The 72089-nt window shown below is 43.0% G+C and overlaps 1 protein-coding gene and 1 pseudogene across 12 annotated transcripts; both read right to left on the bottom strand.

The window, feature by feature from the left end:
• Positions 1-25365: 25365 nt before the first annotated feature.
• On the bottom strand, positions 25366-36466 carry LOC110498816 (neurogenic differentiation factor 2 pseudogene; annotated as a pseudogene). 2 transcript variants are annotated; one of them, XR_005037892.2, is made up of 3 exons: positions 31102-31289; positions 25975-28831; positions 25366-25683 (listed from the first exon to the last, which is right to left on the bottom strand). The product of XR_005037892.2 is annotated as a neurogenic differentiation factor 2 pseudogene, transcript variant X1 (transcript). The 2 variants fall into 2 exon arrangements; XR_016489281.1 differs by lacking the exon at positions 31102-31289 and adding an exon at positions 36422-36466 and having other exon boundaries at positions 25366-28831.
• A 10059-nt stretch (positions 36467-46525) lies between these two features.
• Positions 46526-70163, bottom strand: LOC118942027 (uncharacterized). 10 transcript variants are annotated; one of them, XR_016489276.1, is made up of 12 exons: positions 67592-68250; positions 61368-61461; positions 61106-61284; positions 58832-58943; positions 56873-57840; positions 56650-56781; positions 55590-55697; positions 53259-53423; positions 53070-53159; positions 52831-52961; positions 52206-52323; positions 46526-48147 (listed from the first exon to the last, which is right to left on the bottom strand). XR_016489276.1 is itself a non-coding variant. In XM_090212026.1 (6 exons), exons 4-6 carry the CDS (start codon positions 53329-53331, stop codon positions 47922-47924), a joined length of 417 nt encoding a protein of 138 aa, XP_090068152.1. In that variant the 5' UTR covers positions 53332-53423; positions 55590-55697; positions 56650-56781; positions 56873-57396; the 3' UTR covers positions 46526-47921. The 10 variants fall into 10 exon arrangements, 3 of the variants coding, with proteins under 3 accessions (XP_090068152.1, XP_090068151.1, XP_090068153.1); XR_005037888.2 differs by lacking the exon at positions 55590-55697 and having other exon boundaries at positions 67592-70163; XR_016489275.1 differs by lacking the exon at positions 55590-55697 and having other exon boundaries at positions 56873-57884.
• Between the last annotated feature and the right edge of the window lie 1926 nt (positions 70164-72089).

The following is a 72089-nucleotide window of genomic DNA, read 5'->3' as shown; positions in this document are numbered from 1 at the left end:
CCATTGAATTTGTCTGTCACGCCCTGATCTGTTTCACCTGTCCCTGTGCTTGTCTCCACCCCCCTCCAGGTGTCGCCCATCTTCCCCACTATCCCCTGGGTACTTATACCTGTGTTCTCTGTTTGTCTGTTGCCAGTTTGTCTTGTTTGTCAAGTCAACCAGCGTTTTGTCACAGCTCTTGCTTTTCCCTAGTCTCTCTTTTTCTCGCCCTCCTGGTTTTGACCCTTGCCTGTCCGGACTCTGAGTCCGCCTGCCTGACCAATCTGCCTGAGCCTGCCTGTCTTCCTGTACCTTTTCCCTACTCTGGATTACCGATCCCTGCCTGCCTTGACCTGTCATTTGCCTGCCCCGTTGCTGTAAAAAAAATTGTTACTTCAACACAGTCTGCATTTGGGTCTTACCTGAAACGTGATAGTACGAACTGGCCATGACTGACCCAGCAGACTTGGCCCAGCTCCGCAACGCCATCTCCTCCCAAGGAGCCACCATCGGTAGGTACGAGGAGTTGCTTCGCAGTCTGATGGAATGGAAATGGCCAAACTTCACGACCTAGCATTGGACGCATTGCGGGAGCAATTCCCACAACGGTAACCTCCCAGCCCCTCGGTAACCCGACTGGTAGCAGCAACGTCACCCCGGTTTCCCGAGAACCCCGGTTACCTCCTCCGGAGTGCTACGATGGAGATTCAAGAAACTGTCAGACCTTTCTCTCCCAGCGCTCTCTCATCATGAGTTGTAGCCTTCTTCGTTCCCCTCGGACCACTCAAGGATATCCGTACATTAATAGGCTGCTGTCCGGGGGGGGTCAGTCGCCTGGGCCACGGCGGTGTGGGAGCAACAATCCGCCGTCTGCCTCAGATATTCATGGTAGAGGTGAGATGTTTTGAGGCTCCGGTGTCCGGGAGAGAGGGTGCCCAGAAGTTACTCCAGCTTCGGCAGGACTCCCTCAGTGTGGCAGACTATGAACCCAGAAATTACTCCAGCTACGGCAGGACTCCCTCAGTGTGTCAGACTATGAACCTGGAAGTTACTCCAGCTTCGGCAGGACTCCCTCAGTGTGGCAGACTATGAACCCAGAAGTTACTCCAGCTTCGGCAGGACTCCCTCAGTGTGGCAGACTATGAACCCGGAAGTTACTCCAGCTTCGGCAGAATTCCCTCAGTGTGGCAGACTATGCGGTGGATTTCCGCACGCTGGCAGCGGAGATTGCCTTGAACCCGGAAGAGCTGTTCCTGCACTGATTATCAGAGGAAGTAAAGGACGAGATTCAAGCCCGGGAACTACCTACGGATCTCGACTCACTCATCGCTTTGACCATCCGGCTCGATGGACTGCTATGGGAACGTAGGAGGGAGAAGAGGTCTGATTGCAGTCCCAATCGCTCACTCAAGGATCCCACCTTGCATCTGATGAACTCCGGAAGTCCCCGACGTCTACACCCCCGAGAGGATCCAAGCTTACCCGAGTTCCTCCAAGAGCCTCCGAAGTCTGACGATTTACCTCATCCCGAGTTGATGCAGCTCGGCAGGGCTAGGCCGTCTCCAGCCAAACGCGTACGCAGACCTAACACCCAGAGATGTCTGTATTGTGATACTACCGGTCATTATGTGTCTACCTGTCCCTTCAAGAGACCTAGCTCATTGGTAGGAATGAGTACTCTGGTAGGTCTTAAGGACAATTTTGCTTCTCCCCCTATTCGCCCCCCTCTCCATGACGCCCTGGTGTGGGACGACCAGTCCAAGTCTCTTCAGATACTCATTGACTTGGGGGCCGATATGAGTCTTATGGACATTACCCTGATGTCCGTGCTGGGCATCCCTGCTCAACCCCTCTCCATTCCCATGAATGTTAGAATGCTGGACGGGCGCTCAAAAGGCTGGGTCACCCACCATACCAACTCCGTCAACCTACGAGTGTAAAGGAACCACAGCGAGATGATCCAATTCCTGCTAAGTGAGTCTCCGCAGGTTCCTGTGGTCTTGGGATTCTCTTGGCTCCAGCGACACAATCGTTCGATTGACTGGTCTACTGGTGTCATCGTGGGCTGGAGTCCGTTCTGCCACACTCATTGCCTGAAATCAGCTCTGCCTGCCCCGGGACGTCTTCCTGGGAGCTTGGAAACTGCCCTGAACCTCTCCGCCATTCCCGCGGAGTACCAGGACCTCCGGGTGGGGTTCAGTAAGGCCCGCTTCTGCAACACCGACCGGTACCCAAGGATGTTTAGCCGGATGCGCTGGCACACCGCTATAGCCCCGCACATACACCACCAGAATCTGAGACCTTTCCCCCTGCTCCAAAATCATTTGCCCCTCTGCTCTTCGTCCTCTGTTTCCCCTCTGTATACTTTCAACTTTTCATGTATCTAGATGTAAACCCATGTCTCACAGCCCTTTGTCTCCTGTTTGTTTTTGTTTTTTTACTGTCTTTTTTGAATGTGTTATTTGATGCTTTTCTATGGGCTATAGTAATGAAGGCCAAAAGTTACATTTGGGGGATACCTACCTAAATTCTAAATCAAATAGCTAAATAATCCATAGTATGACCACCTTAAAATAGAACCCCCCACAATCAGAGGACATACTGGAAAACATATTCATGTCATAGGCTAATGATCAAGTTTAGAGCAAAAGAGGGACAGACAGGTGTGTGTGTGTGTGTGTGTGTGTGTGTGTGTGTGTGTGTGTGAGAGAGAGAGATAGCATACTGTATGTGAATACATGAACATGTGTGAGATACCAAGACAAAAAAAAGAGATGAAAGATAGGAAGAGAGAGGAGAGGCCAATGAGCTGGATGCAATGCCATCTGACAGGTCCAGTTGGGAGGCTACTCACCCCACAGCTCCGCAAACTGGTCGATATGGGTGCCAATTACTAGCTGTCTGTGTGACCACCGTGGCATGGCATCATCAGAGCTGCCCATTCAAAATCACCCCCCACCCCCATACCCCACCATCTGTGCAAACCAGCAACAATCTCTATACCCTCCCATGTACATAATACTGTAATCACACACTCCTGATGTATAAACACACACAAATATTGCAGGTACACATGCACCTGCGATATGGTAATACAAGGTCACTTGACAGAATCAACTGCATAGGTCTACAATAGAAACAGTGTACTGAATTGAGAATTTGAGATGTACAGACTAGGATGAAGTGGCACACTAATGTTTAACTACATATATATACAGTGGGGCAAAAAAATATTTAGTCAGCCACCAATTGTGCAAGTTCTCCCACTTAAAAAGATGAGAGAGGCCTGTAATTTTCATCATAGGTACACTTCAACTATGACAGACAAAATGAGAAAAAAAATCCAGAAAATCACATTGTAGGATTTTTAATGAATTTATTTGCAAATTATGGTGGAAAATAAGTATTTGGTCACCTACAAACAAGCAAGATTTCTGGCTCTCACAGACCTGTAACTTCTTCTTTAAGAGGCTCCTCTGTCCTCCACTCGTTACCTGTATTAATGGCACCTGTTTGAACTTGTTATCAGTATAAAAGACACCTGTCCACAACCTCAAACAGTCACACTCCAAACTCCACTATGGCCAAGACCAAAGAGCTGTCAAAGGACACCAAAAACAAAATTGTAGACCTGCACCAGGCTGGGAAGACTGCATCTGCAATAGGTAAGCAGCTTGGTTTGAAGAAATCAACTGTGGGAGCAATTATTAGGAAATGGAAGACATACAAGACCACTGATAATCTCCCTCGATCTGGGGCTCCATGCAAGATCTCACCCTGTGGGGTCAAAATGATCACAAGAACGGTGAGCAAATATCCGAGAACCACACGGGGGACCTAGTGAATGACCTGCAGAGAGCTGGGACCAAAGTAACAAAGCCTACCATCAGTAACACACTACACCGCCAGGGACTCAAATCCTGCAGTGCCAGACGTGTCCCTCTGCTTAAGACAGTACATGTCCAAGCCCGTCTGAAGTTTGCTAGAGAGCATTTGGATGATCCAGAAGAAGATTGGGAGAATGTCATATGGTCAGATGAAACCAAAATATAACTTTTTGTTAAAAAACTCAACTCGTCGTGTTTGGAGGACAAGGAATGCTGAGTTGCATCCAAAGAACACCACACCTACTGTGAAGCATGGGGGTGGAAACATCATGCTTTGGGTCTGTTTTTCTGCAAAGGGACCAGGACGACTGATCCGTGTAAAGGAAAGAATGAATGGGGCCATGTATCGTGAGATTTTGAGTGAGAACCTCCTTCCATCAGCAAGGGCATTGAAGATGAAACGTGGCTGGGTCTTTCAGCATGACAATGATCCCAAACACACTGTCCGGGCAACGAAGGAGTGGCTTCGTAAGAAGCATTTCAAGGTCCTGGAGTGGCCTAGCCAGTCTCCAGATCTCAACCCCATAGAAAATCTTTGGAGGGAGTTGAAAGTCCGTGTTGCCCAGCAACAGCCCCAAAACATCACTGCTCTAGAGGAGATCTGCATGGAGGAATGGGCCAAAATACCAGCAACAGTGTGTGAAAACCTTGTGAAGACTTACAGAAAACGTTTGACCTCTGTCATTGCCAACAAAGGGTATATAACAAAATATTGAGATAAACTTTTGTTATTGACCAAATACTTATTTTCCACCATAATTTGCAAATAAATTCATTAAAAATCCTACAATGTGATTTTCTGGATTTTTTTCCTCATTTTGTCTGTCATAATTGAAGTGTAGCTATGATGAAAATTACAGGCCTCATATTTTTAAGTGGGAGAACTTGCACAATTGGTGGCTGACTAAATACTTTTTTGCCCCACTCTATGTATATGTATATAGGTATACTATGTATATATGTATGCTATGTATACTGTACTATACAGGACAACACACAAAAAATAAAACTCCCCTACTTTGTCTCCTGTGATGATTTCAGAGTCACACACATCTGCCACCATTGTGCACTTATGCAGTGGAATTTCAACTGCCTCACCGCCACGCCTGTGTCAGTTCTGTTCCTCGTTGGGCATGGCGTACAGGCTGGCAGACTGAGATGGCCAGGCAGGTGGAAGGTCAGGGCTGAGGTGGGTGCCCACTGCGGAGGAACTGACCTTTGTAAGTGTAGTCATTCACAATGTGGTGCCCATGTTTTCAAATCAAATCAAATGTTATTCGTCACATACACATGGTTAGCAGATGTTAATGCGAGTGTAGCGAAATGCTTGTGCTTCTAGTTCCGACAATGCCGTAATAACCAACGAGTAATCTAACCTAACAATTCCACAACTACTACCTTATATACACAAGTGTAAAGGGATGAAGAATGTGTACATAAAGATATATGAATGACTGTTGGTACAGAACGGCATAGGCAAGATGCAGTAGATGGTATCGAGTACAGTATATACATATGAGATGAGTAATGTAGGGTATGTAAACATATAAAAGTGGCATTGTTTAAAGTGGCTTGTGATACATGTATTACATAAAGATGGCAAGATGCAGTAGATGGTATCGAGTACAGTATATACATATGAGATGAGTAATGTAGGGTATGTAAACATTATATTAAGTGGCATTGTTTAAAGTGGCTAGTGATACATTTTTTTACATACATTTTTCCATTATTAAAGTGGCTAGAGTTGAGTCAGTATGTTGGCAGCAGCCACTCATTGTTAGTGGAGGCTGTTTAACAAACTGATGGCCTTGAGATAGAAGCTGTTTTTCAGTCTCTCGGTCCCTGCTTTAATGCACCTGTACTGACCTCGCCTTCTGGATGATAACGGGGTGAACAGGCAGTGGCTCAGGTGGTTGTTGTCCTTGATGATCTTTATGGCCTTCCTGTGACATCGAGGGGTGTAGGTGTCCTGGAGGGCAGGTAGTTTGCCCCCGGTGATGCGTTGTGCAGACCTCACTACCCTCTGGAGAGCCTTACGGTTGTGGGCGGAGCAGTTGCCGTACCAGGCGGTGATACAGCCCGACAGGATGCTCTCGATTGTGCATCTGTAAAAGTTTGTGAGTGCTTTTGGTGACAAGCCAAATTTCTTCAGCCTCCTGAGGTTGAAGAGGCGCTTCTGTGCCTTCTTCACCATGCTGTCCGTGTGGGTGGACCAATTCAGTTTGTCCGTGATGTGTACGCCGAGGAACATAAAACTTACTACCCTCTCCATTACTCGATGTCCCATCGATGTGGATAGGGGGGTGCTCCCTCTGCTGTTTCCTGAAGTCCACGATCATCTCCTTTGTTTTGTTGACGTTGAGTGTGAGGTTATTTTCCTGACACCACACTCCGAGAGCCCTCACCTCCTCCCTGTAGGCAGTCTCGTCATTGTTGGTAATCAAGCCTACCACTGTAGTCTTGTCTGCCAACTTGATGATTGAGTTGGAGGCGTGCATGGCCACGCAGTCGTGGGTGAACAGGGAGTACAGGAGAGGGCTCAGAACGCACCCTTGTGGGGCCCCAGTGTTGAGGATCAGCGGGGTGGAGATGTTGTTGCCTACCCTCACCACCTGGGGGCGGCCTGTCAGGAAGTCCAGCACCCAGTTGCACAGTGCGGGGTCGAAACCCAGGGTCTCAAGCTTGATGACGAGTTTGGAGGGTACTATGGTGTTAAATGCTGAGCTGTAGTCGATGAACAGCATTCTCACGTAGGTATTCCTCTTGTCCAGATGGGTTAGGGCAGAGTGCAGTTTGGTTGCGATTGCGTCATCTGTGGACCTATTGGGGCAGTAAGCAAATTGGAGTGGGTCTAGGGTGTCAGGTAGGGTGGAGGTGATATGATCCTTGACTAGTCTCTCAAAGCACTTCATGATGACGGAAGTGAGTGCTATGGGGCGGTAGTCGTTTAGCTCGGTTACCTTCGCTTTCTTGGGAACAGGAACAATGGTGGCCCTCTTGAAGCAAGTGGGAACAGCAGACTGGGATAAGTATTGATTGAATATGTCAGTAAACACACCAGCCAGCTGGTCTGCGCATGCTCTGAGGACGCGGCTGGGGATGCCGTCTGGGCCTGCAGCCTTGCGAGGTTTAACAAGTTTAAATGTTTTACTCACGTCGGCTGCAGTGAAGAAGAGGCCGCAGGTTTTGGTAGCGGGCCGTGTCAGTAGCACTATGTTGTCCTCAAAGCGAGCAAGAAGTTGTTTAGTCTGTCTGGGAGCAAGACATCCTGGTCCGCGACGGGTCTGGTTTTCTTTTTGTAATCCGTGAATGACTGTAGACCCTGCCACATACCTCTTGTGTCTGAGCCGTTGAATTGCGACTCTACTTTGTCTCTATACTGACGCTTAGCTTGTTTGATTGCCTTGCGGAGGGAATAGCTACACTGTTTGTATTCGGTCATGTTTCTGGTCACCTTGCCCTAGTTAAAAGCAGTGGTTCTTGCTTTCAGTTTCGCTCGAATGCTGCCATCAATCCATGGTTTCTGGTTTGGGAATGTTTTAATAGTTGCTGTGGGTATGACATCACCGATGCACTTTCTAATGAACTCGCTCACCGAATTAGCATATTCGTCAATGTTGTTGTTTGACGCAATGCGGAACGTATCCCAGTCCACGTGATCAAAGCAATCTTTTTATAGGCTTAATACTTTGTAATAACTTTATACAATTTGTTGTGTGTGTGTGTGTGTGTGTGTGTGTGTGTGTGTCACTCAGGAGTGCACATGGGTCCGGAGTATCCACAGGAGGCATTGCTCGAGTGATGATGACCTCACTAGATGATGTCACTCACCTTTAAATAGTCATTTAGAAGTCAAGGGCATGCGCTGTATGTAGCCTAGTTTATGCCTCTTCATTATGATAATGGATTTTTCACATAGCAAGCTAAAAGTAGGCAATATTTTTTCTGCTTATATGGCACTATGAAAATGATTAACCATAGTGAGATATTATTTAACGCCAAAATAATTAAGACATTAATCAGAGAAAATCTGTAATCTGATCATTTGAAAAGAAAAATACACCGATGGCTAGTTGAACATTTTAAATCCAATTAGGAACACAGTGTCCAATCCTCACATGGAATCATTTCAGTGGATCTTGTATATAGTGACCGATTAGGGAAAATTGGTCGTAGTTGCAGAATAGTTAGTCCAGATTAAAACAGGTCTATTTGCTGAAATTGTGGCATTTTGTTTCTGGATATCATCAGAACACCTTCAATTCGTCGGGTCATGGACTCCACAAAGTGTCGAAATTAGCAAGCGTGCAGAATGTCACTCACCTATTAACTTCAGCCTATGAGCATGGCACACTAAGGCAAGCTTCCTGAATAATCAAACCAATAATCACTTTCCGTTCTTTCAACCAATGGGCATAAATCTCGGGGAGTACGTATATGTCATCTCACCCCTTGTGTCTCTCATTTGCTGTTTTGCAGCAACAGTCTTCTGACGATGTCAGCTGCCCAGCATAGGGCAACCTGTCATCACCCTCTGGCGCCGAGGAGTGGAGAGGAAGCCTACCTTTCAAATTATATATAATATAAACAACTTTGAAAGCACCAGCTACAAGTATTGTTTAAAAATAGCCCATATTGTGCCATTTTCATGTTGGAAGCTTAACCAAATAATTCCAAGTAGTGGAGCCAGCTATGTTTTTCGATTGTACCGTTGCTAATAGGGGCACCACATTTCACACACACAGTTTTAAGAGTGTTTAAAAATATATGTTTTTAGATAGATGGCCATTACATGATTCATGTCTAAACTCCACATAAGCCTGTATCCAATATGGCCGCCAAACAACTCAAGGCGATTGGACAATTGGATTAAATTCGCATGACCATACTTAAAAATATATATTTATATATTTCACCTTTATTTAACCACATAGGCCGGTTGAGAACAAGTTATCATGTACAACTACGACCTGGCCAGGATAAAGCAAAGCAGTTTGACAAATACAACTGTCACGCCCTGGCCATAGAGAGCCTTTTATTCTCTATTTTGGGTAGGCCAGGGTGTGACTAGGGTGGGCATTCTAGTTTCTTTATTTCTATGTTTTCTGTTTCTATGTTTTGGCCGGGTATGGTTCTCAATCAGGGGACAGCTGTCTATCGTTGTCTCTGATTGAGAATCATACTTAGGCAACCTTTTTTCCCTTTGTTATTGTGGGTAGTTGACTTTGTTAGTGGCACTATAGCCCTAGTAAGCTTCACGGTCGTTTCTTTGTTTCTTGTTTTGCTGGCGACATTTATATTAAATAAAGGAAAATGTACGCTCACTACGCTGCACCTTGGTCCGGTCATTTCCAGGAAGACGCCCGTGACAACAACACAGAGACAAACATGGGATAAACAAACGTGCAGTCGATAACACAATAGAAAAAGTCCATATACAGTGTATGCAAATGCCGTGAGGTAAGGCAATAAATAGGTCATAGTGGCGAAATAATTACAATTTATTAGTAACATTGAAGTGATAGATGTGCAGATGATGATGTGCAAGTAGGGATACTGGGGTGCAAAAGAGCAAAAATAAATAACAATATGGGGGGGATGAGGTAGTTGGGTGGGCTATTTACAGATGGGCTGTGTACAGGTGCAGTGATCGGTAAGCTGCTCTGACAGCTGATGCTTAAAGTTAGGGAGGGAGATATAAGTCTCCATACTTGTACGAAATATAATTATAGAATGCCCAATAATATCTGAAAATGTTCATAGTGATGTTCATAGTGATGTAGAATACACAACCAAATGAGCTCGGTGGGCCAGATATAAATATATTTAAAATATTGTTAAGTTTGTGCCCAAAAAGGTGTCTGAATCGCTAATTTAATGGGTAGACATGAACAATAACGTGTTGTTTACTGACATTATTTTTCATTGAGTGAAATCCCTATGGGAAAAACGAATGAGATGGAGGAATTAAATAAATACAATTATTATTAAAATTCCTTCAAGACAATCACTATGAGACATCGTAAACCCAAGTAGACGCGAGCGACGACCTGGCTCATGGACTATATAGGCCTGTCACCTGCTTCATCAGGGGTGTGAAGCAAAACACTTGTATTTAGCAAGAGGATTAGGTTACTCGAGATTTGTTGTTTTATTAATCATCAATATTTTCTGGAACTAGAATAAAGTAAACCGACGCATTTACCTTATAGTATGCCCGCTCACATTTTCCTATTTATCTCCTCTGAAAAGTTGAACTTATCATTTTTATCTTATACTAAACCTAATAAAAATAATAGCAAACCATTTTTTTATGGGACATTTTTTTAAAGTAATTGAATCATATGATTTGTTGCCCACAAGAGTTGGTTAAAAACAAATGAATGATTTTATATAACGACCATATATATATATATATATATATATACATTTTATTGTTCGGCCTATCTACACCAAAATCAATAGTAAATGTCAAAGCGAATAATCTAATTACATTTTAGATGTCAGTATGCATGTATTATTATTATTAACCCATTAATATTATATAATCTGTTTCTCTGCAAAACTTTCGACTTCCATTGTCTTATCTCTTTTACATTCATTTCAGTGAATCTAGCACTAATTGATGTGAAAATAAACGTGATATTTTTTACATTAAAGCTATCCACAGCAAAAGGGGTTGTAATTTTTATCAGTCCCTCTACCGCTATGGAACGTATCTCTTTCTCCCTTCCAGAAATGTCCAGACAACAGCTCTGCAGTTCACTGTAAATAAATGAATAAAATGCTCGCGTTTGTTTGGGAACGCGCTCACAAGCCCTTCTTCAGCCTATAACGTGGAGAATAATGAACAGATGCCACTGAATTAGGAAAGAAATACTCTCCCCTCCCAAAGTACCAGTTTGGCCGGTGCTTTGGCTGGCACGTATTGCAGCTGGCAGCGCGGTGACGGGCTCCTCTTGTGCTCAGGCCTACTCGTGCTGAGACATTTAGCGTTTTGCCAGCGGTCAACCACCACCTCCAACGATGTACGTTATTTGATTGCTATGAAATTCGTCGATAGGATTGAAGCATTTCAAATAACATTATAACACTTTCATCGTGTGTCCTTTATGGCCTGTCCTTCACCCTCGACTGTGGAAAGACTTTTTTTATTAGAGCCTAAAAAAATCACTGAATTTCAAATAAAGAAAATACTATAGCCTATGTTTGTTAGAGGAAATTCTATTTTAGTTCAGCATTAGCCCATAGACCTCAAGTTTAGACAAAAATTGGGCAGGGCCTCGAATCCAGTCGCGATGTTTTTTTGCGTCTAGGCTTATGTCTGTAATTTCGTGCCTCCCAGATTTTCATGCAAATATTCTAAAATCCGCATAAAAAGAATAAGCGTTTTTTTCCCACCAGAGCTGTTTTTTTTTGCATCAAACAGACTTGTTGCAGATAAAAGGCTGTGCGTGATGACGTAGGGTTTTTATTTGACATTTTTTTCATTGCTTTTGGGAAACCGGGCCCAGGTCATTGGGCTGCAATGTTGTTGTAATTCATCACAGTTTTGTATTCTTTTTTTTACTTCATAGGCTACAACTGCAGGTTGGGGAATTTATAAAGATAACACCAAACTTTATTTTAGATATTGAAATCATACACACGCATTTGCGAATTGCGATGTAATCAGCTGTCTTGTGTAAACTTTCTCACTGTTGACGTTCAATGAATTCTTTAATATAATAATAATTATTATTATAATAATAATAAGACTATTAATGTATTACATTTGTAAAGCGCTTTTCATTATACGGAATAATCTTAAAGTGCATCAAATTAAAATTAAAGCCAAATAGGCTAGAAATAAACTTGACAGTACTCGACAAGGCAACTGACATAAAGTACACAGCTGGCGCTACGAAGAACAAGGACACCAAGGAGCACAGATATTAACAGATCGCTTTCCTAAAGGGAAAGGTACAACATTGTGAAAGGTGTATAGCAAATCGACGACGACTAAGCCTGGAAATGCGGTTATTTGTCCCATGAAGTAACTATTAATTCATCTAATTGAATTCATATTGATATCTGTTGGTAGGAGAGCAATATTTTAGTTTTGGTTGAGACACGTTTAGGCCTACATTTGAGGACCTGCCAAGTTGTAGCCTAGCAAGCTGTTATCTTAATGTGGTGGGCCTCTTACCTCGCCAAAGTACCCATGACCGCTTTGATGTTAAAACGCTTAAATATAAGTAAGGCCTATATGGCACGATAAAAAACACTAACATTTTCCTTCAGGCAAATATAATTTTGAATCGGAACCACCAATAAAGGTAGACCGTTTCACACATAGGCTAGGCTGTTAAGTCTCACAAATAGGCTGTTATCGTTTATGGGCCACTGACTGTTGTCTGAATAGGCCCACATATGCGTGTTATTTTAGGCCCATTATTTTAGCATAAATCACCACAGTTTTTATGCATAATCTGAGCCATCTGACCATTGTATTTGATACCATATGAAAACCATTAGGCGTTAACTTCTGAACAGAAAATACATTGGTAAGAAATGTGTAGCACAATATATTAGGCTAATTATTCCCTTTTTGTTTGGGGACAGGCCTTGATTGGCCAGACCCTTCTTCGTGCACCCCAGTGCCCGCTGCTGCTCATACCATGCACAGACGGTGGGTCATATGGGTCCCGGGGCAGCGGTCCAAAGTGGGGAGTCCTTTCATTAAGCTACCACTGACAATATAAAATCCATCATGCTTATAAAAGACTAACACTCTACAAACACGTATGGTTCGACGCTATAAAATGAGAATATTGGAAGCAACATTATATAATTCACATTGGCCACATTTCTGAAGATACACATGTGGTTATGAATGTGTCGTGCACTTGTTATTCGCTAAAGCTATCTCGGCGAGAATGCCATGTTATTAGAATCTGTTACATGGTTCAAATGAAATGATTCGTTGCATCTGGTTAACATACATCGTGGATAACAGGTGAGACAGTTTCAAATAAGTTTGTTTCAAATATATTAAACATTTGATGTATGGGCTATGTAAAAAAAATACCCTTAAACAAAAATTGTAGCGGAAAGGCATATCCAAATGTGTCAAACTCTGATGTACATTTTCTACATCTATATGCTTAAAGCAATTTGCGATAGGCCTATATGTCCCATAATGAAATGATAAAATGTAAAAGGGTCAGTTATCCTCAATTCGCAGGTATTAAGCAGCTGATAAAGTTAATAATATACTTTTTGTCCAATAAATGAAGTGTAGCCAAAACCTCATTACCGAGTATTAAGCATAGTGTTGACATTGTTAGCCTACGAACAAATAGGCTATCATCGGTATGCCCCATTTAAATGATTGACTCACCATTTACTGTATCAAGATTTAGAAATAAATATTGGGTTGAGTTTGTTTTGCAGTATGCTACAATTTATCAATGTAACAGTTATACCAGTTGTAACAATGTCCACGCTTCACTGCAATTACAGTATGACATTTAGCTTATAATTTGCTTCCTGCATTATTCCCTTCTTTTAATGGCGCCAACATCTCCGATTGTCCCTCCATCATAGCCTGGTCCCAGATCTGTTTGTGCTTGTCCTTACTCCAGTGTCATTGTCAAGCAAAACATGACGGCATGACAATTCCATAAGGAGTTGGCAAGATGCATAAACAGAAAAAAAAAAATCTATCAATCGATAAATCAATAAAATATTCCGAATGGGGACATTTGTGCGATCTGTTTTCTATCGTTAATATGCACGTAATGTCAATAATATCATGTCACCGTGTGACCTTGTCGGAGTGGGCGCCCTGATTCTAGTTTGTGAGCTAGGCAGGCTACTGCCTGGGAAGGTCTCCCACTCAGAAGTACGAGATGGGGAGTTGACCTCAGGTCTCCCCACTGGAAGCCCGAGGTAAGGGGGAGCGGGGGAATCTATCAAATAGCGCACCTCTAACTTTGTACCGTACTAATGCAATTAATAATGCAATTAGTTGTGAACTTTAGTTTGTGTGTTTCTTGTTTGAAGTGCAATAGTGTAATAATCAGGTTCTCTTCTTTATAAGTGTGTTATTCTGTGTATTTGTGTGTTATAGGATTTGTGAAATGTATTTGTGTTTTTTTTAGCAATAGGGTAATAGTGTAGTAATTAAATTATATTTTTTATTAGTATTGATAGACTACAATTTGTTTCTATTGGTCTTTGTTACTTCTTTTTGATATGTTTGAGTCTTTATTTTTGTATTTATATTTACATAGTTTTAAATGTTATGATTATTTATTTCTGTTCAAAATGACAGTTAATTCCGAATGGTGTTTGTTTATTTTGATGGGGAGGGGGGTGCTGAAGGGGGGCTTCGCCCAAGGAGCCATACAAGCTAGAACCGCAACTTTCTACAGGCCAATCAGACATTTTTCTTGATCAACTCAATCGGTTTTCGATTAACCTTCATCTTCATCAATGAGCCAAAAAATGGTATTGGTGTATATATTTTTTCATCATAAATGTGTGTCGTTCGTTTTTTTTATAGGCTATCATTTCTATCGCACATCACTGGGTAGCCCATATGAATTCTAAAATAATCACGGTGGCTGGCGTTCAAAGCCTAAATTAGCATATATCACATTTCCATCTGTCAACATATGAGTAGCCTGTATGTTTCTCTAGAGCTGGTGTTTCCAAACTGGGGTATGCACAATGCCGTGGGGGGTATGCCAAATAAAAATGTGATTAAAACAACATCAAATTGATCAGAAATACAGTGTAGACATTGTTAAGAACCTCTAAAGGTGCCTCCAGAAATGTTCTGTTTTTAGAGCTATAGCCCTGTTTTCATCTTGTTTTGTTGTTTTTCATCTGCGTTTCCCCCCTCAAGTTTAATGTACGAGAGATTGACCCAACCCTTCAAATCAAATCAAATTGTATTTGTCATATGCTTCGTAAACAACAGGAGTAGACTATCAGTGAAATGCTTACTTACAGGCCCTTCCCAACAATGCAGAGAAAAAAAGAGAAATAATAGAACAATAATAACACAAGAAATCACTACACAATGAGTAATGATTACTTGACTATATACACGGGGTACCGGGTCGATGTGCAGTGGTACGAGGTAATTGAGGTAGATGTGTACATATACTGTAGGTAGGGATAAAGTGACTAGCCAATAGGATAGACAATAAACAGTAACATAAATGGGTCAATGCAGATAGTCAGGGTAGCTATTGGGTAACTATTGAACTAGCTACTTAGCAATCACATGGCTTGGGGTTGAAGCTGTTCAGGGTCCTGCCGGTTCCAGACTTGGTGCATCGGTTGCCATGTGGTAGAAGAGAGAACAGTCTATGACTTGGGTGGCTGGAGTGTATAGAGGTCCATCCAGGACCTCTATATCCAGAGGTCTTGGATGGCAGGGAGCTTGCCCCAGTGATGTACTGGGCCATATGCATTACCCTCTGTAGCACCTTTCAGGAACACAGAGGAACTTGAAGCTCTCGACCTGCTCCACTACAGCCCCGTCGATATGGATGGGGGTGTGCTCGGCTCTCCGTTTGTTGTAGTCTACGATCAGCTCCTTTGTCTTGCTGACGTTGAGGGAAAGGCTGAGAGGGATTAATCAGATGACATTGAGAAGTTTATCATATCAGTCACCGGCTTCATGAATAAGTGCATTGACAACGTTGTCCCTACAGTGACCTATCACTGGTACTTCCTGTTTGAGTTTTTGCTCGTAAGAAGGAATCAGGAGGATAGAGTTATCGTCAGAGTTGCCAAATGGACGGTGAGGAGAGCATTATATGCATCTCTGTGTGTGGAGTCAAGGTGAGCTAGAGTTTTTTCGCCTCTAGTTGCACCGATGACATGCTGGTAGAAATTAGGTAAAATCGATTTCAGTTTTCCTGCATTAAAGTCACCGGCCACTATTCAGTTAGATAAACAGAATGTAGTGTCTGTAACTTCATCTTTTGGACATTCATTTGATCACGTCCAAGTAATTAAGATTAAAATAACTTTATTTGTCAATTGTACACAAGGTCCAACCAAATTTTGACTTCCGTTTTGTCCTAACTCCCGAACAACACACACACAGGTTGGATAGGGACAAGGTGCTCTGGCTGCCACAAGGGGCACCCATGGAGCAGTTGTTGTGGGGGATTAAGTGCCTTGCTCAAGGGCACAACGGCAGGCAACGGCATCTAGGATTTTAAACTAGCAACCCTTCAAACATTCAACCTCCAGCTGCGTACCCCCTCTAGCACCAGGGTCAGCGCACTCTCAAATGATGTTTTTTGCCATCATTGTAAGCCTGCCACACATACACTATACATTTATTAAACATAAGAATGAGTGTGAGTTTTTGTCACAACACAGCTCATGGGAAGTGACAAAGAGCTCTTATACGACCAAGGCCACAAATAATAATATAATAATAATCAATAATTTTGCTCTTTATTTAACCATCTTACAAATAAAACCTTATTTGTTAATTGAAACTGTTAAAATTATGTCTGTGAGTATAACAGAACTGATATGGCAGGCAAAACCCTGAGGACAATCCATCCCCCCAAAAAATAATTTCAGCCCACCCCTGTTTTCAATGGCTGTCACTTCTATTATAAGGCGAAATCCTCCCAGAATGCAGTTCCTAGGGCTTCCACTAGATATCAACAGTCTTTAGAAAGAGTTTCATGCAGGTTTTTGGAAAAATTAGCCAGAAATTGTAGTTTTTCTAGGTGACTCCCATTTTGGCTGTAGTGTTTACAAGCGCTTGGAGAGAGTGCGTTCTTTGGTAAAGACAACAACGATTCTCCATCTTAAATTTGTTTATTTACGTATTAGGGTAACTAAGGTTTGATTATAAACGTTGTTTGACTTGTTCGGAAAACTTTATTAGTAACGTTTGGGATTCATTTTGTATGCATTTTGATGGAGGGAAACTGGGTGGATTATTGACTGAAGCGCGCCAGCTAAACTGAGTTTCTATGGATGTAAAGAAGGACATCATCGAACAAAATGACCATTTGTGAAGTATCTGGGACCTTTTGGAGTGCCAACAGAAGAAGATCAAAGGTAAGGCATTTATATATCGCTATTTCTGACTTTCGTGGCGCACCTGCCTGGTTGAAATATGTTTTTCATGCTTTTGTATGCGGGGCGCTGTCCTCAGATAATCGCATGGTGTGTTTTCGCCGTAAAGCCTTTTTGAAATCTGACACAGCGGCTGGATTAACAAGAAGTTAAGCTTTATTTTGATGTATTACACTTGTGATTTCATGAAAGTTAAATATTTATAATTCTGTAGTTTGAATTTCGCATCCTGCAATTTCACCAGATGTTGGCCAGGTGGGACGCTACTGTCCCACCTGCCCATAAGAAGTTTTAAGCTCGTCTCTATATTTTTAAAAACGACACTGCCCATATCATTGCATAGTGCAGAAAAAACAGGAGTGTTCAGGGGCCTTGATTTAACAAAGTTTTCACTGTAGTGTCTAAAATGTATTTCAAGTTGTTAGGCACAACTTATGGAGCCCTGACCTGTTCACCGGACGTGCTACCTGTCCCAGACCTGCTGTTTTCAACTCTCTAGAGACAGCAGGAGCGGTAGAGATACTCTCAATGATCGGCTATGAAAAGCCAACTGTCATTTACTCCTGAGGTGTTGACTTGTTGCACCCTCGACAACTACTGTGATTATTATTATTTGACCATGCTGGTCAGTTATGAACATTTGAACATCTTGGCCATGTTCTGTTATAATCTCCACCCGGCACAGCCAGAAGAGGACTGGCCACCCCTCATAGCCTGGTTCCTCTCTAGGTTTCTTCCTAGGTTTTGGGCTTTCTAGGGAGTTTTTCCTAGCCACCGTGCTTCTACACCTGCATTGCTTGCTGCTTGGGGTTTTAGGCTGAGTTTCTGTACAGGACTTTGATATATCAGCTGATGTAAGAAGGGCTATATAAATACATTTGATTTGATTTGATTTGAAGGAAAAAAATGTAAAAGAGGAAAAAACACTTTCAAAAAATTGTGGATCCGGGAGAATTGTCATCAACTACACTAATCAGCAACGGTCAAAAAATATTACTAGAAAATATTCATATTCTTGAAATCCCAAGTGAAATATAGTGAAACACAGTTTAGCCTTTTGTTAATCACCCTGTCATCTCAGATTTTGAAATTATGCTTTACAGGCAAAGCAAGAGAAGCGTTTGTGTAAGTTTATCGATAGTCTAGCATAGCATTATGTCCAGCTAGCAGCAGGAAGCTTGGTCACAAAATCAGAAAAGCAATCAAATTAACCGTTTACCTTTGATGATCTTCGGATGTTTTCACTTTCTAACTGGTGAGACTCCCAGTTAGACAGCAAATGTTCCTTTTGTTCCATAAAGATTATTTTCATACCCAAAATACCTCCGTTTGTTTGTCACGTTATGTTAAGAAATCCACCGGAAATAGCGGTCACGACAAATTAATCAAATCAAATCAAATTATATCCATAATATCGACAGAAACATGGCAAACGTTTTTATAATCAATCCTCAAGGTGTTTTTCAAATATCTATTCGATAATATATCAACCGGGAAAATTGGCTTTTCAGTAGGAGCGAGAGGAAAAATGACTACCTCTGTCTTTTATGCAAGAATCACTCTGAGAGCCCTCAGCTGGACACTTACGCAATGTAGTCATTTACGCTCATTCTTCAACATAAAGGCGTGAAACTACGTCAAAATGCTGTAGACATCTTAGGGAATACGTAGAAAAAGGAATCTGGTTGATATCCCTTTCAATGGCTAATAGGGGTGCATAGGAAGACAACAGTTTCAAAATAAGAGGCACTTCCTGATTGGATTTTCCTCAGGGTTTCGCCTGCAAAATCAGTTATGTTATACTCACAGACAATATTTTTGACAGTTTTGGAAACTTTAGTGTTTTCTATCCTAAGCTGTCAATTATATGCATATTCTAGCATCTGGTCCTGAGAAATAGGTGGTTTACTTTGGGAACATTATTTTTCCAAAAATAAAAATAGTGCCCCCTAGTTTCAAGAGGTTACATGTGTTTTTCTTTCAAAAACAAGGACATTTCTAAGTGGCCCCAAACTTTTGAACGGTAGTGTATATGCCAAATTGTCCCTTAAACTTGACTCCATATGCATTAGTGAAGCCCATATGGGCAAATTATTTTGACAGGTACAAGCATTCTGGGTATAACTCCACCTTGTCTCCTTAGGTAGAGTTACATCCAGATAGCTTGCACCTGACAAATAATCTCAGATATCCACTAGTGCATGTGGAGTAAGTTTTCAAACAAAGCTGCTTTTTAAACAGGAATTGACAATGTCTCTTATGACTTCACCTGACAAAGAGCATCATGTAAACTGTAGCTCCTATACCATCTATCAACTAGCTTTTCAGCTTACTGAGTAGGGTTTAGACCACAGTTTGTGAGTGGCCCTTTGAGAGTTCTCATAGTTATCTTTAGATATCTCTGAAAACGAGTAACTTTGCCTTCTGAGCTTGGACCCGTGGAGAGGTCCTGAGATCATTAAGTTCCAAGAATACTTTTTGGAACACCTCAAAGGTATATTTCAGATATTTGGGGTACTTTAGATTTAAGCCATAGATGAGGCCCATAAGCAACGTACATGACTGCAAAACACTGGAAATACCAGCAAGGACCTCTGCTCCTTCGATGCAGATCCCCATGCTCTATATTCTGGTGCAGATCCTTCACAGATCCTCCTCATCAAATGTTGAATGAGGTCTTCTCGGATCATGGTGTCGTCAGCATCCTGAGTGAAATTGTTTAGAAATAACAGACTAGGCTACTAGATTAACTGTACCATTTGAGAGGAGAGAGAGGGGAACAAATGAAGATACCTAATTTAGAGATAAATAAGGATACAAAAATGAAAACCTTTACCTTGTACTCTGCAATAAGGTCTTCAACCCTCTCGCCGACGTATATGATCAGGCCACGGATCACACTCTCTTCTTTCCTGGATGATGTTGCACTGTAATATGTTATACACATAAATGCATTTAATACTGGCAACTAATTACATATAGTATAATCTATATACCATTGTGAAGGTGTTACTGTGTCCCGTCCCGTGTGTCCCGTCTTTCTGCATGTCCTCCTTTTGTTTTGGTGTCAATTCGTCTTCTGGATAAAGGTGGACTCGAGAGCAACAGCTGTCATTCTTCTGAAGTCTTCCTTAATCTGAGAGAGAGGAGACGGGGGAGGAAACATCTTCTGATCACATAAGGACAAAGGATGATCTGAGAGACAGAATGCTATTAGGAAACCCTTCCCCAATCTTGTGCAGATTGAGAATGTTCAGACTTTAATGAATATTTAATTGTAGATTAGAATATTTGGTCAAGACAACACAAAATATTTAAATCAATATACGTTTTACCTACATTGACTATTTTCATTCAGCAATATTTTGTACCCGAGTGGGCTCAAACAGGGCTGGCCATCTTTCTTTGAAGTCCTTCACAGGAAGGGCCTGAATGACATCTTGTCTTCGATATGAGAAGGTCTTTGCCAATGTTGTGGTTGTCACGTATTTTTACTTCTCCCAGTAGCTCCACTCGCTCCCTCTCCAGGGTCTCATCTGTTTCTCCAGTCATTTACCTCCACCTTCTTTGGCTTTTATGTTCTTGGCAACAGTCCTCTGGTGATGTTCCCTTGACAGAGTTCACTTCCAGTTCTGGGCAACCGAACCAGTTTCGATCTGTAATTGCCTATCTTGTATTTCAGGCTGGTTTGCAGGCCTGAGTAGGACCAGGCTCTTTAAGGCATGGGTACTTTTTTTTTTTACCAAAGCTTCAGCAACTTGGCAAATTTGTAGACTTGACATATAGGCTGTAAACTGAAGATACTTTCAGACAATTTTTCCAGGATGTCTGATTTCATAGACAAATTGTTTAGTGTTCCATCCCTTTATGTGTGCTTCATTAGCTGCCTCAAGAATAAGCTCTGTATCAGTACTCAGGAATGTCTGGATACGTGAAAACCTAAAGATGAGGAATTGTATTATATGACAATGATCCCAAACACACCGCCCGGGCAACGAAGGAGTGGCTTCGTAAGAAGCATTTCAAGGTCCTGGAGTGGCCTAGCCAGTCTCCAGATCTCAACCCCATTGAAAATCTTTGGAGGGAGTTGAAAGTCCGTGTTGCCCAGCAACAGCCCCAAAACATAATTGCTCTAGAGGAGATCTGCATGGAGGAATGGGCCAAAATACCAGCAACAGTGTGTGAAAACATTTGACCTCTGTCATTGCCAACAAAGGGTATATAACAAAGTATTGAGATAAACTTTTGTTATTGACCAAATACTTATTTTCCACTATAATTTGCAAATAAATTCATAAAAAATCCTACAATGTGATTTTCTGGATTTTTTTCTTCTCATTTTGTCTGTCATAGTTGATGTGTACCTATGATGAAAATTACAGGCCTCTCTCATCTTTTTAAGTGGGAGAACTTGCACAATTGGTGGCTGACTAAATACTTTTTTGCCCCACTGTAGGTATGTAATGACACATTAAATAAACTCTTTATAGTGTTTTCTTTACATTGTAGAGGCGATAAAGTGATAAGTTGGACAGATCGTTTAGGTCATGCCATTTATTTAGTTGGAAAGGGGAGAAAGTGTGCTTTACAATGGTATTGACATTACAGTTGATCTGGAAATATTATGTTTTTGGGGCGCTAAAATAAGGTCAATTGTACGGACCAAGGCGATGTACAAAAGTGAGTGAGTTTACATTAGCTACTGTAGCCCGAGGTAAAGACAGCTTCAGGTTGGATATTCGCCTGTAGTTTTCCTTACGTCCACCAACAGCAGTTAGGGACCTTCAACATTGTGACAAATCTAATTTTCACATTTCAGCAGCTCTTTAACTATCACTCCTAAAACTGGTTCTTGCTAACCCGATGGCATAGACACACATTGCACACGCTTTTTTTGTCGATTTACATCTCGCACTATTTTAAATTATTTATTTACATGTTTTAATTTTTCCGTAGCTCTTTGGTCATATGACCTACTGACTTCAAACCCGGTTCAGAATGTCCACTCACTGGGCCTACACATTGCACCACCTTCAGTTTGTCTGTTTCCACCTCATAAGATTTTACATACATTTTTCAAACTTTAAAATGTCAATAGCTCCTTGGTCATGTGACCTACTGACTTCAAACAAGATTCAGAATGTCCACTGACTACCCTTATATAGTCAGTGGACTATAGTTATTCCATTGTACTGATTGTAATACATATTAGCATTTCACATACATTCATAAGTGCAATACCTTTTTATGACATACTGTGAAAACGTCTCTTGGCTGCTGGCTCTGTCACTTTCAGACATGCGCAGAGCAGACTGAAAGGGGAAGGGTAGCTCATGACTTGAACTACAGGGGTTTTCTGTAAAGAGAGAGTAATCCTAAAGGCACAGACACACCCCTTGACTTTCAATTGGCACCCTGGTATTGGTATTCTCTCCTGATTGGTCTCCGTGGTGCTTAGTCAATGGGAACTGTGTTGCCAGCCCCATCATGAAGTTGTTACACAGTCTGGCAGTCTGACTAAAGTGCCAGAGGTATGAGGAGAGACATCCTCCTCTGTATTTATGGGAACAAATATTTCCTAACACTTTGGATCCTATTCTTGGACAGTTAGAAGACACAATGCATCAATGCAAAAAAAAAAAAAAAAAACGAATTACTGTCCATGAGTAACCTCAACCTTGTGTGTCTGTGGGTGTTTGGGCCAATAAAGTGCCAACTCAATTCTACCACTGACTAGTCTCTCATGCCTCTGAACGGGGACACATGGCAATAGTTTTTAATCTAAACCAGCCCTTCTTTACTGGAGTACACTAACCCCTAATTGGGGCTCTTTTCTTGACACATAGTAGCAGTTTACCAGACAAGAAGTCAAGAAGATCAAAAAGTAGATTGTTGTAAGGGTGTAGTACGTCCTGTGCTGGTCCCACTGTCATATCCATTCTGGATTCTGCATGGTAAAATCATAGCTGAAAAATACCTCTATCCTACTGTATGTGGGAATGTCTTATGTCCGTCCTACATGTAGTGTTGGTATATGGAATATTCCTCAACTGCATACATCATAAATTGCTATTGCAAATATAAGTATTATGTTCAACAACTGACATTTTCAGATATTATTTTGACAAACACACTTTGGTGGTTACAATTCATTCTCTATTGTCATAGACTGTCATCTGTGATAGGACTTTCTTTAAGCACGTACTGATGCAACTGTCCCTTAATATTTTTTTCTTAAAGTCTACAAACGCTCTACATTTATTCCCTCTGTGAGGGTTGGATCCTATATGCTACTTGTATTATTGTCCTGTAAATGGTTCAGTGCCTATAATTTAGGCTGTGTGTAGAATGGGGCATAAAGGAAATTACCTCTACTAGAATATAGTGATCAGGAAATCAGCATACAGTTTTGGCCTGTGTATTCATTTGCCTATAAATAATCAGAATTCCATTATGTTTACATAAAAAAGAGAATACTTCAAAATGAGAAGATATTGCCATGGAAAAGACGACTGGGTGGACATAAAGTGGAAAGGAGGGGAAATAACTCCCACCATGCAGCAGGACACCTTCAGCTGCGGGGTCTTTGTAATGCAGGTTTGATAGTTGTATTTTCAATAATGAACGGTTAGCTGTAATGTGACAATTAGGTCAAAAACTATATTTAATTTTTTGATGTAGATGGCCAAGGAAGTTGCACAGAACTTCCCCAGCATCCCCTTCCAAATTGATACAGAACCTTCAAAAACACATGGAGCAACTGCTTAAAGAAACGGCTGAGGATAGACTAAACATGTCTGGTAATGACATTTAATTCAAAGTAAATGTCAATTCTTTATTTTCATGTAGTTGTGTGGGACAGCCATATGTTCAGTTCATGCCTATGATTTCAGAGGTCAACAAAGCCAACAACTGCGTCATCTTTGTCACTGATAAAGAACCTGGATGTGGCCCAAAGACTGACTAGGTTAATAACTTTATTTAACATGTTTATAATCTTTTGACAACAGTGACGGCATGGAAGACAATTTATGATATAACACAATGTATGGCTAATTCATCACACTGCATTGATATTTTATATATAACATGTTACGCTTTGTTTTGCTAACGGTGGTTCCATGTGCTGTTTCTAGGAATGAAGACAAGAGTTCAGAGTAAAGAACACGAACTGGAAGGGCAGTCTTTGTTGTTGAAAATGTATGCTATACCCCATCCACACTGAAGAGGCTCTGACATGTACATCAACCAGGGATAAAGAGAAAGTTAACACGGTGAAATGCTGTGTCTGTTGACATGTTGGAAAAGATTAAAGGTCTACATTCTGTTTAATTTGTCAATATTACATTTTTATTCATTGATTTACTGGCCACCATTACTATGGTTACATGTTCAGTATATGTACTGACCAGCAAACCCACTGCAGCCCACCTCACCCTCCATCCCTGCTTTGGACAATTAATAACATGACTCTCGTGCTTTGCCCTTTTCCTTTATGGTTGATATTAACGACGAAAGGAGATATTCTGTCTCTCTCCTGTTGTGTACCGCTGTTAAATAACGTGGAAAAATAAAAAACATGGAAAATAAGTACTTAGAACTACCAATTATTGTAGAGAAATACTAAAGAAAAGGGTAAACTGGACAAACTAAAGGACAAACTTAAGGATGTGCAATGTGTAGGCCCACTGATTGGACATTCTGGACCTTGTTTGAAGTCAGTAGGTCACATGACTAGGGAGCTATTGAAATGTTTAAGTTTCAAATATGAATCTAAAAACATGTGAGATGAAAATTGACAAATTAAAGGGTGTGCCCTGTGTAGGCCCAGTGACTGTACCTTCGGAACCTTGTTTGAGTCCTCCTTTTCTGCAGCAACCAGCGATCCGGGTCAACAGCATCAATGTAACAGTTTTTCTTCTGTTCCTGTCCTTGCCCATACCTGGGCTCGAACCAGGGACCCTCTGCACACGTCAACAACTGACACCCTCGAAGCATCGTTCCCTATCGCTCAACAAAAGCCACAGCCCTTGCCGAGCAAGGGGAACAACTACAGTACTTCAAGGTCTCAGAGCGAGTGACGTCACCGATTGAAACGCTAACTAGCTGGCACCCCGCTAACTAGCTGGCACCCCGCTAACTAGCTGGCACCCCGCTAACTAGCTGGCACCCCGCTAACTAGCTGGCACCCCGCTAACTAGCTGACACCCCGCTAACTAGCTGACCATTTCACACTGGTTACACTAGCATGTCAGTCCAACAATGATAATTTGAAATAAAAAAAATAGTTGTTGGTTGTTACTTAGAAATATTTGTTCAAATTTAGCAGCATATTACCTTGGATTTTCAACACATAAATTAAGTACTATATAAAAAAAAAAGAAGTAAAACCAGAAACCTTTTATTTTAAGTAAAAATCATTGATTTTCTTTTGCAATATTTACTAAGCCCGTGGGTCGTTTTTTACAGTGATGATGGTCTTGTTAAGCTGCTGGAAATGTGACGGAATAAACAATGTAAGAACAAAATATCCAAGCCAGCATCATGGTCTGGGTAGGCACAGTGGTGTAAAAAGTTTTAGTGTGTGAATTAATATGAGTAGTAAATTTGAAGAATTCTTATATATCCCTTCAATGTCTGGTCTCTCAACGAGGAGTACTTTTTAAAGAGTGCACACACACCCATGTTTTGCCGGGTATTGGGATACCTAAAACATAAGAGAAACATACAAGATAGCATGTAGACTAACAATTACTTTTGTAATAACAATGGCATTGATTACGGGTGTTGATTATCATCAATTAAAGTTGAGTATGTGCTATGCAATCAGCTGCAGTGATAATAACAAGACAGTATGGAGGACAAAGACAGGGTAACAGAACATACAATAATCCCACTGTAAATTCATTCACTATTCAGTTAGTATTGGAAAGACAAAGAAATGGCACAGAACACTATAATCACACTGCAAATACATCCAAAGACTTTAGAGGCTAACCTTGTTGTGGATCCATAGAGAGCCTTAAACATTGTCTTGATTTCGTCTGAAATACAGAGGACAGAACAGGCTGCCCCAATATACCAGCCTTAAATACATAAATTAGACACAAACACAACATAAAAAACATGAGCATTCACGACATTTGGTCATCTCTCTCGCTGTTTGTGTGTGCCTTACCTGTTTGTGGAGGTTGCTACATTTCTCTATTACAGCACCTAAACTCTCCACCACTTAACTGTCCAGGATAAGACAGGGACTAAAGGGAGAAAGATGGAAAGAGATGTTGAAAGAGTGTATCATGGGTTGAAAGATTTTTGTCAGGTTAGCTAAACATAACTTAGATTAAGTCTTCTGTGTGTGTTTTATCTGAGGTTGATTTTCTCTATCAAAGCAGTCCACCCCAACACATCAGCCTGAAAGACATAAATTAGGCACATTCAACATGGGTAGTTGATAGACGTAACATCTGAATGTTTTCATTTTTGCACGTTTAACATAACCTAGATTGCGTCATATCTCTGTGTGTGTCTTACCTTGTTTGTGGAGGCTGAGTTTCTCACAGCACCCAAACTATCTACAACTTAACTGGACAGGGGCAGGATAAACATTCAACGTTACTATGCTAAACAAAAAAAGTGGCAGGTAGCTAGCTAGCAGAGATGCAATGATGATGAGAGACAAGAACTTCAATAAATAATGATTGAATAAATATCCAATAGTCCTACATAGGCATAAACTATTATGGTTGGCGAGTCCGAGCTAACTAAGGTAGTTGGTGATGCCTAGTTATATAAAGGATAAGTACATTTTTTTTAAATAGTGACGTTTCCGTTGATGGCACACGAGTGGAAGAACTGTCCATGGTCCTGGCTCTGGTTGGCGACAGCTAGTGCTCGCGTCTATTTTGCTGGCATGAGAGAGATCACATTTGTAAAATGATACACGCACCAGCGCCATTTACTCAGGAGCGCACTGCTGGTTCCAAAACCCCTCTTTTGAACAGGGTTATTCAAGGCATCCCTTATGTCTACAACGTTTAAAAAACGAACTGATAGCAGATTATGGGTTCTTAAATTAAATGTAAGGTTCCCTTAACCTTAATTATCCTAATGGATCCTACAGGAATCTAAAGGTTGATTACTTTAAATTACCACGAAGGACTTTCCAGGAAACGTTTATTTTTTAGGGTGTACAGTAGGCTATTGACCTATTCCTAATACGCCCATTAAGCGTTTGGTCAGTTTAATGATGAATTGTCTTTCGTTTCAATATTGGATTTGGAAACGAACCTAATGCAGAAAGTGGTTCTTGTCACTTAGATAGTTATGTACTCAAATAATGTATTTGTGATTCCATGGTGGAGCTCTTGCCCTTCAGCATACAGTGAGATTGACTCAATTTCTCAAGTCAGAAATAATTTATTTGGTCAACCACCTCATGTCAGATAATTATAAAATAGTTTTATTTTTTGTTTATAAGATGTTTCGTTCATGTAACACATTTTATTTTGAGTGCACTCGCATTATGCACACACGGCGACATTTGATTGGAAATATTGATTTCTGACATACCTTCAAATGTGCATAACGACAATTCAGGAACGACATCAATAAAACAGAGAACCAACATTGAGAATATTGGTATTTCTCTCTCAATTCCTGCCACCCCACCTTCCGTTTTCTAAAAACCTCATCCAGTGTCAAAATGGGTAGGCTAACGTTACGATTTTTAGTTGGGTATTTAGGGGTCCGGTGGGTTGTTAGGGTTTTGGTGAATTCAGTTGTGGTAAAGGATGTTAAGTTCCTCGTACACGGGCGTCCTGTCATGGTGTAATAAGTGCATGTCATGAAATGGCGGCGGCACGTTTTCAGAGTGCGCGGAACCGCTGCGCGCTCCCGATGTGCCGAACGCTAGTCCGTGGACAGCAGTGGCGCGCGAAGCAGACAGTCCAGAGTAGTGCATAGCATAGTGATAGTTCATGTCTGTGTCCGGCGACCCACACTCCTGTTGACTCACGGAAAAGTTGCCGTTGACGCACACAGGCGAGCTGTGATGGCCCCCATAGTCTGGGCTGTCGTACTCTGGGGAGATTGCCCCTGGGTAGACCGCGTCGCCGTAGCCGTAGTTATGGGTCCTCATATGCCGACTGGAGCCGGGTTGGCACTGAGGGCTAGACAGACGGGGACACTGGTAGGAGTAAGGGTGCACGGAGAAAGAGGAGTTGGGGACATGAAACCGGGCCCCGTCAGGACACTGCTCTGTCAAGAAGTTCCGAGAGTTGAGCTGCAGACAACCAGCTACTAGATTTGTGGTGGGCTGGGACAGGCCCTTGCACAGTGTCTGCACGTAGGATACTACATCTGGCCTTTTCCCATTGCGCAAGATCTCCCCGAGCGCCCAAATGTAATTCTTGGCAAGTCTCAGCGTCTCTATCTTTGAGAGTTTTTGCGTTTTGGAATAACAGGGGACTACTTTGCGCAAATTGTCCAGCGCAGAGTTCAAATCGTGCATACGCGTTCTCTCTCGTGCGTTGGCTTTTTGACGCCGCACCTTGGAGCGCTCAATTCGCGCTGGCGTCATCTTGCGTTTCTTTGGCCCGGGCTTTTCGGCTGTGTCTTCCCCCTCGTTCTCATCACCACAGTCCTCATCGTCGACGTCATCATCCCCAGCCATCTCGGACTGATCCCGGCTGCTTCCCTCTCTGGCGTCGCCGTTATCCAAGTCGTCGTCTTGCAGGGGACCCATGTCTTCCTCCTTGGTTTTAGAGTCCTCGCCCTCGCTGTTCTCCACCCAACCCGAGAGCTTCTGGACATCCGGTAGAACCTCGCTGAATAGCCTTGTCAACATGGTGGCACTGGAAAACACATCACAAGACAGATGAGAACTAGAAGCAGTTTCAGACAGTGCATGGTCTTGGTGATAGGTATACATCTAATTTTGGATAAGACCTAGCCTATGTGTGCACTTGAGCCAAGTTCCATAGGCCTCTAATATAATAGGCTAATGTTCTTATAAGAACTTTAGACATCGTGTTAATTCATGAGTCTAAAATGACTTTGATAAGGCTATTCGTCAAAATAACAGGCTATTATTAAATATATGTTTTATCTTAGTAGGGGGATGCTACAGAGGGGACAGACGGGACAGACAGACGGGACCAACTAAGCGCTTCCCTCAATTCTCCGTGCACGTGCCTTGGCGTGCAGTCTCACAGCAGGTTTTTCGGTGCTGGCCCTATGGGCTGGCTGATCATAAGGTCTCATGGGGCACATTGTGCGGCGAGTAGACTCTTCCCCCCCCCCCCCCCCCACACACACCATTTCTGGCCACATTCCAACACAGGCATAAGAAATTGTGGACTAATTTTAGAATATACCCTACCCATAAATTAAAACAAATTTCTGATAATATTCAATTTACTTCATTGTTATTTGCTTCGAATAATAACCGATTCTACGCATGTGTGAATGGCCTAAACGGTAATGCCAATTTGACATGACAGATTTGCTGTAAAATAGCCTTAGCTTTCTTTTCTTCCCTTTCCCCTTCAAAAATTAGCAGGCTGCCACAGCAGAACTAAGTCTTCAGTCTATATTTTTGTAGGTTATCTAGATTTGGAAAAAGAGGATAAAATCATCTCTGGACAACTATGTTTACAGTAACATGCTGACCAGAATGCTCTCGCGCGTGCGCCATCACGCGTATGTTGATTGTGTCCTTCTACACCAGACACGATCAGGACACACAGGTTTAAATATCAAAACGAACTCTGAACGAACTATATTCATTTGGGGACAGGTCAAGATGCAAACATTTATGGAAATGTAGCTAATTTGTCCTGGTATATAAACATTAAGTTGTTATTTTTCCTGATATGCACAAGGTCCTCTACTCTGACAATGAATCAACAGATAAAAGGGTAAACGTTTGTTTCTAGTAATCTCTTCTCCTTCAGGCTTCTTCATTCGACTTTATATGGCTGTGTTGTTTTCCTGGGGCCCAGAGTTTTTCCTGATCTGGTAGCTTACCTAACCAACTTCGGACCCTAGTTGAGACATTTGATTTACTTCCATATAAACAGCTACTCCCGGTGTTATAGCCTACCCACGTTTTCAGTCGCAATTACCACATGTAATGATTTGCATGATATTGTTCAAAATCAACCCTTGTTTGTTGTAATGTTGGCCTACTGTAGCTTACTTTAATATTGTATGACAGGGTTAATCTTTCATTTTTTGATAGGCTAACGTTACTTAATGACATGCTGTTATAGCAAGTCTGTATTTGGTCTTGAAGCTAAAATGTAATGCGTGTAGCCTACAGACAATAATATAAAACCAATAGTTGTCTGCTTGTGAATTGTTGCATTATTCAAGAGTGTAATATGGTTCGGTTGAGTTTAATATGTTTATAAGAAACGTTTGTCATTGAATAGTTTGTGCTTACTGGCTAGTGGTATTTACTGTCATATTCATGGTCAATTTGAGCTACTGACCAAGAATGTCGCGTTGCCAGACACAACGAAGGTAAGGCAAGGATGTAATGTGAATTGAAAAGTAGAATTCTCTTCCGCTACCACGCACTCTCCTTCATATCTTGTAGGGCCATAATGCTCTGACACAGACACATTTACCGTATCCCATGTGCTGCTTAGTATGATTTCCTTTTAAATTGATTTTAGGTTCTGTCAAATGAAGTCTGTCCCTTAAATGGCTCCATTTCAAACGGAGATACGATTTCAGGGACTTTTAATATAAAGTACCAACCCTTTCTCAAAGGAAACGACAAACGATCAAATTGATCGTTAAAGGCTTTCTTATTAAATGTAGTTGTCCGCGCTGTGCATGGAATCAATCCCTTCCCGTGTTCGCGTTACATGATAGCGCAGATAAAGAGCGTGGAGCAGGGTTAAATTATGTCTTTGACTCTGTCACTCTTGATATGAGATAAAACAACGAGGGTTGAACAATATAATTTCATTCATGCGCAAGATACGCTGTAGCCTAGTTTCTCTAAAGAGCAATCTTATGAAATAACACATGTTCCATCCAACCTTTGTATAAATTCTCTCGTTGGTGTTAGTTCCATAATTCGTTGAGGGCCATCCAAAAAATGTAAACCTACCGCCGTCTTGGAGCTGGGTGAGTGGCGAAAGCGCGTTTGTTTAGACCATCTCCGGGTGGCCAGTCCAAGTCCACACCGCTCCTGCATGGACACTTCAATTGGTGCGGCTGAAGCCAAGCTCGCTGCTTTTTCGCTGTGCTATCCCTACCCCAACTACGCAGATACAGTAGTGTGGTATACTCTACCAGGGCTGAGTGGGTTACATACAAGCTATGATGCAAGGCCATATGGCTGACACATCATTGGCAAGAGTCATGACATGAGCGCGGGTGATTGACATGCGCCCGCATTCACAGAGAGTGCCTTCTGGAGGGAAGAGGCACTCGCCATCTGTCACAGCCAGTAAGAGAGAGAGAAAGAGTAACAAAAACGGAGAGAGAATTAAATATTCTCGTTTGATGTCGTTTTTATGACAGATTTCACTCCTATCAGAGAATAGGCCTAACAATGGACACCCATTTATGAATCTACTTAGGCCTAGCTAGGTCATTCCTACTGTCAGGTGCTTTTTGGACGCTTAACTTTTGAAAAATAAGTATGTTTTTTGTTTGTATGTTGTATTCTATCAGAAAAAGGACACGTTTGATTTTCCGAGAAACAGTCAGTCAATCTCAGGTGCATTTTCCAACCTGTTAGTGTATACTTCTAACAGGATGGACATTTGGAGTCTAAATTAGCCATAGCTCTTGTGAGTGAGCCAGATTGAGTTAGAATAATGGGGACCACTTTAACAGGATTTGAACTTCTCTATCAAACATATTTTATTATTTAGTAATTGGGTTAATCTTCTTCATAATTTAGCCTAACAGGGTGGAAATGTATGAGTGGAGCACACCGACTATCATAAAACATTGTAAAATAGATACAACTGAGGGTACATATTTATGTTGCTTTGTACTGTTGTTTTCCCACCAAAGAAATTGTGACACTTCCTGAATGTGGTGTCATTGCAGGACGGTGTTTTCTTAAATGAGAATTACAACAAAAGACATTGGTGAAAAGTTATTTCAGGGGCACACAGAACTAGAATCTAAAAGATCTAGATCTAAAATAAAATAATAATAATAAATACAATAATCGTGAAAAACATGTCATCGATGAGAATTTTAACTAGGACTATAAAATAATGGAGACAGATTTTAAATATTGTAATATGTTATGGCTTATATTTCTCATGGAAGTTGATGAATAACATCTGGGGACATGGCAAAAACACCTACATCCAGTGAATTGTTTTTTTGAAAATGCATTGACTTCCCTTTCAATATCCATACACTAGGCTATACACTATATGATGCAACATTGCTGCGGGGACTTGCTTCCATTTAGGCACAAGATCATTAGTGAGGTCAGGCACTGATGCTGGGCGATTAGGCCTGGCTCACAGTCGGCGTTCCAATTCATCCCAAAGTTGTTCGATGAGGTTGGGGTCAGGGCTCTGTGCTCATTGTCATGCTGAAACAGGAAATGGCCTTCCCCAAATTGTTGCCATAAAGTTGGAAGCACAGAATCATCTAGAATGTCATTGTATGCTGTAGCATTAAGATTTCCCATCACTGGAACTAAGGGGCTTAGCAAGAACCATAAAAACAGCCCCAGTCCATTATTCCTCCTCCACCAAACTGTACAGTTGGCACTATGCAATGGGGCAGATAGCGTTCTCCTGGCATCCGCCAAACCCAGATTAGTTCTTCGGAATGCCAGAAGGTGAAGCATCACTCCAGATAACGCGTTTCCAGAGTCCAGTGGAGGCGAGCTTTACACCACACGAGCCGAGGCCATGGAAACCCATTTCACGAAGCTCCCGACGAACTGTTATTGTGCTGACATTGCTTCCAGAAGCAGTTTGGAACTCGGAAGGGAGTGTTGCATTCGAGGACAGATTATTTTTTACTCACTACGAGCTTCAGCACACAGCAGTCCCATTCTGTGAGATTGTGTGGCCTACCACTTCGTGGCTGAGCCGTTGTTGCTCCTAGACATTTCCATTTCAGAATAACAGGACTTATAGTTGAAAGAATTTGACGAACTGACTTGTTGGAAAGGTGGCATCCTATGATGGTGCCACGTTAAAAATCACTGAGCTCTTCAGTAAGGCTATTCGGCTACTGCCAATGTTTATCTATGGAGATTACATGGCTGTGTGCTCGATTTTATACAGTTGTCAGCAACGGATGTGGCTGAAATAGCCGAATCCACTAATTTGAAGGGGTGTCCACATACTTTTGTATATATAGTGTATATCACTGTTTCTTGCAATTAGAGAAAATATATCATCAATGTGAATTCCACACCAAACCACAAAGCTAACCACAAAGATCACCAAGGTACATTTGGCTAAATGAGTCATTTGAACAGAGATAATCAGGGCTGTGCTCTGAGAGAGCCTCCTAGCTTAGAGATGCCCACATGCCTGGCAGTGCTAGTGGGCAGGATACTGATGGGTGGTGGGACAATGTGGAATCAGAGGGGCAAAAGAAGAGATAGAGAGGCACATGTTAAGGAATATGTATTGCGAATAAGCTTCAATAGGCACATTCTTAATACTCGTCTAAACCCTGAATTTCGGCAGGATATCCATCTGGAAATGGGGAGATCCAGGTGCCCAATATGTGCCAGCATGCATATGGGTCGTGAGTTTGTCATGTCATTGAATATAATTGTCACAAGCTGAATAAAAATATATTTTGAATGTTAATTGTATTTAAACTTTATTTGATTAGGCAAGTCAATTAAGAACAAATTCTTATTTTCAATGACAGCCTAGGAACAGTGGGTTAACTGCCTTGTTCAGGGGCAGAACAACAGATTTTTACCTTGTCAGCTCGGGGGGTTCGATCTAGCAACCTTACAGCCACTAGGCTACCTATCGCCCTATATTTAGTTTAGAAAATAAGTATTTGGAAATTGACAAGTGATTAAAATATGCATTTGTTTAAGATATTAAGACCCATATTGGCGCATTCGTCCGTTGCCATGGATTTGCATAATGCATTTTTGCATCCAACCAATCTGTGACCGTCTAGGCGTCAGCGTCAGATCATGCCAACTAGCTAGCTAAAAAGCGATCTGGGGCCTTGTACCTGCTGGTACACATTTCTGTAGCCTAATACAAGCTTGTGTTCATCATGGTAGAAACAATTTGCTTAAATCATTTGTAAATTATATTGAAAAGCAATATACTTTGTACATGTTCGACTTGGGGAAGCAGTTAGCGATTGCCCTTACTGATTCAGATTTTACACACAAACGTGTTGTTCAGACTATGCTTCGCACCCATGGGGGTGAAAGCTAAGCTCTGGCCCTGGACTGAATGCAACAATAGCCATATTCCTTTAAATTGTATAATATTAGCTGGACCATATGGTAATAGCCATGGCCTATATACTGTACCTTTGATGATAGCATGATACAGAGCATGGAACAGAAGAATCATCAGTGCAGGACACTCAGGTATGCTTATATTGATTGAAATGAAACCTTTTCAAAGGAAATAATAAGAATGACAAAACTATCTGGCCTAAAGCAATTGACACAGTCTCAGATACAGGGTTTGAGGTCCACAACACTGCTGGTTTTCAATCTTCTCCTCTATTCTGGGACTAATACAGGGCTAAATGGGGAAACATGGGCTGCGTTCAGTACATTTTTACGTTCTGGAACCTTTAATTGAATGGAAACGGTGCTTTACTGAACGACCAGTTGAAAAACAGGGAGGGGGTTGTGTTGTGGAACGCTGTCAGCATGGCCACTGCCCTTTAAATATGTCACTCTTTGCTTCAAGAAACACCTCGCACACCCACCAAACGTACCTCAAAGTCTGTTCATTAACTTTTAGGGAAACGTGTTGTTCAGTACAAACCGTTCTGCAACTTAGCAAACGTTCAAGCGAACGGAACGCACCTCAGGTGAGCTGGCTCTCCCAGCCAATCAATGACATTCAATCAATAAAGAAAACCAGCAGTATTGCAGACCACAAGGCTCGCAGACCACAAGGCACGCAAAAAAGGAAGAGAAAAACCTGTGCACAGCAGTGTGTCTAGATCCAGTTGCTGGTTTTGGCATTATTATGAAATTATATTTGCTATACATTACAGGCAAGATGGAAGCATTTTAGATTGCCTTTAATTTAAGGCACTAGCATTAAAAAAAAATTGTGGGTTCAATTCCCACCCAGGCTATTTCTGCTGGTTGTTGTTGCGGGGGAAAAGTGTCTGCCCAAAAGCGGATTACTCTGCGGCTGCCGGCTATAGGATACTCTTTCTTAGAATAGAATCGAATAGATACTTTTTTGTGCATTTGAGGAACAGAAATGTGTCTTCTGCCTAACTCATACACACATGGAATGGCAAAGGGTCAGCCATGGAGCACAGTGCCACAGGATGGAGAGCAGTTTTAGGGCTTAAGTGTCTTGCTCTAGGCCACAACAGCAGGTACCTGGGATCAGAGACCAGCAGCCATCAGGTTCCCACAGTTCAGTTTTTATGCCCTGCCCGGGCTTGAAACAGCAACATTCCATCTACTAATCTGCCTTCTGAACCTCTTGGAAAGTGGTTCTCAACCTTTTCTTTTCCAAGGTCCTTCTAATATGCTTTCAGAAAATCTGGGGACCTCCTACGGCAGAGATAACATGTATACACAAATTGTGATTGATATTCATTGTCAACACTCAAAATATGAAAATTAACATTGTTTTAAATATTTAAATTCCTGATAAACAGTACTCTCCTATTAAATGTCATATATTTTGTCCTTACTGCAGCTATTTTCTATTTGTATGTTTTCTCCCTGCCTTCAGGGAGGCCCTAAAAACTGAGGCCCTCCTGGTTGAGAATCTCACCTGCTACCCCATTATCAACAACCCTAAAATAAGATGTGTTGGCCTATGTGCCCTTATAGCGTATGGCTCTGTTTCTGTTCCCTCATAAGGGGTTGAAGTTGGTTAAATACATTAAAGTGTGTTTTAAAGTGGAATGTGCCAATCTACCAATCAGCACCTTTGAGCACTACTCTGTATATGATGCATGGCTGACATCTAGTGGTCATGAATAGGTACTGTAGTAGTATGCCTACACCCAAATCATTCCGAGTCTCTTTTTTTCAACTGCAATAAGACTGTTTGATACGACGACCATTGGCAATTTTAGCTTATAAATCTTGGTGGGGCAAACTCAACCAATGTTTTTTTAGATGCATGCATCTAAACAATACATTAAATGCAATTTAACAGCGACAAACGGTATCTACAAACTGTTAGGGCCTCCATGAAGCTGTCCCGACAGCAGAGCTTTCCTTCCAGCACCATTGAGGGAATACTTACCACCGCGACACCTGGCTATCTGCAGAGCCTCCTATGGCAGCAAAACAGATCAGTCAGCTTAATTTACTGCCGTTTTAAAAACCATTACTGATATGTCTGGGTCACGCCCTGATCTGTTTCACCTGTCCTTGTGATTGTCTCCACCCCCTCCAGGTGTCGCTTATTTTCCCCAGTGTATTTATCCCTGTGTTTCCTGTCTCTCTTTGCCAGCTCGTCTTGTACGTTTCCAAGTCATACAGTGGTTTTCCCGTTCTGATTTTTACATTCTCCTTTTTCTAGTCCTCCTGATTTTGACCCTTGCCTGTTTCTGGACTTTGTATCCACCTGCCTGACCATTCTGCCTTCCTTGACCACCAGCCTGTCTGCCACTCTGTACCTCCTGGACTCTGATCTGGTTTTGACCTTTTTTCCTGTCCACGACCATACTCTTACCTACCCCTTTGGATTAATAAACATTGTAAGACTCCAATTATCTGCCTCCCGTGTCTGCATCTGGGTCTCGCCTTGTGCTTTGATAATAAGACTGAAAAGAGATGGTGGGTCACATATTAGCAGAACAGTGCTTTAATGGTATTTCAGTGCCTTGCAAAAGTATTCATCCCCTTTCATGTTTTTCCTATTTTGTGGCATTACAACATGTAATTTAAATTGATTTTTATTTGGATTTTCATGTGATGGACAGTCCAAATTGGTGGTGAAATGAAAAAAATTAACTAAAAAAATTCAAAAACGGTGCATATGTATTCACCCCCTTACCCCCTTTGCTAAGTCCCTAAATAAGATCTAGTGCATCCAATTACCTTCAGAAGTCACACAATTAGTTAAATAAAGTCCACCTGTGTGCAATCTAAGTGTCACATGATCTGTCACATGATCTCAGTATATATACACCTGTTCTGAAAGGCCCCTGAGTCTGCAACACCACTAAGGGGCACCACCAAGCAAGTGGCACCATGAAGACCAATGAGCTCTCCAAACAGGTCAGGGACAAAGTTGTGGAGAAGTACAGATCAGGGTTGGGTTCTAAAAAATATCCAAAACTTTGAACATCCCACAAAGCACAATTAAATCCATTATTTAAAAAAATGGAAAGAATATGGCACCACAACAAACCTGCAAACATAGGGCTGCCCACCAAAACTCACTGACCAGGCAAGGAGGGCATTAATCAGAGAGGCAACAAAGAGACCAAAGATAACCCAGAAGGAGCTGCAAAGCTTCACAGTGGAGATTGGAGTATCTGTCCATAGAACCACTTTAAGCCGCACACTCCACAGAGCTGGGCTTTATGGAAGAGTGGCCAGAAAAAAGTAATTGCTTAAAGAAAAAAATAAGCAAACACATTTGGTTTTTGCCTAAAGACATGTGGGAGACTCCCCAATCATATGGAAGAAGGTACTCTGGTCAGATTAGACTAAAATGTAGCTTTTTGGCCATCAAGGAAAAGGCTATGTCTGGCGCAAACCCAACACCTATCATCAACCTGAGAACACCATCCCCACAGTGAAGCATGGTGGTGGTGGCAGCATGCTGTGGGGATGTTTTTCATCGTCAGGAACTGGGAAACTGATCAGAATTTAAGGAATGATGGATGGCGCTAAATACAGGGAAATTCTTGAGGGAAACCTGTTTCAGCCTTTCAGAGATTTGAGACTGGGACAGAGGTTCACCTTCCAGCAGGACAATGACCCTAAGAATACTGCTAAAGCAACACTTGAGTGGTTTAAAGGGAAACATTAAACGTCTTGGAATGGCCGAGTCAAAGCCCAGACCTCACTCCAATTGAGAATCTGTGGTATGACTTAAAGATTGCTGTACACCTGCGGAACCCATTAGACTTGAAGGAGCGGAAGCAGTTTTTCCTTGAAGAATCGGCAAAAATCCCAGTGGCTAGATGTGCCAAGCTTAGAGAGACATACCTGAAGAGACTTGTAGCTGTAATTGCTGCAAAAGGTGTCTCTACAAAGTATTGACTTTGGGGGCGGGGATGAATAGTTATACACGCTCAAGTAAAACATTTTTTTGTATTATTTCTTGTTTGTTTCACCCCCCAAATTATTTTGCATCTTCAAAGTGGTAGGCATGTTGTGTAAATCAAATGATACAAACCCCCAAAAATCTATTTTAATTCCAGGTTGCAGGCAACAAAATAGGAAAAATGCCAAGGGGGGTGAATACTTTCGCAAGCCACTGTATGTAAAAGGCTGTTTATTCTACATAGACCTGTTACTACATTTGAAAGTTATCAAAACCCTTGTTTAGATTATCTACATAAATTCAGCAACTGCATTCTTCTGACCTATTCAAAGCTTCCTCCATCATCTCACTTTTTTTTTTATTTATCCATTATTTTACCAGTTAAGTTGACTGAGAACACATTCTCATTTGCAGCAACAACCTGGGGAATAGTTACAAGGGAGAGGAGGGGGATGAATGAGCCAATTGTAAACTGGGGATTATTAGGTGACCATGATGGTTTGAGGGCCAGATTGGGAATTTAGCCAGGACACCGGGGTTAACAACCCTACAATAAGTGCCATGGGATATTTAATGACCTCAAAGAGTCAGGACTCCCGTTTAACATCCCACCCAAAAGATGGCATCCTATCCAGGGTAGTGTCCCCAATCACTGCCCTAGGGTATTGGGATATGTTTTAGAACAGAGGAAAGAGTGCCTCCTACTGGCCCTCCAACACCACTTCCAGCAGCATCTGGTCTCCCATCCAGGGACTGACCAGGACCAACCCTGCTCAGCTTCAGAAGCAAGCCAGCAGTGGTATGCAGGGTGGTATGCTGCTGGCTACATCTGCCTGTAGTTATTGAACTCAACCTGCAAGTGTTTAGTTTGTTTTTATTGAGTGGTGGGAAACAGCTGAGGGCAAGGTTCTGACAAATGGGTGTGTCTTGGTGGTGGCAAGGTCACACCCAAAAACCTCCCATGTCAAACCACACCCCCAAGCCAACTCATGTTTCGCTGCTGTCATGGCTTCCAGCATTTGTTGAGGAGCGAGAAAAACAAGGTCAAATAAGCGGGTGCGGTTCCCCTTTAAACCTAACAACTCACATCAGATCTAATTTTATTTGTCACATTTGTCAGTTTAGCAGATGTTATTGCGGGGTCAGATGTTGCCCACACCAATATGCACATTTCACAACACTTACATGTTTGATGGACGCACACCACTTCAAGATAGAAAAACAGCATGTGAGAGTCAGTCACTGCATAACTTGCATTTTCTCAAAATGGCATTCTTCTTTTTTGATGGGGTTTAACAGAGGCATCCAGTGTTTATGGTGCATTACCAGCTAGACAAGGTATTGAATGAGAAAATAGAAAACATGATAGAAAATAAGACACGTCAACTAACAAAACCCATCCCAATTCTTCAATCACAGTCCACTCCAAAATTCATCCCTACACAGGCTCAGGGGCCTGTGATGGCGGGACATTCACAGACAGGATTTCGTGCACGTCCTAAGCTGTGAAATCACAAAGACACCAAAAAAACGTTCAGCTGCATTCACAATGATTCACTTCTTCTCTGCTTGTGCTGTACAGTTAATGATCATTGCATTAAATAATACAAAGTCCACCTTGTTAACATGTAGCATTTCACTGTCCCTCAGATGATGATGAGAAACCTTCACTGGTCGTGGTGGCTCTATTACCATTGTTTCTTCCCCTCCACTCGTTCCTTCCAATCTCCTCACAGACAGATAGGAGACATGCTGGACATTCCTAACCCCTGCCACCACGGTCTCCTTCACCCTAACATGGCACTCCAGGAATTCAAGCGCATGTTCGCTTCCACAGTTGGAGCATTTCACTTCATCTGGCATATGATACTCTTCCCTCCTGCACACACTTGACACAAGACCACATATTTTATAATTATGACACTTGTCAGGTTCTGACCTTTATTTCCTTTGTTTTGTATTTATTTAGTATGGTCAGGGCATGAGTTGGTTGGGCAGTCTATGTTTGTTTTTCTATGATTTGGGTATTTCTATGTTTCGGCCTAGTATTGTTCTCAATCAGAGGCAGGTGTCATTAGTTGTCTCTGATTGAGAATCATACTTAGGTAGCCTGGGTTTCACTGTGTGTTTGTGGGTGATTGTTCCTGTCTCTGTGTTTGCACCAGATAGGACTGTTTTGGGTTTTCACGTTTCTTGTAGTCAGTTGTTCATGTGTACATTTACGTATTAAAAGAACCATGGACACTTACCATGCCGCATATTGGTCCTCTGATCCTTCTCGCCTCTCCTCTTCGGACGAAGAGGAGGAAATCCCTGACAACACTGAAGGGGCTTGTGCACAAAAGCTCTTACAGGGTATCTCATGAATCCTAACTTTATATGAGACGGGAGAGACTCTTCATCAAAGAACAGTAGCATGGATGCAGTCAAATTATTTTCTCCATCCACCATACAGGTCAGTCTAGGTACCACTCCATCTATGTCTTCAGTTATGTCCTCTGCCTTTACAGTACTTCTTGTGCCACCCCAGAAATAACCCCCTTTATAGGCGCCCTGCTACAAAAATCCATACAGGAAACATTCCACTTCTTTTTTAGTCTTAATACACGCTTCTTCTCCTGGACAGCTGATGAAACTGTGGGATGGTCTGAGACCAGCCACCAGGACAGCTGATGAAACTGTGGGATGGTCTGAGACCAGCCACCTGGACAACTGATGAAACTGTGGGATGGTCTGAGACCAGCCACCTGGACAGCTGATGAAACTGTGGGATGGTCTGAGACCAGCCACCTGGACAGCTGATGAAACTGTGGGATGGTCTGAGACCAGCCACCTGGACAGCTGATGAAACTGTGGGATGGTCTGAGACCAGCCACCCAGACAGCTGATGAAGCTGTGGGATGGTCTGAGACCAGCCACCCAGACAGCTGATGAAACTGTGGGATGGTCTGAGACCAGCCACCTGGACAGCTGATAAAACTGTGGGATGGTCTGAGACCAGCCACCTGGACAGCTGATGAAACTGTGGGATGGTCTGAGACCAGCCACCTGGACAGCTGATGAAACTGTGGGATGGTCTGAGACCAGCCACCTGGACAGCTGATGAAACTGTGGGATGGTCTGAGACCAGCCACCTGGACAGCTGATGAAACTGTGGGATGGTCTGAGACCAGCCACCCGGACAGCTGATGAAACTGTGGGATGGTCTGAGACCAGCCACCTGGACAGCTGATGAAACTGTGGGATGGTCTGAGACCAGCCACCTGGACAGCTGATGAAACTGTGGGATGGTCTGAGACCAGCCACCTGGACAGCTGATGAAACTGTGGGATCGTCTGAGACCAGCCACCTGGACAGCTGATGAAACTGTGGGATGGTCTGAGACCAGCCACCCGGACAGCTGATGAAACTGTGGGATGGTCTGAGACCAGCCACCTGGACAGCTGATGAAACTGTGGGATGGTCTGAGACCAGCCACCTGGACAGCTGATGAAACTGTGGGATGGTCTGAGACCAGCCACCTGGACAGCTGATGAAACTGTGGGATGGTCTGAGACCAGCCACCTGGACAAATGATGAAACTGTGGGATCGTCTGAGACCAGCCACCTGGACAGCTGATGAAACTGTGGGATGATCTGAGACCAGCCACCTGGACAGCTGATGAAACTGTGGGATCGTCTGAGACCAGCCACCTGGACAGCTGATGAAACTGTGGGTTTGCACAACCAAAGAAGTTCTGCACAAACTGTCAGAAACCGTCTCAGGGAAGCTGATCTGCGTGTTTGAAGCTTGTGACCCTCACCAGGGTCTTGACCTGACTGCAGTTCGGCATCGTAACCGACTTCAGTGGGCAAATGCTCACCTTCTATGGCCACTAGCTCGCTGGAGAAGTGTGCTCTTCACAGATGAATCCCAGTTTTATCTGTACGGGGCAGATGGCAGATAGTGTGTATGGCGTTGTGTGGGCGAGCGGATACTGGTGTCAACACTGTTAACAGAGTGCCCTAGGGAAGCGTTAGGGTTATGGTATGGGCAGGCATAAGCTACGGACAACAAACACAAGGCATTTTATTGATGGCAATTTGAATGCACAAATATCGTGATGAGGTACTGAGGCCCATTGTCGTGCCATTCATCCACCACCATCACCTCAAGTTTCAGCATGATAATTCACAGCCCCATGTTGCAAGGATCTGTACACCATTTCTGAAAGCTGAAAATGTTCTTCCATGGCCTACATACTCACCAGACATGTCACCCGTTGAGCACGTTTACGACGTGTACGACACGACACCGTGTTCCAGTTCCCGCCAATATCCAGCAAGTTCGCACAGCCATTGAAGAGGAGTGGGAAAACATTTCAGAGGCCACAATCATCAGCCAAATCAACTCTATGCGAAGGAGATGTGTCGAGATGTGTCGCTGCATGAGGCAAATGGGGGTCACACCAGATACTGACTGGTTTTCTGGTTTTCTGATCCACGCCCCTGATCCACGCCCCTAACTTCCCCTAACTTATTTTGTGACCAACATACGCATATCTGTATTCCCAGTCATGTGAAATCCACAGATTACGGCTCTATGAATCTATTTCAATTGACTGATTTCCATATATAACTGTAACTCAGTCAAATCTCTGAAATTGTTGCATGTTGCATTTATATTTTTGTTCAGTGTACATACTATATATAAATGAATAAAATGGACGAAAGTGTGAATAATTACATAATAAATTGAATACACGTAAAGTCGTGGCCAAAAGTTTAGAGAATGACACAAATATTCATTTTCACAAAGTCTGCTCCCTCAGTGTCTTTAGATATTGTTGTCAGGTGTTACTATGGAATGCTGACGTATAATTACACGCATTTCATAAGTGTCAAAGGCTTTTATTGACAATTACATGAAGTTGATGGAAAGAGTCAATATTTGCAGTGTTGACCCTCTTTTTCAAGACCTCTGCAATCCGCCCTGGCATGCTGTCAATTAACTTCTGGGCCACATCCTGACTGATGGCAGCCCATTCTTGCATAATCAATGCTTGGAGTTTGTCAGAATGTGTGGGTTTTTGTTTGTCCACCCGCCTCTTGAGGATTGACTACAAGTTCTCAATGGGATTAAGGTCTGGGGAGTTTCCTGGCCATGGACCCAAAATATCAATCTTTTGTTCCCTGAGCCACTTAGTTATGACTTTTGCCTTATGGCAAGGTGCTCCATCATGCTGGAAAAGTCATTGTTCGTCACCAAACTGTTCCTGGATGGTTGGGAGAAGTTGCTCTCAGAGGATGTGTTGGTACCATTCTTTATTCATGGCTATGTTAGGCAAAATTGTGAAGGAAAGCACTCCCTTGGCTGAGAAGCAATCCCACAGATGAATGGTCTCAGGATGCTTTACTGTTGGCATGACACAGGACTGATGGTAGCGCTCATCTTGTCTTCTCCGGACAAGTTTTTTCCAGATGCCCCAAACAATCTAAAAGGGGATTCATCAGAGAAAATGACTTTACCCCAGTCCTCAGCAGTCCAATCCCTGTACCTTTTGCAGAATATCAGTCTGTCCCTGATGTTTTTCCTGGAGAGAAGTGGTTTGTTTGCTGCCTTTCTTGACACCAGGCCATCCTCCAAAAGTCTTCGCCTCACTGTGCGTGCAGATGCACTCACACCTGCCTGCTGCCATTCCTGAGCAAGCTCTGTACTGGTGGTGCCCCGATCCCGCAGCTGAATCAACTTTAGGAGACGGTCCTGGCTCTTGCTGGACTTTCTTGGGCGCCCTGAAGCCTTCTTCACAACAATTGAACTGCTCTCCTTGAAGTTCTTGATGATCCGATAAATGGTTGGTTTAGGTGCAGTCTTACTGGCAGCAATATCCTTACCTGTGAAGCCCTTTTTGTGCAAATCAATGATGATGGCATGTGTTTCCTGGGAGGTAACCATGGTTGACAGAGGAGGAACAATGATTCCAAGCACCACCCTCCTTTTGAAGCTTCCAGTCTGTTATTCAAACTCAATCAGCATAACAGAGTGATCTCCAGCCTTGTCCTCATCAACACTCACACCTGTGTTAACGAGAGAATCACTGACATGATGTCAGCTGGTCATTTTGTGGCAGGGCTGAAATGCAGTGAAAATGTTTTTTGGGGATTCAGTTCATTTGCATGGCAAATAGGGACTTTGCAATTAATTGCAATTCATCTGATCACTCTTCATAACATTCTGGAATATATGCAAATTGCCATCATACAAACTCATCATACAGGCAGCAGACTTTGTGAAAAATAATATTTGTGTCATTCTCAAAACTATTGGCCAAGACTGTACAGATATGAAGAGAAAAATAAATACATTTGTCACTATTTTTGTATTTCCTTGATCATTTATTTATTTGTGTGTATGTCAGAAAATTAAATACACCTTAGCCAAATACATTTAAACTAAGTTTTTCACAATTCCTGACATTTAATCCTAGTAACAATTCCCTGTCTTAGGTCAGTTAGGATCACCACTTTATTTTAAGAATGTGAAATGTCAGAATAATAGTAGAGAGAATGATTCATTTCAGCTTTTATTTCGTTCATCACATTCCCAGTGTGTCAGAAGTTTACATACACTCAATTATTATTTGGTAGTATTGCCTTTAAATTCTTTAACTTGGGTCAAAAGTTTCAGGTAGCCTTCCACAAGCTTCCCACAATAAGTTGGGTGAATTCTGGCCCATTCCTCCTGACAGAGCTGGTGTAACTGAATCAGGTTTGCGGGCCTCCTTGCTCGCACACGCTTTCTCAGTTCTGCCCACAAATCTTCTATAGGATTGAGGTCAGGGCTTTGTGATGGCCACTCCAATACCTTGACTTTGTTGTCCTTAAGCCATTTTGCAACAACTTTGGAAGTATGCTGGGGTCATTGTCCATTTGGAAGACCCATTTGCAACCAAGCTTTAACTTCCTGAGTGATATCTTGAGATGTTGCTTCAATATCTCGACATAATTTTCCTCCCTAAATGATGCCATCTATTTTGTGAAGTCCCCCAGTGCACCAGTCCCTCCTGCAGCAAAGCACCCCCATAACATGATTCTGCCACCCTCGTGCTTCACGGTTGGGATGGTGTTCTTCGGCTTGCAAGCATCCCCCTTTTTCCTCCAAACATAACAATGGTCATTATGGCCAAACAGTTCTATTTTTGTTTCATCAGACCAGAGGACATTTCTCCAAAAAGTACGATCTTTGTCCCCATGTGTAGTTGCAAACCGTTGTCTGGCTTTTTTATGGCGGTTTTGGAGCAGTGGCTTCTTCCTTGCTGAGCGGCCTTTCGGGTTATGTCGATATAGGACTCGTTTTACTGTGGATATAGATACTTTTGTACCCGTTTCCTCCAGCATCTTCACAAGGTCCTTTGCTGTTGTTCTGGGATTGATTTGCACTTTTCGCACCAAAGTACGTTCATCTCTAGGAGACAGAACGCGTCTCCTTCCTGAGTGGTATGACGGCTACGTGGTCCCATGGAGTTTGTACTTGCATACTATTGCTTGTACAGATGAACATGGTACTTTCTGGCGTTTGGAAATTGCTCCCAAGGATGAACCAGACTTGTGGAGGTCAACTATTTTTTGCCTGATTTTTTTTGATTTTCCCATGTCAAGCAAAGAGGCACTGAGTTTGAAGTACATTCATAGGTACACCTCCAATTGACTCAAATTATGTCAATTAGCCTATCAGAAGCTTCTAAAGCTATGACATAATTTTCTGGAAATTTCCAAGCTGTTTAAAGACACAGTCAACTTAGTGTATGTAAACTTCTGACCCACTGGAATTGTGATACAGTGAATTAGTGAAATAATCTGTCTGTAAACACTTGTTGGAAAAATGACTTGTGTCATGCACAAAGTAGATGTCCTAACCGACTTGCCAAAACTATAGTTTGTTAACAACAAATTTGTGGAGTGGTTGAAAAACAAGTTTTAATGACTCCAACCTAAGTGTATGAAAACGTCCGACTTCAACTGTAGCTAGAAATGGCAAACAAGTTAGCATATTTCATACTAAGATAATGGTTCTAAAACATGTTCTTGGGTTTAAAATAACCCTACTGAAAATGTCAGATGAAGTTTGTGAGTCAATTAAACATGAGCTTATTCTCTCACCGAGTTTAATACAAGAGTTTAGCCATCTTGGAATTAAGAACAAATCCAATAACTTCATTTTCAAGAATCTAATTCCTTCCCAACTTTATGCTTAATGGGAAACATAAGAAATTGCACAATAACATTTCCAATAACCTTTTTGAGTTATAAAACCTTCTTCATAAGACAGTTAAGAAATGTCTTCTTAAGGTTTTGTTGAATCTCGGCCCTTTCATTTAATCCATATGTTGGTCACATCACATTTGTATTGCCTCATTAACCTACAGTATAGGTAACATAAATCACTGACTTCCATACATAGCCTTGTCTTACCAACATATTTTTCTTCATAACATCCTACTTGTCCCAAGTATGACAAACATATACACTGAGTGTAATAAACATTAAGGACAACTGCTCTTTCCACGACATAAACTGACCAGGTGATTCCAGGTGAAAGATATGATCCCTCATTGACGTCACTTGTTAAATACATTTAAATCAGTGGAGATGAAGGGGAGGAGACTGGTTAAAGGATTTCTAAGGCTTGAGACAATTGCGACATGGATTGTGTGCCCTTCAGAAGGGTGAATGGGCAAGACAAATTATTTAAATGACTTCGAACGGGGTTATGGTAGTAAGTGCCAGGCGCACCGTTGTGTCAAGAACTGCAACGCTGCTGGGTTTTTCACACGTGTGTCAAGAATGGTCCACCACCCAAAGGACATCCAGCCAACTTGACACAACTGTGGGAAGCATTGGTGTCAACGTGGGCCAGCATCCCTGTGGAACGCTTTCCACACATTGTAGAGTCCAATCAAATTGTATTTGTCACATGCGCCGAATACAACAGGTGTAAACTTGACCATGAAATACTTACAATACTTACTTACAAGCCCTTATACAACAATGCAGTTAAGAAAATAGAGTTAAGAAAATGCATTTACTAAATAAAGTTTACAAAAGTAACAATTAAATAACGATAACGAGGCTATATACAGGGGGTACTGGTACCGAGTCAATGTGCGGGGGTACAGGTGACATTACCTAACAATTTGAGTCTGTTCTGAGGGCAAAAGGGGGGCTGGGGGGGTGCAACTCAATATTAGGAAGGTGTTCCTAATGTTAGAAATACTCAGTGTATAGTTTGCCCTATAAAACTCACACACACACAGACATTCATTCCTCAACCACTTTCATCTTCTGATTCACTGTCCTCTTTTACATCTGTGCTGACTGAGCCATCATCAGCCAACATTGAAAATGCTTGCTGGAGCTTTAATATGTTCTGCATTTTACATGTTATGCATCTTTAAAAAGCCCCAGCTCTTGCTGGCAATACAAAAGGCCATTGTGTAGGTCTGCCTGTATTGTGTGCCTCTCCTCCGCTGCCCTAAGGCACATGTTATGCAGCATCACTGCACACTGCTTTGCCCGGAGCAGACTGTCCCCCAGGTTGTTGGACACCTGGGACCAGACTGGATGGTCTTGCTGGAGAACCTTCACATACTCCTGTCTTGGGGGGAATTAAGGTGACTTGTTCCTTCCATTGTAGGCGTTGATCTGCGGTTTTATTCTCTCTGATGTACGCTTGAATTTTCTGGAGAGCCGCACAGCAATGGTTTGTCCATCTGAAAAACAATTTTAAGAAATGGTCATGAAAATCGTGAAGTTTGATAGAAATCTTTCATATAGTTCAAAACACCTGGCTGAATGAGACGTAGATAACAGCAGTGATCTGCCAGGGAGTGATGCAGTGTTCAACAACACTAAATTGGCTGCAGTACCTGTATACTTTCTGACCAGGCCACAATAGGAAGAGCGCTACAGGACCAGTCTATGGATTGTAACCAGCAGACAGAGAATCATCTTAGTCTGCAGACTTTCTGACCAGGCCACAATAGGAAGAGCGCTACAGGACCAGTCTATGGATTGTAGCCAGCAGACAGAGAATCATCTTAGTCTGCAGACTTTCTGACCAGGCCACAATAGGAAGAGCGCTACAGGACCAGTCTATGGATTGTAACCAGCAGACAGAGAATCATCTTAGTCTGCAGACTTTCTGACCAGGCCACAATAGGAAGAGCGCTACAGGACCAGTCTATGGATTGTAGCCAGCAGACAGAGAATCATCTTAGTCTGCAGACTTTCTGACCAGGCCACAATAGGAAGAGCGCTACAGGACCAGTCTATGGATTGTAGCCAGCAGACAGAGAATCATCTTAGTCTGCAGACTTTCTGACCAGGCCACAATAGGAAGAGCGCTACAGGACCAGTCTATGGATTGTAGCCAGCAGACAGAGAGTCATCTTAGTCTGCAGACTTTCTGACCAGGCCACAATAGGAAGAGCGCTACAGGACCAGTCTATGGATTGTAGCCAGCAGACAGAGAGTCATCTTAGTCTGCAGACTTTCTGACCAGGCCACAATAGGAAGAGCGCTACAGGACCAGTCTATGGATTGTAGCCAGCAGACAGAGAATCATCTTAGTCTGCAGACTTTCTGACCAGGCCACAATAGGAAGAGCGCTACAGGACCAGTCTATGGATTGTAGCCAGCAGACAGAGAATCATCTTAGTCTGCAGACTTTCTGACCAGGCCACAATAGGAAGAGCGCTACAGGACCAGTCTATGGATTGTAGCCAGCAGACAGAGAATCATCTTAGTCTGCAGACTTTCTGACCAGGCCACAATAGGAAGAGCGCTACAGGACCAGTCTATGGATTGTAGCCAGCAGACAGAGAATCATCTTAGTCTGCAGACTTTCTGACCAGGCCACAATAGGAAGAGCGCTACAGGACCAGTCTATGGATTGTAGCCAGCAGACAGAGAATCATCTTAGTCTGCAGACTTTCTGACCAGGCCACAATAGGAAGAGCGCTACAGGACCAGTCTATGGATTGTAGCCAGCAGACAGAGAATCATCTTAGTCTGCAGACTTTCTGACCAGGCCACAATAGGAAGAGCGCTACAGGACCAGTCTATGGATTGTAGCCAGCAGACAGAGAATCATCTTAGTCTGCAGACTTTTCCAAAATTGCTGCACAGTGTTGACGAGACCAGCGTACAATCCGGTTTCTCTTCTCCATGACCTTCAACCTTTTCTCCAGGCTGAAACGTGAACATTTATGTTAAAAGGTTTAGAACCTATATCGAGTAGCCCCAATACAGTGGGACAAATGTAGAGACAACATCCTACTTTTCAAGCTGAGTAGCCCCAATACAGTGGGACAAATATAGAGACAACATCCTACTTTTCAAGCTGAGTAGCCCCAATACAGTGGGACAAATATAGAGACAACATCCTACTTTTCAAGCTGAGTAGCCCCAATACAGTGGGACAAATATAGAGACAACATCCTACTTTTCAAGCTGAGTAGCCCCAATACAGTGGGACAAATATAGAGACAACATCCTACTTTTCAAGCTGAGTAGCCCCAATACAGTGGGACAAATGTAGAGACAACATCCTACTTTTCAAGCTGAGTAGCCCCAATACAGTGGGACAAATATAGAGACAACATCCTACTTTTCAAGCTGAGTAGCCCCAATACAGTGGGACAAATATAGAGACAACATCCTACTTTTCAAGCTGAGTAGCCCCAATACAGTGGGACAAATATAGAGACAACATCCTACTTTTCAAGCTGAGTAGCCCCAATACAGTGGGACAAATATAGAGACAACATCCTACTTTTCAAGCTGAGTAGCCCCAATACAGTGGGACAAATATAGAGACAACATCCTACTTTTCAAGCTGAGTAGCCCCAATACAGTGGGACAAATATAGAGACAACATCCTACTTTTCAAGCTGAGTAGCCCCAATACAGTGGGACAAATGTAGAGACAACATCCTACTTTTCAAGCTGAGTAGCCCCAATACAGTGGGACAAATATAGAGACAACATCCTACTTTTCAAGCTGAGTAGCCCCAATACAGTGGGACAAATGTAGAGACAACATCCTACTTTTCAAGCTGAGTAGCCCCAATACAGTGGGACAAATATAGAGACAACATCCTACTTTTCAAGCTGAGTAGCCCCAATACAGTGGGACAAATGTAGAGACAACATCCTACTTTTCAAGCTGAGTAGCCCCAATACAGTGGGACAAATATAGAGACAACATCCTACTTTTCAAGCTGAGTAGCCCCAATACAGTGGGACAAATGTAGAGACAACATCCTAAAAAAAGCTATTTACTTTTCAAGCTGAGTAGCCCCAATACAGTGGGACAAATAGAGACAACATCCTAAAAAAAGCTATTTACTTTTCAAGCTGTAGCCCCAATACAGTGGGACAAATATAGAGACAACATCCTACTTTTCAAGCTGAGTAGTCAACTGAGCGTTCCTTTCATCGGTGATTGCCGGGGACACCATGTCAGACCTTGAAAATATTATACAGATATTTAAGTGAAAATGTAAACAGTATGAAAGCATCTCAACATACAACTAACCAGTTAGGAAGGCAACATCCCTTTGAGTGTAGAGTGGATTATGCAGAGTGGAGTGTTGGTACTTCATGTACAATAGATTAAAGCAAGGGGGGTACTCATGTTTCTGGGTTATGTAGTGGAAAGGGTCAGCTGAAAGCAGAAATGGGTGATAAGTGTATAAAGTAACAGGAAGTAGCTATGCAGATGCAAGAGATGGTGAGGCTAAGCCAGACAGAAAGGGGTGTTTAGAGATGGTGAGACTAGGACACAGACTAAGCCAGACAGAAAGGGGTGTTTAGAGATGGTGAGACTAGGACACAGACTAAGCCAGACAGAAAGGGGTGTTTAGAGATGGTGAGACTAGGACACAGACTAAGCCAGACAGAAAGGGGTGTTTAGAGATGGTGAGACTAGGACACAGGTTAAGCCAGACAGAAAGGGGTGTTTAGAGATGGTGAAACTAGGACACAAACTAAGCCAGACAGAAAGGGGTGTTTAGAGATGGTGAGACTAGGACACAGGTTAAGCCAGACAGAAAGGGGTGTTTAGAGATGGTGAGACTAGGACACAGACTAAGCCAGACAGAAAGGGGTGTTTAGAGATGGTGAGACTAGGACACAGACTAAGCCAGACAGAAAGGGGTGTTTAGAGATGGTGAGACTAGGACACAGACTAAGCCAGACAGAAAGGGGTGTTTAGAGATGGTGAGACTAGGACACAAACTAAGCCAGACAGAAAGGGGTGTTTAGAGATGGTGAGACTAGGACACAAACTAAGCCAGACAGAAAGGGGTGTTTAGAGATGGTGAGACTAGGACACAGACTAAGCCAGACAGAAAGGGGTGTTTAGAGATGGTGAGACTAGGACACAGGCTAAGCCAGACAGAAAGGGGTGTTTAGAGATGGTGAGACTAGGACACAGACTAAGCCAGACAGAAAGGGGTGTTTAGAGATGGTGAGACTAGGACACAGGCTAAGCCAGACAGAAAGGGGTGTTTAGAGATGGTGAGACTAGGACACAGACTAAGCCAGACAGAAAGGGGTGTTTAGAGATGGTGAGACTAGGACACAGGCTAAGCCAGACAGAAAGGGGTGTTTAGAGATGGTGAGACTAGGACACAGACTAAGCCAGACAGAAAGGGGTGTTTAGAGATGGTGAGACTAGGACACAGGCTAAGCCAGACAGAAAGGGGTGTTTAGAGACGGGATAAAACCTTAGGTCAGAGATGTAGCAACTGCTTATGCGACTTACTGTTGTTCTGCGGGAGTTTCCACGCATCTCTCCTGCCAGGTAAGGAACAACGTCCTCTTGTCTGTGAGGGTCTCCTTCGTCTTACGGGTCCAAACTTCCACGTCCGACTGGGTGCTGCCTACGACATAATCAAGGGTTGCAGAACATAATAAACCACACTGGCAGTTGTGCTGAGTTCTACATGTGCAATGCTCACAGGTTAGAGAGAAATATCTTATGGACAATGTGAGGAATTTTACTCAAATATCAAATTGTCAGTGAAACCACAGCAAGGATTTCATCATCAAATCAAATGTATTTTATAAAGCCCTTTTTACATCAGCAGTTGTAAAACAGCATCACATAGTACTTTACAGATACCCTGTCTAAAAACACCAAAGAGCAAGCAATGCAGAGTCAGAAGAACAATATACAAGCAGCTCTTGGTGTGCTTGTCAGACAGATGGATAATCAGAACGGCATAGGACACACAAACACACGTTCAAACGTTCATACTGTAGATGACCAGCAGGGTCAGGCAAAGACCGCAATGGCTATAGAGGGTACAAAACACTCTAGGGTCAGATGGCTTTCATGTTTTAGGATGTCAAGGTTTATGGGTGGGGTGGGTTGTGGGGGCTAGTACCTTTCTGTTCACCTTCCCACCCATGGGCAAGACGATACTCAATCATAGGACCGACAGACGAGAGAAGTCTTCAGTCTAGACTTGAAGATCTGACTCTTTCACATCGGCAAACCATTCCATAAAGATGAGCTCTGTGGGAGAAAGCCTTGTCTCATGATAATGAAGCCCTGCTGCCAATTAATCTGATTGAATTTGCAGAAAAGGATCATTACATATAAATAAAACACCTGGAATCTAACCTAGAATGCGGTTAAGCAACACCATCAACTGCTTCTTTGCCTCGGCTTCCTCTATCAGGACCTTCTGCCGACGGAGTTGTATTGCCGGTGCTATAACATCAGCGTTTTTGGGGGGCAAAATGTTATCAACACAATCCTGAACAATAGGTTGTCTCAATACTTAACTGATTTCCAGTTATACAGTTATACCTTGCTTCTCCTTGACCCTGGATGCGTAGTAGAGGGCATCTTTGAGGGCGTCAACACGATGAGTTGGTGTCATCTCTTTTGTGATCTTCACAAATGTTCTAACCTCTCCATCTGTTCTATGTCAGCAAGCCCGCTACCAGTCACACACCTGGTACACTTAGTGAACTGAAATGTAAAGTACAATCAGAAAAAATAAGGAGCATTACAATGGGTGATGATGAATTAAAGGACAAATTACAGGACTGCTTTGCTAGCACAGACTGGAATATGTTCTGGGATTCCTCCGATGGCATTGAGGAGTACACCACATCAGTCACTGGCTTTATCAATAAGTGCATCGAGGACGTCGTCCCCACGGTGACTGTACGTACATACCCCAACCAGAAGCCATGGATTACAGGCAACATTCCCCCGAGCTAAAGGGCAGAGCTGACGCTTTCAAGGAGCGGGACTCTAACCCGGAAGCTTATAATAAATCCTGCTATGCCCTCCGACGAACTAGCAAACAGGCAAAGCGTCAATACAGGACTAAGACAATCGTTCTAAAATAGCTCCGACGCTCGTCAGATGTGGCAGGGCTTGCAAACTATTACAGACTACAAAGGGAAGCAAAGCCGAGAGATGCACAGTAACACGAGCCTACAAGATGAGCTAAATAAATATGCTCGCGTCGAGGCAAGTAACACTGAAACATGCATGAGAGCATCAGCTGTTACAGACGACTGTGTGATCACGCTCTCCACAGCAGATGGGAATAAGACCTTCAAACAGGTCAACACTCACAAGGCCGCAGGGCCAGACGGATTACCAGGACGTGTACTGCGAGCATGCGCTGACCAACTGGCAAGTGTCTTCACTGACATTTTCAACCTCTCCCTGTCTGAGTCTGTAATACCAACATGTTTCAATTAGACCACCATGGTCCCTGTGCCCAAGAACACTAAGGTAACCTGACTAAATGACTACCGACCCGGAGCACTCACGTCTGTAGCCATGAAGTGCTTTGAAAGGCTAGTCATGGCTCACATCAACACCATTATCCCAGAAACCCTAGACCCACCATAATTTGCATACCCCCCCCAACAGATCAACAGATGATGCAATCTCTATTGCACTCCACATTGCCCTTTCCCACCTGGTCAAAAGGAACACCTCTGTGAGAATGCTATTCATTGACTACAGCTCAGCGTTCAACACCATAGTGCCCTCAAAGCTAATTGCTAAGTTAAGGACCCTGGGGCTAAACACCTCTTTCTGCAACTGGATCCTGGACTTCCTGAAGGGCCGCTCCCAGGTGGTGAGGGTAGGTAACAACACATCCACCATGCTGATCCTCAACACAGGTGTCCCTCAGGGGTGCATGGTCAGTCCCCTTCTGTACTCCCTGTTCACTCATGACTGCACGGCCAGGCATGACTCCAACACCATCATTAAGTTTGCTGATGATACAACAGTGGAAGGTCTGATCACCAACAACGATGAGACTGCCCATAGGGAGGAGGTCAGAGACCTGGCCGTGTAGTGCAAAGCCAACAACCTCTCCCTCAACGTGATCAAGACCAAGGAGATGATTGTGGAATAAAGGAGAAGGAGGACCGAGCACGCCCCCATTCTCGTCGACGAGGCTGTAGTGGAGCAGGTTGAGAGCTTCAAGTTCTTTGGCGTCCAGATCACCAACAAACTAACACGGTCCAAGCACACCAAGACAGCCGTGAAGAGGGCACGACAAAACCTATTCTCCCTCAGGAGACAAACAATTTGGCATGGGTCCTCAGATCCTTAAGGTTCTACAGCTGCACCATCGGGAGCATCCTGACTGGTTGCATCACTGCCTGGTATGGCAACTGCTTGACCTCCGACCACAAGGCACTACAGAGGGTAGTGCGTACGGCCCAGTACATCACCGGGTCCAAGCTTCCTGCTATCCAGTACCTCTATACCAGGCGGTGTCAGAGGAAGGCCCTAAAAATGGTCAAAGACTCCACCCACCTTAGTCATGGACTGTTCTCTCTGCTACAGCACGGCAAGCGGTACCAAGTCTATGTCCAAGAGGCTCCTAAATAGCTTCTACCCGCAAGCCATAAGACTCCTGAACAGCTAATCAAATGGCTACCCAGACTATTTGCATTTCCCTCCCCTCCGGAACACCGCTGCTACTCTCGATTATTATCTATGCAGTCACTATGAACTCTACCTACATGTACATATTACCTCAATTACCTTGACACCGGTACCCCGCACACTGATATTGACTCTGTACCGGTACCCCCTGTATATATCCCCGCCATTGTTATTTACTGCTGCTCTTTAATTAATTGCTTATCCTCTTACCTTTTGGGGGGGAGTATTTTCTTAAAACTGCATGGTTGGTTAAGGGCTTGTAAGTAAACACCAGTCTCCAAGTCAACAGTGAAGAGGCAACTCCGGGATGCTGGCCTTCTAGGCAGAGTAGCAAAGAAAAAGACATATCTCAGACTGGCCAATAAAAAGAAAAGATGGACAAAAGAACACAGACACTGGACAGAGGAACTCTGCCTAGAAGGCCAGCATCCCTGTTGACATTGAGACTGGTGTTTTGAGGGTACTATTTAATGAAGCTGCCAGTTGAGGACTTATTGTCCTTATTGTTTTCCAAACTAGACACTCTAATGTACTTGTCCTCTTGCTCAGTTGTGCACTGGGGCCTCCCACTCTATTCTGGTTAGAGCCAGTTTACGCTGTACTGTGAAGAGAGTAGTACACAGCGTTGTACGAGATTTTCAGTTTCTTGGCAATTTCTCACATGGAATAGCCTTCATTTCTCAGAACAAGAATAGACTGACGAGTTTCAGAAGAAAGTTCTTTGTTTCTGGCCATTTTGAGCCTGTAATCAAACCCACAAATGCTGATGCTCCAGATACTCAACTAGTCTAAAGAAGGCCAGTTTTATTGCTTTTTTAACCAGCACAACAGTTTTCAGCTGTGATAACATAATTGCAAAATGGTTTTCTAATGATCAATTCGCCTTTTAAAATGATAAACTTGGATTAGCTAACACAACGTGCCATTGGAACACAGGAGTGATGGTTGCTGATAATGGGCCTCTGTACGTCTATGTAGATATTCCATTAAAAATCAGCCGTTTCCAGCTACAATAGTCATTTACATCATTAACAATGTCAACACTGTATTTCTGATCAATTTGATGTTATTTTAATGGACAAAAAGTGTTCTTTAAAAAAACAAGTACATTTTTAAGTGACCCCAAACATTTGAACGGTAGTGTATATAAGAAAGACAACCGAGGTTGGATATATTTCCCCTTATAAATGATGAACAACACTGAATGAAAATAAGAATCCTAGCTTAATGAGACTCTATAGTTGTCCATTCATTGTTATCATTGACATACCTATGGACCGAGAAGGCACTTTGTTCCATCCGAGGTCAGTGGCGCCAAATCCCTGACAGTCTCTCGTTCAAACTGCCAGTGTTTGAACTCCTCAAATGACTCATTTGTGAGTTTCCGGTAGAGCTCAATTGTCTGGAGATAGAAAAGATAAAAAATAATACTCCTCATATTAAAGAACACTTACATATATTGTTTGATTTTCAATTTAAAATACAATAACTACCTTCCAGCATGTATTGGATTTATGGAAAGGTAATCCCCCTCAAAGACACTCCCCACTCCAGCTGCGGGGCTGCAAACTGGCGCAGGAGGTCCACTGAAATATCTGTTTGCGGCATTTGGGGGGTGGCAGGCCAGTCTGTGGAGGATCAGAGTGACAGGTTCCAGCTCACAGTTGGGGGGTGGCAGGCCAGTCTGTGGAGGATCAGAGTGACAGGTTCCAGCTCAAAGTTGGGGGGTGGCAGGCCAGTCTGTGGAGGATCAGAGTGACAGGCTCCAGCTCACAGTTGGGGGGTGGCAGGCCAGTCTGTGGAGGATCAGTGACAGGCTCCAGCTCACAGTTGGGGGGTGGCAGGCCAGTCTGTGGAGGATCAGAGTGACAGGCTCCAGCTCAAAGTTGGGGGTGGCAGGCCAGTCTGTGGAGGATCAGAGTGACAGGCTCCAGCTCACAGTTGGGGGGTGGCAGGCCAGTCTGTGGAGGATCAGAGTGACAGGCTCCAGCTCACAGTTGGGGGGTGGCAGGCCAGTCTGTGGAGGATCAGTGACAGGCTCCAGCTCACAGTTGGGGGGTGGCAGGCCAGTCTGTGGAGGATCAGAGTGACAGGATCCAGCTCACAGTTGGGGGGTGGCAGGCCAGTCTGTGGAGGATCAGAGTGACAGGCTCCAGCTCACAGTTGGGGGGTGGCAGGCCAGTCTGTGGAGGATCAGAGTGACAGGCTCCAGCTCAAAGTTGGGGGGTGGCAGGCCAGTCTGTGGAGGATCAGAGTGACAGGCTCCAGCTCACAGTTGGGGGGTGGCAGGCCAGTCTGTGGAGGATCAGAGTGACAGGCTCCAGCTCACAGTTGGGGGGTGGCAGGCCAGTCTGTGGAGGATCAGTGACAGGCTCCAGCTCACAGTTGGGGGGTGGCAGGCCAGTCTGTGGAGGATCAGAGTGACAGGATCCAGCTCACAGTTGGGGGGTGGCAGGCCAGTCTGTGGAGGATCAGAGTGACAGGTTCCAGCTCACAGTTATAAAACTGCAGCCAGACATCATGAGCTCTTCCAGACATTCCGTTACATTGCTAAACATTACATCCGATGTTGGTGAGATGCATGTCTCCTAAGAACTTTCAAAATGACTCCATATTTTCATCAAAACTACAGAGTGAACAGGGTTATGGTAAACTAGATCAAATTAAATCAAAATTGTCATTTGCGCAGGAATACAGCATAGTGTGCACAATACAATGAAATAAGTAGATTACAGTATATTAAGTACAGTAGTTGCCATAGCAGCAAAGAGTCCGTTCAGTTTTCATCAACAGTCTTATGACTTGAGGGAGAAACTGTCTCTGAACATGGTGTTGCTACACTGGATGCTCTGATACTCTGTCTTATGACTTGAGGGAGAAACTGTCTCTGAACATGGTGTTGCTACACTGGATGCTCTGATACTCTGTCTTATGACTTGAGGGAGAAACTGTCTCTGAACTTGGTGCTGCTACACTTGATGCTCTGATACTCTGTCTTATGACTTGAGGGAGAAACTGTCTCTGAACATGGTGCTGCTACACTGGATGCTCTGATACTCTGTCTTATGACTTGAGGGAGAAACTGTCTCTGAACATGGTGTTGCTACACTTGATGCTCTGATACTCTGTCTTATGACTTGAGGGAGAAACTGTCTCTGAACATGGTGCTGCTACACTGGATGCTCTGATACTCTGTCTTATGACTTGAGGGAGAAACTGTCTCTGAACATGGTGTTGCTACACTTGATGCTCTGATACTCTGTCTTATGACTTGAGGGAGAAACTGTCTCTGAACATGGTGTTGCTACACTGGATGCTCTGATACTCTGTCTTATGACTTGAGGGAGAAACTGTCTCTGAACATGGTGTTGCTACACTGGATGCTCTGATACTCTTTGCAAAATGGTGAAGGACACAGACGTCTTAGTTTCCAAATGTAATATAAGTCCTACCTCTAATGTTAACAGTCAGAATAGAGTTGTACTGGCTGTGACAGTCATGGTCATCTTGTCTCCTCCACTGCCATCGTAGGACCACAGGAACACATGGGTTGAACTGCCCTGACTAAGACAAACAGGCAGACACAAAGTTGTTGTAGAACAGACGACAGTAGTTGCAGATTTGAAACTACACTATCAGGGGGATATTTCATTGCACAAGTTATTAGAAAACTCCAAATCAACTCTGTGCTTTGCACGAGAGATTTTGTCACATTTACCTTACCACTGCAGGGAACTGTAACTTTTATAGAAAGTGAACTGTATGTACATGACATGGGGTGTTGCGGTGACCGTATTACCGCCACACCGGAGGTCACGAGTCATGAAGGCAGTCAAATTCCACGTGACCATTTAGTCACGGTAATTAGGCTTCTCCAAGCTATGATGCTGCTGATGGTCATTAGTAGCCTATCAAACTGGCTAACTGCCTGGTACTCAGCACTCCATTGTCCCTCTAATCACTTTGACATCTATGCAAATGTGTCAAAAATCAAATCAAACACTTAATGAGATCCCATGAGTTCATGTTGCGCAAAATTTCTATAGGCAATTGCTTGAGAAAACAGAGTGATGGCCTTTATTAAAAAGAGGAGGATCCCATCAGCTTTCTATAGACTAGGCCTACTAGGCCTCCATTCGCTATTTTAAATAGATTACATCAATTTTTTCCCCCACTGCCCATTTCGATACATGTGCATGATAACGGTCCATTCTAAAAACACATTTCACACAAATATTATTTAGTATATGTAAAGAGAAGATTAAATCAAGAATAGCTTGATGGGTGACAATATTAGCCTATCGCTATATATGATATATTATCACTTTTGAATGATGCCCAGCATAAGAAACAATGCCTTTCTCAAATCATAGACGCACACATCCTTGTAGCCTAGCCCATAGGCCTATATGTTCTGATAAGGTTTGGATCACGACTAAAGTGTCCAATTAATTTATTAAAATTAAGCATCGTTAATCCGCTTTACAAAGGGTGAACAGCCTAACTGGTATACATAAGCAGCGCGTGACTTTCAAGATTGGGGAAGATTATTTTCACCAAATAAATGCACCTTTATAATAAAAGCATTACCTGCATAATCGCATTTGTGGTCACTTTTGATAATGGTATTTTCCTTTAATGCAACATTAGCGCTTATTACCTACTGCCGTGTGCGCATTGCTGCGTTTTTAATGTGAAGAAATAGCCTAATAGTTTACCAACATTTTAAGCTAAAAATTCTGATCTGTTGGGTCAGGCTCATTGCATATAAATGTTTAGGGAGAAGGGCACAACGGACACTGGCTGCAAAAGGCATGTTTTTTTTGGGGTGCATTACAGCGACACAAAGGGGATGCCGACTTGAAATTCAAGGCATTATCAAGTGGTTGTCAAATTGTGAATGAGACACTGATGTAGTGTCTACATGCCTTTCAAGCAACTTTTTTCAAATCATCATTAGAGTTGCATCATGCAGCCTAACAATGTATTAAACATTAAACATATCGCCCAACGTTTGTATCACAACTTCTAAAGTTCTATTAATAACTCTAAATTAAGCATATAGCAGTACCTATCCCTAACCGCTCAACACAGAATAGCCGCATGTGCGCACTCCCTCAAATCGTTTGGAGAAAATATGATTTATATTTGATTCAATTCTATTCTTCATACTATAAAATAATGCCACGGAATTATAAGCAAATCTTGTCTGCTAAATGAACTAGTGTAGCCCACAGCCATTTGGCATAGCCACATCAGGACCTAACATGAGGACAACTCAGTATGCTATTCTGTTCTTCTGAAATATACATTTTCTTTATGTCATGCTTCTTTAGACCTGCCAAAAATAAATCATGGATTTATTGTGATGGTGTAGGCTATATTACATGCATTTATTATACTTAAAAAAATGTAGATTTTCCAAAGGTCTGCAAGCTGGAAGATGCTAAATGTGTTTGTTAATTTAACGGTCAATTAACGGTCAATTACCATGAGAGCGACAGCCATTTGCTTCATAAACACCGGCTGACAAAATATCGTGAGTGCCACAGCCCTATACATGATCAACATTGTTGACTGGGAAGCAATTGTTTATTAAAGCCAGAAGTTGACAGGTTTGTTGACATAAGTTAAAATTCATTACCTTCCATAACTCCAACTGGTTATTTATCTGAGCCACAATTCCCACCGCACCATAACTCAGCCTCCTCCAAAACACTACATACACTGCTGATGGTGTGGAGTGGAGGACAGTCCAGCTCCACTGCAGGCATGTAGAGTATCTCCCTCCTTCCAGGCCTCAACATCCGCTGCCTTCCTTTTTTCTTTTATGATAGAGGTGCATCACTGCAGCTGGGCACAACTTCTGCTGCAGAGGGAACCGGCTCTGTTCTCCCAGTACTCGCTAAAGAGTAGCAACACGTGTTACTGAGTTGACTATCCTGGTTAAATTAGGTGGAACAGAAGTGAACAGAGCAACTTTCTCACCGATCCAAGTTGATGGCAGGGGTGTCGGCACTGTCACGCCTCTAGTCAGGTCTCTGTAAACCAGCCTGGCTCTTTTTCTTCTCAAAGATAGCATCTAAAGAAAAACAGTTTGATTATTTATTCTAAATGAAGATATAACATGAATTACATTTACATGATCTGATACATAGGACACAATAATCTACTGTATCAATGCAAGACTAGTGGAGTTACCTTGCTTACACACTTATTTTCTTATAGGGAATCTAAAGACCGTTATGGGTTGGAAGTTGTGCTTCGCATGGAAATTAAGTAGTCTACAATGCCTTTAGAGACAGATAATGATTCATCTTTTGGCTTCAACAAGCATGGGACAGTAATATTTTGGGCATCTTGGCTAATGGATGATTATTGTTGGGATTGTTAATGTACCATCTAATACTTGCCTAGTCCAGTGGTTCTCAACCTATTTTGGTCATTGTCGGCCCAATCACATCTTGCTCTGCCCATAGTGCCCCCAAAGTACCCCCTCATATGCATTAATGGGTCTTTCTAAGTACCCACTTTGGATATTGGTTCCTGGATATATGAATGAAGTAAGCATTGGCTAGAGTTGAAATCCATGCGAGAAAGTGTACTAGTGTACTACTACAACAACAAAAAGTATGGAGATTTAAGACCGAGACAAGAGACGCAGTCAAAGAAATTAGACCCAGCCTAGCACCGAAAACAGGAAATGACACCATGCTGCTGCTTCTTCTTCAGTGGGGTTTCCTGTATCCCCTTCTCCCTCATACTAGATCTCAGCCTCTTTCTTTCCCCACACTGTGGCAATACTGTATGCTCCACGGTCTCTGTTTCCTGGCAATACTCACACTTTCCTGTTGGATGCTTTCCTATCACATTTAAAGACCTATTCAACTGGCTGTGTTCCATCCTTAATCTTGTAAAAATAGCATCCTCTCTTCTGTCCCTTCCTGTCGTCCTCCCCTCCACAACTTCTCTCTGCCCACCTTCAGAATCTCTATTCCACTGCTCCTGCCATCTCTGCACCATCACTGTCCATATCAGGCTTTTTGCCTCTGCCTTGCTCATTGAAACCACAACCTCAACATCCCCACTACTAAGTGATTGTTTAGCCAGTACATCAACTGCCTCGATCCCCTCCACCCCCACATGGGCTGGGACCCAAGTAAATCTTATCTGTATACCCATCTGTCTAATCCTGCCATGGGTTTGTAGCACCACATAAAGCAGGTCTTGTCTACTACGTGACCTAAAGCACTGGAGACTCATTAACACTGAACATGAATCAGAGCAAATAACTACTCTTTCTGGTTTAACTTCCTCCACCCACTGCAAGGTCAACAGTATGGCCATCATCTCAGCCGTATATACAGCCAGATGATCTGTAATGTGTTTCCTGATTGCGAACCCATGTTCCTCCACTTCAAATACTGACCCAGTACGTCCTGTCCTTGCATCTTTAAAACCATAAAATCCTGATACACAGTATCCAGACGTCTCTTAAACCAATCAGATGGATCAACACCCTCCCTATCTTTCTGTAGTCTCTCCAGATGGATCAACACCCTCCCTATCAATTCATTTCAATTCAATTCAATTGACTTTATTGACATGGCAAGTTCATTATTACTTACATTGTAAAGTGTATATATATCGAAAAATAAAAAATAAAATAAACATTTATATTTATATATAAATAAATGGTGGGACCAACAGCAATAATAATAGTAGTAGTGGACATGGGACTACCATTAACAACAACTACAACAACAATATTAATGAGAATAACAATACATTAAAGCAATGGTAGTGGACCAGTGTCAACATGACTGAGAAGACACATGACCTGGTAGTAGACCAGTGTCAACATGACTGAGAAGACACATGACCTGGTAGTGGACCAGTGTCAACATGACTGAGAAGACACATGACCTGGTAGTGGACCAGTGTCAACATGACTGAGAAGACACATGACCTGGTAGTAGACCAGTGTCAACATGACTGAGAAGACACATGACCTGGTAGTGGACCAGTGTCAACATGACTGAGAAGACACATGACGTTGTATGAAAGACAAAACACGATGGGAAATATTATCGACATTACTTTGCACTTTTCACTGGCTGTCCCTCAGGCTGTGGCAGGAGGACACATATTTGGCTGCCAAAACTGCACATTTTGGCTTTTCACCCAATAAATATTGGATTTTTTTCTTCATCTTTTATAGTTTAAAATTCTTTGTATTGAATTATAATTTTGGGAATTTGGTCTGAGTATTTGTCACAGTGTAGTAGGAAATGCAGCTCTGTCTCTACCTCTCCCCTGGAGCAGAGTAAGCACAGCCTGTCCTCTCTGGGCAGCCAGGTTTGTCTGTGACGACCGGTCTCTATAGCCAGACTGTGCTCACTGAGTCTGTACCTAGTCAATGTTTTCCTCAGTTTTCTATCAGTCACAGTGGTCAGATAGTCTGCCCCCATGTACTGTCTGTTTAGAGACAAATAGCATTAAAGTTTACTGTGGTGTCTTTCCAATAGGTGATATATTTTTATTTTTGTTTTGTGATGATTTGGTTGGGCCAGATTTTCTGAGTCCTGTCCTGAGGCTCTATGGGGTTGGTTTGGGTTGGTGAACTGAGCCTCAGAACCAGCTGGCTGAGTGCTGTCCTGAGGCTCTATGGGGTTGGTTTGGATTGGTGAATTGAGTCTCAGAACCAGGTGGCTGAGTGTTGTCCTGAGGCTCTATGGGGTTGGTTTGGGTTGGTGAACTGAGCCTCAGAACCAGCTGGCTGAGGGGACTCTTCTCTTTTTTCATCTCTTGACATTGCAGAGCTGTGTGATGGAATGTTTTGGGGTCACTTGTTTTTAGGTGGTTGTAAAATTTGATGGTTCTTTTTTCTATTCGAATGAGGAGGGGGTATTGGCCCAATTCTGCTCTTCGTGCGTTATTTTGAGTTTTTCTTTGCACTTGCAATACAGTCTTGCAAAACTCTGCATGCAGTATTTCGATTGGATGTTTGTCCCATTTGGTAAATTTATTATTAGAGATTGGACCCCATACCTCACTGCCGTATAGAGCAATTGGTTCTATAACTGATTGAAAAAGTTTGAGCCAGATTCTAATTGGAATTTCGATTTTGATGTTCCTTTTAATGGCATAGAATGCTCTTCTTGCTTTGTCTCTCTGCTCATTCACCGCCATGTGAAAGCTACCTGTGTTGCTGATATTTAGTCCTAAATATGTGTAGTTTTTGGTGTGTTCTAATAGAACTGTGTCCAAATAGAATTTATATTTGTCATCCTTATTTCCAGACCTTTTTTTGGAATATCATTATATTTGTATTTTTTTAGGTTTAACGGTCAGAGTCCAGGTCTGACAGAACCTGTGAAGATGATCTAGGTGCTGCTGTAACCCCTCTTTAGTGGGAGACAGCAGCACCAGGTCATCTGCGTACAGCAGACTGTCAGGATTTGGCCAGGATTGTTCCGGTTTTGGCCACTAGATGCCCCCATTGTGCTTTTTTGACCTTTTTGTTTTCCCCTGTTTCCAGATTATTATTTGCACCTGTGCCTCGTTTCCCTCCCTTTCCCGAGTTCGTAACCAGGTCCTGACAGCAGACACTTCATTTTAGTGTTGTGTAGGGTGATACCAGGTGCTGCCGATTTCTTCTAATGTTTTTGCCCCAATTCATTAATGTAGATGTCAAAGTGTTGGACTTATTGGGCAGCCCTGTTTCACTCCCCGTCCCTGAGAGAATAAGTCTGTTTGCTGTTGTTAATTCATTAATGTAGATGTTAAAGTGTTGGACTTATTGGGCAGCCCTGTTTCACTCCCCGTCCCTGAGAGAATAAGTCTGTTTGTTGTTGTTAATTCATTAATGTAGATGTTAAAGTGTTGGACTTATTGGGCAGCCCTGTTTCACTCCCCGTCCCTGAGAGAAGAAGTCTGTTGGCTTGTTGTTAATTCATTAATGTAGATGTTAAAGTGTTGGACTTATTGGGCAGCCCTGTTTCACTCCCCGTCCCTGAGAGAATAAGTCTGTTTGTTGTTGTTAATTCATTAATGTAGATGTTAAAGTGTTGGACTTATTGGGCAGCCCTGTTTCACTCCCCGTCCCTGAGAGAAGAAGTCTGTTTGCTTGTTGTTAATTCATTAATGTAGATGTTAAAGTGTTGGACTTATTGGGCAGCCCTGTTTCACTCCCCGTCCCTGAGAGAAGAAGTCTGTTGGCTTGTTGTTAATTCATTAATGTAGATGTTAAAGTGTTGGACTTATTGGGCAGCCCTGTTTCACTCCCCGTCCCTGAGAGAAGAAGTCTGTTGGCTTGTTGTTAATTCATTAATGTAGATGTTAAAGTGTTGGACTTATTGGGCAGCCCTGTTTCACTCCCCGTCCCTGAGAGAAGAAGTCTGTTTGTTGTTGTTAATTCATTAATGTAGATGTTAAAGTGTTGGACTTATTGGGCAGCCCTGTTTCACTCCCTGTCCCTGAGAGAAGAAGTCTGTTTGCTTGTTGCCAATTTTAACCGCACATTTATTTTTAGTGTACATTGATTTAATAAAATCATGTTTTCCTTCCAATACCACTTTCTATTAGTTTATAAAAAAAGACCATCATGCCAAATTGAATCAAATGCTTTCTTGAAATCTACAAAACATGAGTAGATTGTGCCTTTGTTTTGGTTGACTTGTTTATCTATTAGTGTGGAGGGTGCAAATGTGGTCTTTTGTACGATTTTTATTTTTTTAGAAATCCAACCTGACTTCTGTTCAGGACGTTGTGTTTGTCAAGGAAATGATGTAGTCTGCTATTTATAATACTGCAGAGAATTTTCCCCAAGTTGCTGTTAACGCAAATTCCTCTGTAATTATTTGGGTCAAATTTGTCTCCATTTTTATAGATTGGTGTGATCAATCCCTGGTTCCAAATATCGGGGAAAATACCTGCAGTGAGGATAATGTTGAAGAGTTTGAGTATAGCCAATTTGAATTTGTGGTCTGTATATTTGATCATTTCATTTAAAATACCATCAGCACCACAGGCCTTTTTGGGTTGGAGAGTGCATAGTTTTTCCAATAATTATTCTTCTGTAATTGGGGTATCCACAGGATTCTGATAGTCTTTGACTACTGATTCAAGGATTTGTAATTTTTCTTGTATATCTTTTTGTTCTGGGCTCTTTGTTATATTGCTGTAGAGGTTTGCAAAGTGATTTCTCCACATATCCCCATTTTGGATAGCCAATTCCTCATGATGAGGTTTGTTTAATTTATAAAAATTCTCCCAGAGGTGGTTTGATTCTATGGATTCCTCAATTCCATCCAGCTGATTTCTAATGTGCTGTTCCTTTTTTGTTCTTAGGGTGTGTTTGTATTGCTTCAGTGTTTCCCCATATTGAAGGCGTATATTTTTGTTGTCTGGTTCTCTGTGTTTTTGATTAGATATATTTCTCAATGACTTTCTTAGATTTTTGAAATCATTATCAAACCATTTTTCAATATCTGTTATTTCTGGTTTGCTCTTATGCTTCTTTAAATTAGCCAAGGAGGCTAATTTGTCAAATATATAGTTTATGTTCTAAACAGCCAAATTTACACCTTCATTGCTGTAGGAGAATGTTAAGGCTAAAAAGTTGTCCAGGAGAGATTGTATTTTTTGGCTACTAATTGCTTTTTGGGCCGTGATGCTTCATGGTTGGGTTCTGCTCGTCTCAGATACTGTGATTTTACTGTGGTCTGAGAGAGGTGTTAGTGGGCTGACTGTGAAGGCTCTGAGAGACTCTGGGTTTAGGTCGGTGAGGAAGTAGTCTGTTTGATTCCTTTTAATTTAGTGGATGGTATGATTATCTCCCTATAACCTAGTGGACAGCCAGTGGAAACATCACCTCTGCACCATGTTTCCTGTAGTGCTACAATATCAACATCATCCATTTCTTTCAGGAAGTCTGGGTTTCTGCTCTTTAGTCCAAAAGCAGAGGACTTCAATCCTTGTAAATTCCAACATGCAACGTAAAAAGATTTCATAACTTTTTTTTTTTTTTTCTTTACCTTCAAAATGAGACAAACACTCACAATCCAACAAGAACTATTAAAATAAGATTTTTCAATTAAAGTAAACTCTTATTATGCAAATGTGATTTGTTTAGTATTTAAATATAATTTGTGTCATGCCACTTGGGTGGGTGTAGTGTGAGGATGGTGGAGTTCTTGTGCTCATCTTACCATGACCCTCAGCCTATCACATGTGAGCATAGTAGACTCAGCATGTTTAATGTCACTCATTTGGTTGGTGGGGGCTGGGCCAGTTGCTCCTCTCACAGCCTGTGCCTGCGCCTCCTCCAAGTGCGGGTCTGCGGTGGGGGGCAGGGAGGCCTCGTCTGGGTGGCTCTGAAGCTGGGCTGGGGTGGTCTGTGCTGCGCTGGCTGTGGTGGGCATTGAGGTTGGTGGTGCTGTGGTCGTGGCTGTGAGTTCCAGGGTGCTGGTCGGGGTATTGTCCCGGTGATCTTTTTCGGGGTGGAGATTGCTCTGCTGTTCCTGGGTGGAGAGGTCGGACTGCGGTTTAAAGCGACGTCCTCGAGAGTATTGGCAAGGATGGGGACTGTTTCCCTGTACAGTTGAACATGGTCATAGAGACAGTCCAGATCGATGGTGGGCCAGGTGTACATTGGGTCGCAGGGCACAGTCCCTATCTTTCTGTAGTCTCTCCAGATGGATCAACACCCTCCCTATCTTTCTGTAGTCTCTCCAGGTGGATCAACACCCTCCCTATCTTTCTGTAGTCTCTCCAGATGGATCAACACCCTTCCTATCTTTCTGTAGTCTCTCCAGATGGATCAACACCCTCGCTATCTTTCTGTAGTCTCTCCAGATGGATCAACACCCTCGCTATCTTTCTGTAGTCTCTCCAGATGGATCAACACCCTTCCTATCTTTCTGTAGTCTCTCCAGATGGATCAACACCCTTCCTATCTTTCTGTAGTCTCTCCAGATGGATCAACACCCTTCCTATCTTTCTGTAGTCTCTCCAGATGGATCAACACCCTTCCTATCTTTCTGTAGTCTCTCCAGATGGATCAACACCCTCGCTATCTTTCTGTAGTCTCTCCAGATGGATCAACACCCTCGCTATCTTTCTGTAGTCTCTCCAGATGGATCAACACCCTTCCTATCTTTCTTTAGTCTCTCCAGATGGATCAACACCCTCCCTATCTTTCTGTAGTCTCTCCAGATGGATCAACACCCTTCCTATCTTTCTGTAGTCTCTCCAGATGGATCAACACCCTTCCTATCTTTCTGTAGTCTCTCCAGATGGATCAACACCCTTCCTATCTTTCTGTAGTCTCCCAATCCCTTCTGACCCGACTCATCCTCTTGATCATCCACCACACTTCTCCCACAGGTGTCGCCCTTCCAATGGTGTTACAGAACCAACGGAAACATGACCTCTTCACCTGATGGATAATTCTCCTCACCAGGGTCTGCTGATACTGAATCAGACTGAGGGATAGTTCTCCTCAACAGGGCCTGCTGATACTGAATCAGACTGAGGGATAGTTCTCCTCACCAGGGTCTGCTGATACTGAATCAGACTGAGGGAGAGTTCTCCTCACCAGGGCCTGCTGATACTGAATCAGACTGAGGGATAGTTCTCCTCACCAGGGCCTGCTGATACTGAATCAGACTGAGGGATAGTTCTCCTCACCAGGGCCTGCTGATACTGAATCAGACTGAGGGATAGTTCTCCTCACCAGAGCCAGGGCCTGCTGATACTGAATCAGACTGAGGGATAGTTCTCCTCACCAGGGCCTGCTGATACTGAATCAGACTGAGGGATAGTTCTCCTCACCAGGGCCTGCTGATACTGAATCAGACTGAGGGATAGTTCTCCTCACCAGGGCCTGCTGATACTGAATCAGACTGAGGGATAGTTCTCCTCACCAGGGCCTGGGTCTGCTGATACTGAATCAGACTGAGGGATAGTTCTCCTCACCAGGGCCTGTTTATACTGAATCAGACTGAGGGATAGTTCTCCTCACCAGGGCCTGTTTATACTGAATCAGACTGAGGGATAGTTCTCCTCACCAGGGCCTGTTTATACTGAATCAGACTGAGGGATAGTTCTCCTCACCAGGGTCTGCTGATACTGAATCAGACTGAGGGATAGTTCTCCTCACCAGGGTCTGCTGATACTGAATCAGACTGAGGGATAGTTCTCCTCACCAGGGCCTGGATCTGCTGATACTGAATCAGACTGAGGGATAGTTCTCCTCACCAGGGCCTGCTGATACTGAATCAGACTGAGGGATAGTTCTCCTCACCAGGGCCTGCTGATACTGAATCAGACTGAGGGATAGTTCTCCTCAACAGGGCCTGTTTATACTGAATCAGACTGAGGGATAGTTCTCCTCACCAGGGCCTGTTTATACTGAATCAGACTGAGGGAGAGTTCTCCTCACCAGGGCCTGTTTATACTGAATCAGACTGAGGGATAGTTCTCCTCACCAGGGCCTGTTTATACTGAATCAGACTGAGGGATAGTTCTCCTCACCAGGGCCTGCTGATACTGAATCAGACTGAGGGAGAGTTCTCCTCACCAGGGCCTGCTGATACTGAATCAGACTGAGGGATAGTTCTCCTCACCAGGGCCTGGTGATACTGAATCAGACTGAGGGAGAGTTCTCCTCACCAGGGTCTGCTGATACTGAATCAGACTGAGGGAGAGTTCTCCTCACCAGGGCCTGCTGATACTGAATCAGACTGAGGGATAGTTCTCCTCACCAGGGCCTGCTGATACTGAATCAGACTGAGGGATAGTTCTCCTCACCAGGGCCTGCTGATACTGAATCAGACTGAGGGATAGTTCTCCACACCAGGGCCTGCTGATACTGAATCAGACTGAGGGATAGTTCTCCTCACCAGGGCCTGCTGATACTGAATCAGACTGAGGGATAGTTCTCCTCACCAGGGCCTGCTGATACTGAATCAGACTGAGGGATAGTTCTCCTCACCAGAGCCAGGGCCTGCTGATACTGAATCAGACTGAGGGATAGTTCTCCTCACCAGGGCCTGCTGATACTGAATCAGACTGAGGGATAGTTCTCCTCACCAGGGCCTGCTGATACTGAATCAGACTGAGGGATAGTTCTCCTCACCAGGGCCTGTTTATACTGAATCAGACTGAGGGATAGTTCTCCTCACCAGGGCCTGTTTATACTGAATCAGACTGAGGGATAGTTCTCCTCACCAGGGCCTGGGTCTGCTGATACTGAATCAGACTGAGGGATAGTTCTCCTCACCAGGGCCTGCTGATACTGAATCAGACTGAGGGAGAGTTCTCCTCACCAGGGCCTGGGTCTGCTGATACTGAATCAGACTGAGGGATAGTTCTCCTCACCAGGGCCTGCTGATACTGAATCAGATGTTGGAAGTTATATGTCCTTTTCAGTACTCTAAATGTCTTGTTTATATTCCTCACAACTGCCCCACAATCCTTCGTCCACCACGGGACTGCTTTCCTCCTCCTCCCTGAACTCTTAGGTATCGCCTCAGTATCTGCCCCCACTAACGCTGTTCTCACCCAGTTATTCATACTGTCCACATCCCCTCTCATATCCACCCGAGATATCACCTCCTCCCTGAACTCTTAGGTATCACCTCAGTATCTGCCCCCACTAACGCTGTTCTCACCCAGTTATTCATACGGTCCACATCCCCTCTCATATCCACCCGAGATATCACCTCCTCCCTGAACTCTTAGGTATCACCTCAGTAGCTGCCCCCACTAACGCTGTTCTCACCCAGTTATTCATACTGTCCAGCATCCTATAAGCAAGTCCTTGCTCGTCTAGGGACGAGCCATGTTTCCTTCACACACACAAATCACATCAGGCTAAGGAGCCTTATTGCTATTATAAACTGGTTACCAATGTAATCAGAGCAGTAAAACTAAATGTTTTGTCAGACCAGTGGTATACGGTCTGATATACTATGGCCTTCAGCCAATCAGAATTCAGGGCTCAAACCACCCAGTTTATAGGATACACTCATGTATCCTATGGTTACTATATTTGGCAGTACCCGGTCCTTGAAGTGTAACAGAATAAACGGGCTATCTACCCTAACTCCACCCCTTGTTTTTTTGCAATCTTTGATCATTTACTAGAATAACTCATCTCAAGTTGTCGCTTACCTCTTTAGTGCCAACACTCACATTCACTCCTGTTATCACCCCTTTAATCCACAGTTTTCCTGCTTGATCAGTCCAGCTGCTCGACACCACCTTACACTTTCCTATTTGCTTCACTCAAGAGCTTTTCCCCTCTGCGCATTGTCCTTACAGAACACCAACAAGCTCCCATCCAGTAACACTTTAGCGTTGACAATTTCCCCAATCAACTACTTTATCACAGCCGTCAACCTTATCGGACTCGTCGCCCCAACTCCCCCTTCCTCCCTTAAAGTTCATAATCACTTTATGCTCCTCCTCACCTCGCGACGCATCTTGCCCTTCCTCTGCACTCTCGACCCCCGAGCTGCCGCTGGAAACTATGTTGCTCTCTTCAAACGTAATTTTCTGCCTCCATAACTCTCTCTCCCCTTCAAACCCCTACTCACATTCTCTCCCCCTTTATTTGTACCACCATGCTCCATACTTTGTTCTCCATCGCCTAACATCCCTGACCCAGTCACCGCACAGCCGTGTCGAAGCGAGTCAAGTTGT

This window comes from Oncorhynchus mykiss, chromosome 20 (genome assembly GCF_057628025.1).
Source record: "Oncorhynchus mykiss isolate SJ-2025 chromosome 20, ASM5762802v1, whole genome shotgun sequence".
Taxonomy (NCBI): Eukaryota; Metazoa; Chordata; class Actinopteri; order Salmoniformes; family Salmonidae; genus Oncorhynchus; species Oncorhynchus mykiss.
Note: the sequence above shows the minus strand (reverse complement) of the source record. Positions and strands in the feature narration are given on the sequence as shown.

What these genes read in the sequence shown, in the direction of transcription:
- LOC118942027 (XM_090212025.1), bottom strand. Translation starts at nt 53,331, where the DNA reads ATGACACCAACTCATCGTGTTGACGCCCTCAAAGATGCCCTCTACTAC. An exon ending in CAGGGTCAAGGAGAAGCAAG is followed by an intron (nt 52,324 to 53,258) that starts GTATAACTGTAT and finishes ATTATGTCGTAG; the next exon opens with GCAGCACCCAGTCGGACGTG. An exon ending in GAAACTCCCGCAGAACAACA is followed by an intron (nt 48,148 to 52,205) that starts GTAAGTCGCATA and finishes ATTGTTTTTCAG; the next exon opens with ATGGACAAACCATTGCTGTG.